At 43.5% G+C, this 72089-nt stretch overlaps 1 protein-coding gene and 1 pseudogene across 1 annotated transcript; both read right to left on the reverse strand.

Moving 5' to 3' along the window:
- Window positions 1-15572: 15572 nt before the first annotated feature.
- TRIM36 (tripartite motif containing 36) lies at window positions 15573-47926 on the reverse strand. Its single transcript, XM_049649049.1, has 10 exons — window positions 47591-47926; window positions 45272-45506; window positions 36124-36449; window positions 31864-32010; window positions 29688-29783; window positions 25655-25908; window positions 25321-25445; window positions 20923-21213; window positions 17775-18072; window positions 15573-16015 (listed from the first exon to the last, which is right to left on the reverse strand). The coding sequence occupies exons 1-10, from the start codon at window positions 47615-47617 to the stop codon at window positions 15664-15666; spliced, it is 2151 nt and encodes a 716-aa protein (XP_049505006.1). The 5' UTR covers window positions 47618-47926; the 3' UTR covers window positions 15573-15663.
- A 1100-nt stretch (window positions 47927-49026) lies between these two features.
- On the reverse strand, window positions 49027-58698 carry LOC125935396 (E3 ubiquitin-protein ligase TRIM36-like; annotated as a pseudogene).
- Between the last annotated feature and the right edge of the window lie 13391 nt (window positions 58699-72089).

Below are 72089 nucleotides of genomic sequence, written 5' to 3' on the forward strand. Positions count from 1 at the left end.
TTACTTCAAAACCCTACAAGGCCGGTGTGTTTCCATTTTGAGATGAGGAAAGTGGCTCTGAGGGTTCAGAAACATAGCCAAGGTCACCCCCTAGGAAGTAGCAGGTCTGCCGTTTGAACTCCAGCCTCCCTCACTCTAGACCAAGCTCTTTACATTGCCCTGGGATCCCTGGGCAGTGGCTCCAAAAAGCATGCCAAACAAAAATGCTGTTGGCAAACCTCCAGACAGCAACTGAGCCAGAATTTAAGTGGCACTGATCCGAGCTAGGGAGAGTTTACCAGAAAAGCCGTCGGCCTTCATCTATGACTTAGTAGGCTTTCAGAAGGGGCACAGTGATTTACCGACATTTTCTGGTGCACTTTGGTGAGTGAGTGAAGACACCAGAAGGACCTTCTACATGGGCTCTCTGATGCACTGTTCTACCTTTTTAAAGATTTTTAATAGCTCGACTTTTAGTAAGAACTGCCTAGCTGGGAGGGCAAGGGGTCAGGAGCCCTGGGAAATGGCACTTTATTTTCGAGGTACCATGGAGCCATCCAAATGTCCACATAAGGGTCTACACCCAATTCCAAGGGTCAGGGGGAGGGGTTCCTCATACATCCACCTGGGTGTACCACAATTCAACTCCATTCTGGCACTACCTACCCAGAGATAGCATCTTCAGTTGAAGAAATTAAAATAAAATGAAACAAACGCCCACAGGCCCAAATGGTGTCACTTAGACCCCAGTTCCCAAACCAGTGCTTCATACACCATCGAATTGCAGGGAGCCTGGGTGGCTCAATCGGTTAAGCATCCAACTCTTGGTATCAGCTCAGGTCATGATCTCACGGTTCATGAGATCGAGCCCCATGTTGGGCTCCAGGCTGATAGTGCAGAGTCTGCTTGGGATTCCCTCTCTTCTCTCTCTGCCTCTCTCCTTCTCTCTCTTTCTAAAATAGAGATGAACTTTAAAAAAGAAAAAGGAAACACATAATTTAATTGCACTCTTGACCTCCCCAGGAGAGGGGGTGAGGGAGAAGTCAGGAAACTTTTCAGTCAGCGCCAATGAGTCTGCCAGTTGGGCCCCCTGCATCTCCCAAAGAAAGAGGAGGTCATCTGGAGGCTAAGAGCCCCTGCTATTCCCCCTAGAAAGCAGCCTTGCCTAGAATAATCCTTTTATTCCACTGTTTTCCTTGCCCCACCCTCCTCCCATAAAAGTCTTCCATTTTGTACAACTCCTCAGATCTGCCCTCTACTTACTGGATGTGGTGCTGCCTGATTCATGAATCATTCAATAAAGCTGATTAGACCTTCAAAGTTACTTGCATGAATTTTGCTACTTAACAAAAGACCTCGGTCCTACAGGACTGCCTCCTCCCCGTGTCTGATGCCAATAGCAAGTCCAGATCGTTTCCTGTGCTTCTGACCAACTGGCCGTGAATCAGAGGTTCCCGCAACCCCTCCTTCCTTGGGTTAGAGGAGTCTGCTCCAGTGGCTCCCAGAACTCAGAAACATTGTATTTACTGGACCACCAGTTCATTATGAAAAGATGCAACTGAGGAATAGCCCGATGGACGAGATACATAAAACAAGGGGCGAAGAGGTTCCATGCTCCCTGAGCATGCCACTCTCCCCAAAATTCCAAGTGGGCACCAACACAAGGTCTCCAGACCCCCTCCTTTTGGGTTTTTATAAAATCTTCATTACGTAGGCATGTTTGATTAAACCACTGGCCACTGGTGATTTAACTCAATTTCCAGCTCCTCCTCTCTCCCTAGAGGTGGGATGGGGAGGAGCTAAAAGTTCCAACCCTTGCTGACTCCACCAGCAACCACCCCCTATCCTTAGGTGCTATTCCAAAATCATCTCATTAACCGAACACAGGACATCTTTGTTGGGCTCTTCACTTAAGAAGGTCCAAGAGTTTTAGGAGCTCTGTGCCAAGAGAGACGAAGACCAAATACGTACCTATTATAAACCAGTGTGACACCATGGCACACTGGCAGCTGTATAAATGGAGTTGGGTCTCAGGGGCCCAGGGTGGAGATAAAGTGTGGAACCATTGGCAAAGAGGCAGTTGCTGAAATCATGGGCAAAGATGAGAACATCTGACTGAGAGGATCATGTGAGTTAGATCTCCATTATGTCGGAAATGTCAATTAACAGACTGGAATTGCAAAATCCTGAAACCCCAAAGGCAAATACAGATGGTCTAAAATTACTCAAACTTCTCTCCCAGAATGTCAGTATGAGGGAAAAAAAAAAAAAAAAAAAAAAAGCAATGATCTAGATTCTCTAACCTTTCTCTACAGACTTAGCTAATCTGTGTAGAAGAGATCAGATCTGTGGGATGCCTGGGTGGCTCTGACAGTTAAGCATCCGACTTCTGATTTTGGCTCAGGTCATGATCTCACGGTTGGTCTTCATGCTGGGCATGGAGCCTGCTTGGGATTCTCTCTCTCCCTCTGCCCTTCCCCCACTCATGTGTGCACTCTGTCTCAAAAAAAAAAAAAAAAAAAAAGAGAGAGAGAGATCCCATCTGTAACACATTTCCTTACATTGGCAATCCAATCCTAGATAGCCAGCCTAATTTCAGTTATGATTTTCATAGCACATGTAAGGACCTAATGCTTCTGAGTTTGTCATTCTGGACCCACCTCTTCTATTAATAACATAAGGACAGATGCCCCAGAGGTCTAGGTCCAAATCAATAGTCACTTGAGGGGTGTCTGGGTGGCTCGGTCAGTCAAGCCTTCAACTCGTGGTTTCAGCTCAGGTCATGATCTGTTTTTAAGTTCGAGCCCCGAGTGGGGCTCTGCACTGATGGCATGGAGCCTGCTTGGGATACATTCTCACTCTCTAGTGAGATAATAGCCACCTGAATACCAAAGGTATCCTAACGTCCTTTTATCACAGGGAACCTATAGAGGAAAGACTTGCAAATATCCTTAGGAAAATGGCCAGTTGAGAAAAAAAGGGTCAACCTCCTGGATCATCAAAATCTAAGTATATTACAGCCCATAAATTAAGTCTACATCAGTCAGTTACATTCCTACATTAAATGGGAACTGACATAATTGACTCAAATAATTGGACTTTATTTATCTCCATCGTCAAGATATTTTGGACTGGGGTGCCTGACTGGCTAAGTCAGGAGAGCGTGCAACTCAATCTCAGGGTTGTGAGTTCAAGCCCCATGTGGGATGTAGAGGTCAGGTTAAAATAAAATCTTAAAAAAAAAAAATTTGGAGGATCGGGGTACCTGGGTGGCTCAGATCATGATCTCATGGTTCGTGCCATCAAGCCCTGCCTTGGACTCTGTGCTGACATCGTAGAGCCTGCTTCAGATTCTGTCTCCCTCTCTGTCTGCCCCATCCTCTCAAAAATAAACAGTAAAATGAGGCGCCTGGGTGGCTCAGTCAGTTGAGCATCCGACTTCAGCTCAGGTCATGATCTCATAGCTTGTGAGCCCCACGTCAGGCTCTGTGCCAACAGCTCAGAGCCTGGAGCCTGCTTCAGGTCTCCCTCTCTCTCTACCCCTCCTCCACTCATGCTCTGTCTCAAAAATAAACATTTAAAAAAAAAATGGGGGGACCATGTTCAATGTGATTGTTTTTTCTACTGGCCCTGAATCAGATATGGAGAGGAGGTTAATATAGACTCTAAACCTTTCTAGTTTCCACAAATAACCTTTTCAAGTATCAAGTAACCTTAGTTGTCAAACTACATGCATGTGAACTCTGGATAGATTAAAACCTGGAGAGAGGTTATTGTGTCTCTTGGCTAAATTAAAATGAACGAAGCAAAAAAACTTTGGAGGGCAGGAGGAGTTCTCTGAAACAGAGCTCAAATGAGACTATTTGGGGTAGGCAAGCTGAAGGGACTCCATTTTAAGATGGTTCCATCTCCACTGTTTTCTGCTAGGCCCATTTACTCATGATCCCTATTTTGCCTCTGAGTAAGCCAAAGAAGCTATGTGCCCAATTCAAGGGGGAAGCGAGGAGGTTAATCATTTTGAGTTTTGTCCTAGGCCCTAAACACCTGATAACACCTCAGAAGAACCAGATCTCAAACATGTTCCAGGGCATGAGCTTCAAACACACCTTGGCTGACAATGGCATCAAGACCCCTGAAGACTCAGTTGGTTGAGCATCGAACTCTCGATTTCAGTTCAGGTCATGATCCAGAAGTTTGTGAGTTCGAGACCCACATCAGGCTCTGCACTGATGGTGAAGAGCCTGCTTGGGATTTTGTCTCTCCCTCTCTCTCTGCCCCTCCTGTGCTCATGCTCTCTCTCAAAATTAATAAATTAAAAAAAAAAAAAGATCCTACCTTTGGTAATTTATGGAATAATACCTATTGTTCACCTGACACTCGCCTCTGATCAGACCTTCCCCTGGATTCCTGAAGGAACATGTACCCTTGACCCTTCTCTATCATAAACCCCTAACCCCAAGCAATGATGAGACCTTTCTCTCGTTTTCCTAGTCTCCCAGACACTCCATCTATTCTCTGTCACTCGCGTTATTCAATAAACTGTCTTCACTTTCTCTGGCTCATGTTTGATGTCTATCCTGCCTGATGCCAAGGACCCTCATGTTTGGTCCGGTGGGACCCTCCCCTGGGCTCGCAGACCTGGCTTGCCTGCATCATATTCACACAGTGACATCTTTTTGAAAGGGGACTTGGACAACCTCCATTGTGACCTCAAAGTCAAAGTTGACCTCAAGTTCTTCTTCCCAGCTCATCTCTTAACTCAGACAGAAGACCCTAAGTGCAAAGCATCCCCTGATGGGAAGGAAACCACCTGCTCAAGCAATGAGGGCTACCCTGAGCCACCAACTCCCCCTCGGGACTGACCCCAAGACAATCATCGGGGTGACCTTCACTGCCCACCTGCATGTACTTGACCTTTGTCCCACATTTTCCTTATATAAACCTGGAAGTATTTTCAGTGCTATGGGGACAGTCTTTGAGAAGCCAGTCCACTATCTTCCTGGTGTTGGCATCACTGAAATAAATTCTTTTCCTGTTTCACATCCCTTCATCCCTCTGCTTTTAGGTTTTGTCAGCAGCAAGTGACTGAACCTAGTCTGTTTGGGACCCTGGAGCCAGGTGCCCTTGCACCCCTGTGCTCTGGCTACATTTTCTTTTCTTTTTAGGGTAAGCTCTACACCCAACGTTGGGGCTCGAACTCACAACCCTGAGATCAAGAGTCACACACGCTATCCACTAAGCCAGCCAGGCACCCCCGGCTCTAGTTTCTGAAGCAACTTATATTTTAGGGTAAAGGAAAAACATGAAGGGTACTAGAGAGTATGGACGAAGACAGATCTGGGGGCACAGTCACCAAAGTACACACGTCTCTGCTAATGACTGGACAAGACAGGAATGTAGATTATGGAATTTCCCCTAGGTAAAATCGAATAACCCCATCCATTTTAGAAGCGATCATCTCTATCCGAAAATGGCCTGTGAATATTTCTTACTGTTGCGGGATTTTACCACCTCAATACCCAGGATTCGTTGTCTCGCTGCTTCGAAGAATGAAGAGGTGGACACAGAATGAGCAGTAGGCAAAAGTTTATTAGAATATAAGATCAGGAAGGAAGAGTAGTAGGAAAGCACTCTTTACAGAGACAGGACATTCCAAGGTGAATGCCCGAGGACTATAGGCAAGGGTCCTTGTTTTATAAGGTTCTGATCAGCCCCCCCCTTCTTCCCTTCCCCCTCATTCCTTCTCAGGTTCTACCGTTAATGGCTTAATAGTTCTAGGTGCTGGGTTGTCCATTCCTGATTGGCTCATTTCCATTGTATGGGGAGTGGTCTGTGGCCATATCCTTTCTGGTGGGTCATACGCTTTATGGTCTACTACTTACTTTGACTGAAGACCTAATTCCTGAGGGGACCCTCAGGGGGAGTAGGTGGGGTCTGTTACATTCTTAAGAGGAACCTTACGCCTGAGGGGGTTTGCCGTGGTCAGACGCTCCCAGCACTGTTCCAAAATAGGTGTTTTTCCCCACCAGGGACCTCAGGTCCTAACCTTTCCCCTCTCTGCCTAGTGAATCCTATCTTTTCCTATCATATTACCACCAAAATCCTTGACACATCATAGGCATTACTAACTTCACCAAGTTTCCTTGGAAGATACTTAGAGTGGAGTCTACTAAAGATAATGAAAAGATTGACAATTTCACGTCTTCCCAATTCATGATACATCCCTTTCAAAACCACGAGCCTGGGTGGCTCAGTGGGTTGTGCTTGTGCGACCAACTTCGGCTCAGGTCATCATCTCACAGTCCATGAGTTCGAGCCCCGCTCGCCGCTGTCAGCACAGAGCCTACTTCAGATCCTCTGTCCCCCTCTCTCTGCCCCTCCCCCACTTGTGTTCTCCCAAAAATAAATATTAAAAACAAACAAACAAACGACGAGCCTTGGGGTGCCTGGCTGGCTCAGTTGGTAGAATATGTGACTCTTGACCTCAGGGTTGTGAGTTCAAACCCCACATTAGGTATAGAGATTAAACAACAACAAAAAACAAAAAAACAAAAAAACCCACACTCGTGAGCCTTGAAAACCTCAAAGGCTTTCAGAGGGGGGGCAAGTCACAATGGTGTGCAGTGACCCTGAAACGGAAGCCCACATGCCCTGCCCACCAGCAGAAAAGCATTCAAGCTTTTGGGTTTGTTTTTTTTTTTTTTTTACAAGATTTATATGTTTCCCACCTACAGACAAGGACACAAAACATATAGACACATTCCTCCAAGAGTGGTCACTTTGAAACCACTGTACCAAGGACACTCTTTGAAACATTTCTTATAAGAGCCAAGACTAAAAAGTCCAACAAACACAAAACACAAAAATTTTTAAGACTTTATGAAAAAACAGTATTTTCAATTATTGTCATTCTCCGTGGCATACATGGCACGATAGTTAAATAGGTTTAAAACAAAGGGTGGATAATGGTTCGGCAGTTAGCCCTCGGAATCAGTTTGGAGTTAAAATCCCAACTCTGTCCCGAGCAGGTTATTTCATTTTTTTTTCCTAACGTTTATTTTTGAGAGACAGAGCATGAGTGGGGGAGGAGCAGAGAGAGAGAGGGAGACACAGAATCGGAGGCAGGGTCCAGGCTCTGAGTTGTCAGCACAGAGCCCGATGTAGGACCCAACCCACAAACCGTGAGATCATGACCTGAGCCGAAGTCAGACGCTTAATCGACTAAGCCACCCAGGTGCCCCTTAACATTTGATTCTATTTCCTCGCCTGTAAAATGGGTGAAATGTGCTTTAAAAAAAAAAAAAAAAGTCACAGGTCCAAATCGGTGTCACTTAGACCTAGTTCTCAAGGGGCTTAATACCTAGTATAACTACAGTATCAGCCTCCCCTAGAAAGGTCTTACACCATCAGTCAGGAATCTTTCTTTTTTCCTTTTAAAAGAATTTTTTTTTTAATTTCTTTTAATGTTTATTTATTTTGAGAGAGAAAGACACAGAGTTCAAGCAGGGGAGGGGAAGAGAGAGGGGAAGACACAGAATCAGAAGCAGTCTCCAGGCCCTGAGTTGTCAGCACAGAACCCGACACGGGGCTCGAAATCAGGGACCGCGAGATCATAACCTGAGCCAGGGTCAGACGCTTAACTGACTGAGCCACCCAAGCGCCCCAGGAATTTTTCAATCAGTGCCTGTGAGTCTGACATTCGGGGGACTCTCCATCTCCCCCCAAAAAGAAAGATGAGGTCATCTGCATGAGAAGACCCCTTGTTTTTCTTGATGGGAAAGCAGTCTTGCAGGGAAGAATCCTTTTCTTCTGCTAAAAACTTTCTTGTCCCGCCCTCCTCCTATAAAAGCCTTCTATTTTGTGTCTCTCCCTCTTCTTAATCCAAGAATTGTTTGATAAAGCCAATGATTCCTAAACGTCCTCGCTGGATTTTGTTATTTTAACAAATGATGCACTCTCCTTAGCAATATTCTGAGAATTTAACATAAGGTCTACACTAAGCAATTAGCATAGTTTCTGGAACACAGCAGTCAACGCATGGCCAACTTTTGAAATAATAAATCCTTATCTAAGCAACTCTTGTGCAGGCAAACCGCCTCTGGGTATCTTGCGCAACTCACACATTCTAGTATCACGAAGGACCAAGGGTCAGGATCAGGCAAATTCTACTCACGTTCTGAAAGATAACAGGCTGAGGTCGGTTGGTTTGCTTTAAACGGCCGAAAACCCCCGCATTGTTTTGGAAGCCTCAACTCCTATACCATATGACACAGTAGCTGGGGAGTTTCAATTAAATGACTGCCCACATGGCCAAGCTGATTCAAAACTGTATTGAAACAAAATTTGGGCCTTACCTGTAAATCTCAGGAGGTCTACCTCTCCGTCCAGTTGAGCCTGCTTCGTTTTCAGGGCAGACGAGTTCTGCTCTCATGCCTCCTCCCCCACATCCGTTTGGGTTTTCTAAAGCCCAGCTAACGCCTACTGTGAGCCAGGGTCAGCAGCGTGGGCTTTTCTGGGAGCTGGTTAGAAACGCGGACGCTTCAGTCCCCACTCAGACCTACTCAATTAAAATCACTTTAACAAGATCCCCAGGTGAACCACACGCATTTAACACCTGCTGCGGCTTGTTAATTAACAAGTCCATCCACAGACTCCTGGAGCAGGGAGAAATCTACCCCGAAGAACTAAGTCTCCCGGCGAAGCTGGTAACTTGACACGAAGTCCTTTTCCTCTGCGTCTTCCCAGTGAGCGCTTGCTCATTGCTATATAATAGCAAAGAAACACACCTGGACCATATTGTCTTGGTCTTTCAAAACCTAGATTTAATTCTTGTCTGTCTGAACTATACGTCAAGTTATTCATGTTCACTTTTCCGTTTGGCTCTGGGTATTATAAGCAAATAATAGCACTTGAATATACTAGTACAATTTTGTACTCAAAAGACATTCTCATCATTCGTAAAAGAGATCTATGGAGTTAAATACTATGTTCAGAAATGCTATCGAAGGGGCGCCTGGGTGGCTCAGTCAGTTAGGCATCTGACTCTTGACCTCAGCTCAGGTCATGATCTTACAGTTCGTGAGCCTGAGCCCTGCGTGGAGCCCTGCGCTGACAGGGCAGAGCCTGCTTGGGATTCTGTCTCTCCTTCTGTCTGCCCCTCCCCTGCTTGTGCTTGCTCTTTCTTTCTCTCAAACTAAATAAACTTACAAAAACAAAACAAAAACGCTATCAAAAAGCAGAATGTGTCTGTGAAGCCCCCATATAGTGGGTATTCGGTATACACCAGATGCTGTGTTAAACATTTTGTATACATGATCTGAATTACCTGGAGTATGTAGCCGTAGAGATATTTTACAGATGAGGCTCACCGTTAATCACTTGTCACAAATCCCACAGGTATAAATGACAAACCTCAGAAATCCAAAGCAAAAAACCCGCACCAACCACTACTACTCCATCCACGTGTTCCATAGAATCAAACAGGCAGTAAAAACTGAGAATCCCTGCAAATATAAGACAAGTATCTTTGCCCAACAGGGAAACACCCCAATTTAATATGCTCTCCTTTCCCCCAAACCTATAAACGACTACTAGATCACTGTTCAGACATGTACTACAACGTACAACATTTTTAAAGTGTTTTGGGGGGCGCCTGTGTGACTCAGTCAATAAAGCATCTCATGATCTCGTGGTTTATGAGTTCGAGCCCTGCGTCCGGCTCTGTGCTGACAGCTTGGAGCCTGGAGCCTGCTTCGGATTCTGTGTCTCCCTTTCTCTCCCTGCCCTTCCCCTGCTCACGCTCTGTCTCTGTCTCTGAAAAATAAATAAACGTTAAAAAAAATTTTTTTTAATGTTTTGACATTTCCCTATCAACAATTTTAGAGCATGTCAGGTACACTTAAGAAGAAATCTAATGTCACATGTTAGGGGTGCCTTGCTGGCTCAGTAGGAACAGAGTCTTGATCTCAGGGTTGTGAGCTCCAACCCCACGTTGGGTGCAGGGATTACTAAAAAAATAAAAACTTTAAAAAAATAAGTCACATGTTAAAGTTATGAGCAGAACCGACAACCCAAGAAGTTTTACCAGGAAAATCATTTCTGGGATTTTGCCCAGAATATTGCCATATAGTCAGATGAGCTTTGCTTAAAAATGGAGGGGCAAAAGAATCAAAAGGGGAGGGACCAGATTAAGGTATTACAAAGCCCCTTAAAACGCTCACATTTTACCAAATATTGAATCCACTCACCATATACAATAAAAGTTCAATTCATAAGCGATTTTGCAAGAAAGTATCTTCTGCAAAGAATAAGGTACATCTACACCTTGTAACTCCATCATTAAAAAAAACAAAACCTTGCTTTGCTTAAGAGTCAAGGTGCTATAAAATGAACATCTGGAAAAGATACTAATTTTTATGGACATATCATTCCAAAAATAATACTTTCTAGTTTCAAGTTGGCAAAGTCCTATCTGCCTCTTTCTCTTGAAAAATCATCTCCCCCCCCCAAAGAAAACACCCCAAAACAAAAATACATGGGAAGTGAGAAGCCAACTCCAATTTCAGTGCAACCAGGACACGTGTTAACTATTGTGGCATATGAGCAAATAAAGAAATGGCAAGTAAATGACCCCATGGAGGAAGCTCAAATCTGAAAGCTTGCACAGGGAGAAGCCCGTGACCTGCAAGCCAATTTGTCCACACAGATCCCAAGACAGGTTCTAGAACTGCAGAGACTGTGTGCATCAAGACGTAAGAGAATCATCAGGCTGGAAACCAGATTTTCAAGGTGCTGGGATCCAGCAGTGATAAAAACTGGATAGTTTCATGAGCTCGATCCAGGTTGGTGAGTTCAAGCCCCGCATAGGGCTCTGTGCTGACAGCTCAGAGCCTGGAGCCTGCTTTGGATTCTGTGTCTCCCTCTCTCTTTGCCCCTCCCCGGCTCGCACTGTCTCTCTCCCCCTCAAAATAAATATAAAAAAAATTTTTTTTAATTAAAAAAAACATAACTGGATACAGGGCCACCTGTGTAGCTCAGTTGGTTAAACTTGTGACTACAGCTCAGGTCATGATCTCAAGGTTCCTGAGTTGGAGCCCTGCCATCGGGCTCTGTGCTGACAGCTCGGAGCCTGGAGCCTGCTTCTGATTCTGTATCTCCCTCTCTCTCTGCCTCTCCCCTGCTCAAGCCCTGTCTTTCTCAAAATAAAATAAACATTAAAAGAATTAAAATTAAAATAAAGAGCAGTTAGGGTGACCTCTGAAGAAAAGACAAAGGTGAAGGACTGTGTGGATATCTGGAACAGTAGGAATTAGCAAAAAGCTCACGCTTATTTTGCAACTGAGAAAAGTCAGCAGAAAGGCTTGAGATGGGCATTATCAGTGCTTGCCCACATCTGTTGGTCTCCCCACCTGGGCACTTGGAAAAAACAATTTTCTCACCCCCATGACTGCCAGCACCATGCGATCCATTCTATCTAATGAAACATGAATGCAGCAAACGACGTGCTGGGGACATTAATGGCTTTAAGCTCTTTTTCTAGAAACTATGTAAACTAGCAATGTTAGAAATGATGTGCTAACAAGGTGGCATCATAAAGCATAGGGAGCCTGATCCCTGTTTCGCTGGTGGATGGAAGCCATTGGTGATCTAGAAGAGATTAGGGGAGAGCAAAAAATGAATTTTGGTTAGCTCAGGGTTTATTAGAACTTAGCTATTCAACTCCTACGCGGCTGAAAGGGAGGTCTGACAGGCAGTTATTATAGTGATCAGGTGAGGTTGTGGGTGGTGGGGGAAGGTGGGAGAAAGTGGACTTTGGGTAAATTCTCAAAGTTGAGCCAAAGGGACTGCTTAAAGGTTAGTGTAGGGAATAGTTCACCACCACCCCCACCCACTTCCAGACACAGGAGGTGGAGCTTCTAAAGAAAACTGGAGAAGTAACTCAGGGACAGGAAGTACGTGCAGGAGACCTCCCAGGTACATGGCTTTCTAAGCCTTCGTTTTTGTGTGTTGTATTATTTCAGAACATTATAAACACCCTTATTTAAGCACTCAGCACAACAGCCAATAGCCTTTTTCCCCTCAAATACATGCAGCTTCTTCCCATTTGTGCCAGCTGTTCTCCATTTAAGCCACCGCCAGAACTACCACCAGATGCCTGCTTTCCCTTCTCCGCCCCAGGAAGGTGATCCCCACTGCCTGCATCCCTAGAGAGCCCTTGCTGGGTGGCTTCCAGTAGGCTATTCCGGTGGTCGATAGGCAGTACCAACAGATCCAGTGAAGGAGATTTCTGACTCCCTCCCCGTCTTGGTGCCACGTCTCAGGGAACTGCTGCCTCCCATGGTGAGCCCAACTCCCACCAAGCAACCCTTCCTTAATGTCTCACTCTCCCTGACATCTAGGAACACGCTTTCCCCTTGCCCTCCTTGCTCTGGAAGCACTAATGGCTTCTGGCTGTTGCTCGTCTTTCCAGGGTCTCACCATTGCTTGTTTCTTCAAGGTCACTCACATCTCAAAGTACCCCTTTCATTCACTTTCCAGCTGAACCATCCAGGGTGAATGCTGTTTCCTGCCAAAACTCTGAGCAGGTCACGATCTCAAAGCCTTCTTGTGCTCCTTGTCCTCTCTACCCAGCATGCACCTCACTCGGCTCTTTGTACGGCCACCTCCTTAGCAGTCCATCTTGGACCTCAGGGGTCCATCTTGTGCTGCCTCCTCAGAGGGGCCTCCCTCAGCACCGGGTCTAGCAGAGCCTCCTTCTCAAACACTCTCTAGCACCTTCCATTTCTATCACCTCCCCCCTCCTGCAAACAGAGCTCCTAAGAGGAAGAACCTGGCTGGGTGGTCTGGTTCACCTGAAACCCAGTAAGCACACAGCACGATATCTCAGAAAGCACAACTTAAAAACTTGTCCATCAGTGAAGTGGGTTCCAAATCGAACTTAACTAACTTCCATCGGGTTTGTTAAAGCAGAAGAGTCCCAAGGAGAACTTCAATTCTCAGCGTGTTAATCCCCATAAACAAGCAGGTGAAAATCCTCTAAAATGAATGCACATCTGTGGCACCTGGGTGGCTCGGTGGGTCAAGCGTCTGACTCTTGATTTCGGCTCAGGTCATGATCTCACGGTTCGGGAGTTCAAGCCCTGCGTCGGGCTGTGCGCTGGCAGCGGGGAGCCTGCTTGGGTTACTCTCTCTCCCTCCCTCTCTCTGCCCCTATCCTGCCTGCTCTCTCACAAAATAAACAAAAACATTGAAAAAAATAAAACGGATGCACATCTGTCTGATAGAAAATAATTTCTTACGAGTATTCTTGGCTAGAACACTTCTCCATTTTGTGTAGCAATAGCACGATTGATCATATTCCCACATGGGACATGCTCCCGGGATCTAATCAGATGATGGACCATGGCAAAATTTCACAGACCCAGACGGTGTTCAGTGCCCAGGAGATCGCTCCGACTCCTACTCCTTTCCCCAGAATGCAACTGTGAATATGAGGCTAAGTTATCATACACTATCACGGGACAACACAGAATTGACTTTTTTTTTAAATTAAAACCCATGAAGCATAAATAACAATTCATTGTGATGCACGACTATCAGAGCCCCAAGGCCTGAGAGTATGAATGTGAACTGAAAGAACACACATATAATCAATATCTGATCTATTATGGACCAGAAAAGCAACATCAGAGAATCTGATCAGTTAGCCGAAGAAAACCAGCTTCACGTCAAACTTTTCTAATGATCCCTTCGGCAAGAATCAGGCTAGTAAGGACATGCCCAGAATAACTTTATGTAAAACCTTCTCTCTTAAGCTAATATACTCGGCAAAACATCTCTTCATGAAAGATTTGTTTCCATTTTCCACAGAAACATAACTGAGAATTTCCAGAATGCAGTTCAATACTTACACTTATTTTAATTTTTATTCAAAATGAAAGAAAACACGGAGAACAATTTCTATACAACTATACAATGTTTTAAGTGGCTTCCCTATCCTATTAAAGCTTTATATTTAAAATGCTTACATTACATGATATGTGCTTACACAAGCTTGAGGCTCAAACTTGACCACACACATGACTCTAGCAGTCTTACTGCACAATGATCCACATAATACTGCATATTTGTTTAGTTCAGCCTATGTCGTAAAGTGCTTATTCATCGGTAGGAAGGTACAAACCTACTAAACACTCAACTTCTCCATGATATTTCCTACTCCGGGTAGGGGGGGAAAAGGCCAATTTGATGCTACCAGCCTGAATAACAGATTTCCACTTAAAAATATATATTAAAAACAAGCAAACAACAAGGAAACCAAATCAGGCCTAAGATTTTGGTGGGTCTATTAAGAGAGATCAAAAGCATTTCAAAATCATTAGCGCTACAATGTGTAACAGCTTAGTTTCTGAACATTTTGACTTCTAAAAAATAAGCAGTTTAAGTAAAAACCCTTTAAAGGACATCTTTCAAAAATGAATGTAAAATGTCAAAGTATTAATTCTTCACATTAGAAGAACTTTTAAAAGGGTACACACAAAGTCAATATGATTTTCATTATTATTCCTAAACTAGACTTGTAGTTTTACTGACTTTTACAGATGCTTATTGCCAAACAACAGGCCATAGAAAATGTCATCCAACTGACCAGTAAGTTACTCTACATTTTAGAACATATTTAATGACATTAAAAATATTTCATGAACTTTCCAAACATGTAAACATAAACCAGGGCAATGTGATATGTAATATTGGTGCCAAAAAATGAAAATCACAGGACACAATAAGAGGGCAAAGAACAAATATGTTAAATATCAGTGCAGCTTCTCTAATATTTGTGAAAAATAAATTATTTGATACAGACGCAGGTATTTTCAGAGTAAGAAAAACTGAAGACAAATTTTCTAAAAAAAAAAAAAAAAAAATTACACCAAGTGAAAAGCTGCTTGTGCTAGCCAAGAACTTAGTGTTTCCTGCAAAAACAAGAAACAAAAAACAAAAATGTTTACACACGATCAGGTATGGGCATTACAGGTAAGCGAACTCTTAAAAATATCCTTAAAAATACAATTTGCCATCTCAAAAGAAAAAAAAGCAGTATTCATTTTCTGGGGAATATACTCTGAATATTAGTTACGCACTTCAAAATACATAATTTCCCATTTAAATATACTACCATTTCTCTGGCCTTTATACTAACTATACCTTTGTTTTCTTGTGAAAAACATACACAAGACACAATGCTAAGTACTAATTTCTATCCATAAGGCATCTAAAAAATAGCTTAAGACATAAACATGATACCAAATGAAAAACCAAACACAAAAGAAAAATAATAAATAGTTTTGTATCCCTTCCCCCTCAAAAAAGAAGCATCAGTATCAGCAACACTGACATAAATACATTAGATTTCCTGTTCATAAGAAAAGAAAGACAATCCAGTTACAGTTTAACCATTTCAGGGTTAACCAGGAGAGAGCGTCTTTACTCCCGCAGTTTGTGAAAGGCAGGATGAAGACAGGAAAGAGGCAAGACTGTTTAGGTTTTTCCGATTTAAGAAGAAACACACACAAAATACAAGTGTGGCCACAGACTACTCAGATGATGTGTAATTAGTTATGAGGGTTAACACAGAGCCGTCGTTTTGCTCCCCTTTTTCACCCTAAGTCACATCACGTGCTTCAACTACATGTCCTCTTGGTATTCTAGATATTTTGCTGTGATGGGTTCCTCAAGCTGAATTCCTCCACTGCCCATTAATGCAAATGCTGGGTACATCGTGTGCGAACAGTCCACCTGGCGCTCGTAAAGGCATTTCATGTGATCCATGTCATAGAAAGCCACTCTGCCTTTGTCATAGTCGAGGAAAATCCCTATACTTGTTGGCATCGGAAGAACTCTAGTCTCAGGTTCACTGGCGGAAGTGGCTGACTTGGGTATGAAAAACTTCTTCATGCCTATGGTGACTAACGTGAAGGGCTGTGAATCAAAGCAGGCATCTTCACTTCCGCTGTCATGGCCGCTGTCTTGCTCGTATCTAGAACACAATACACACACAAAGCAGTCTTAGCTGTGGCGCCATCCACAGGCCGTCAACTATCCTCAAAACGTTTTCACGTGATAATATATGTTGCTTTATTTATTTTTTTAAGCTTACATATTTTAAGAGAGAGAGAAAGCACAAGCAGCAGAGGGGCAGAGAGAGAGGGAGAGAGAGAATCCCAAGCAGGCTCTGTGCTCAGTGTAGCGTAGAGCCTGACACAGGGCTCGAACTCATGAACCAAGAGATCATGACCTGAGCCGAAACCAAGTGTCGGACGCTTAACCGACTGAGCCACCCAAATGCCCCGACATATGTTGCTTTAAAATGAAGTTGTGGCTCAGTGGGTTAAGCGTCCGACTCTTGATTTCAGCTCAGGTCATGATGTCATGGTTCGTGGGACTGAGCCCCGTGTCAGGCTCTGTGCTGACAGTGAGGAGCTAGCATAAAACAGCAGCTTATAGAGATTTTTGACACAAACGTCCTTCCTTCATTTTCCGATGCATACTTCACTTTTTATGTATTTGTGATCATACTATATTGACGCTTTTAATCAGGTCTCACTGATATTTCTGATGTCACAAGCCTTTTAAACATTATTAATATCAATATTCTATCGAGTGGTCATGGCACCATGTTTAATTAACCATTTCCCGATTACCACAGTCACTGTTTTGTTAATTTCTCACCCTTGTGCAAAAAACTTTTCCTGTCACTCAGATTACCAATTTGGGGTTCTGTTCACACAAGAGGTCATAAATTATTTGTGTGGGCTAGTATACATAATACCACGTAAAACGACAAAACCACACAATCCCCATTAAATAATCAATCTCTTTACAAACCGGAATTCTTTGATGTGGAAACCTGTTTACCGTGACCCAATTTTGTAAAGTACCTCCAGGGGAGTTTAAAGAAATTATGTCCCATTACAAAAGAACAATTTCATACCAATTATGAGGTATGGCAGTTGGAAGCATTTCACTATACGTGTGAGTAATTTTTATCACAGAATTAAGGAAATGGATATGAAAGATGTTCAAAATTTAAAACTGTGGGGAGCTTGGGTGGCTCAGTCAGTTGAACTTTCGACTCTTGATTTCGGATCCGTCATGATCTCACAGTCGTGAGATTGAGCCCCACATCAGGCCCTGTGCTGACACTGTGCAGCCTGCTTGGGATTCTCTCTCTTTCTCTCTCTCTCTGCCTCATCTCCCCTCTACCTCCCCCCACCCCCGCACTGCTCTCTCTCTAGGAGAAAAAAGGTTTAAGAAATTTTTAAATTAAAAAAAACTTTTTTTCATGTTTATTTTTGAGAGAGAAACAGAGTGTGAGCAGGGGAGGGGCAGAGAGAGAGGGAATCACAGAATCTGAAGCAGGCTCCAGGCTGAGCTGTCAGCACAGAGCTTGAGTTGGGGCTTGAACCCACAAGCCATGAGATTATAACCTGAGCCAAAGTTGGATGCTTAACCAACTGAGCCACCCAGGTGCCCCTAAAATTTTTTTTTTTACTTGCAAAGCTACAGGATAGTCGAGAAGTACCCAAAACAGGCTTAGATACTTGAGATTTGTATCCCAAGACCCCCTGACTCCTTTCTGGAGCCAGCCACATCCGCACGGCCAGAACACCTGAATCTAAGGAATGTATTCCAGATGTAATAAGCAAACCCACATCAATTTCCAGTCTTACCTGGCCAAACAACGATGTGTACCTTTAACAGAATCACTAAGTTCTAGATCAATAAAAAGAGCCTACCTTGGACTAACTGCATCCCGGGGAGAATGGAGCCATTCTTGTAGTTTATCACTGGAAGCGACTCCCACTTTTACCAGGTATGAATACGGTTCCACGCGGAAGGCCCAGAAGTGCTTCCCCTTGGTAATTCCAACGTCTCCAATGATGTAGTCTAAACTGGTGTAATAACCCACTTGGATACGCTCCGCAGCAAGCAGAAGATTAAACCCAGCTCTACTCTCAACACGGTCTCTCTTCAAGTTCAGCAAGAGGCGTTCGTTATTATAGCCACATTTTTCATCAAAGAGGAAACTAAAAACTGTAAAGAGAGCTTAAGATTAGTCTCATCATTATCGGTGAGCACTTCTATAACTGACAGTTAAATAGGATCTGTTTTTGAACTAGAAATTAGTGAAAACAGACTTGAAGAGGAATGTGTCACATGACCCTAGACAAAGTATTACAAACCGAATCCCCAATTGGGAAATCACTTCCAGTAGATTCTCTATGCCTGAAAATCTCTAGAAATATCAAACGGCAGAAAAAGTATTTCAAGTGTACAAGAAAACTTAACAAACGTGGTTCCTGGGAAGAGACACAGCAGATCTCTTCTATTTTACACTACTGGATCTGTCCCTTTTCCCTTTAATATAAGGGATGTACTTTTTCATAATTACCTGTACAGTTTTCTAAATATTTATTCTAAATATTAGCAACTTCAGTAGGGGCTTTTCCTTATCAATCCACAGGGCAGACATGAAAAACTGTACAGTAGTTTAAAAAAAAAAAAAAAGGCACACGTTTTGGGTTTAGAGAGACCAGAGTTTTAATCCCTGGTGAGGCATTTTTGTTTGGTTTTGAGTAGGGTGGAGGGGCAGAGAAAGGAGGACAGAGGATCTGAAGCGGACTCTGTGTTGACAGTAGAGAGCCCAATGTGGGGCTTGGCTTGAACTCCCGAACTCACAAACTCAGGAACCAGACCCGACCCTTAACCAACTAAGCCACCCAGGCACCCTCCAGCTGAGGCATTTAAATGGAGTTTAACTTAACCTTTGATTTCCTGACTACAGAATGGACAGAATACCACTCTCTTAAGTCTCTATCAACTCAGATCCATTAAGCAGAACATTGGCTCAAAAGTGGAAATGACCCAAATGGTCATCAACAGATGCACAGATAAAGAAAACGTGGTCTATCCATACAGTGGAATATTATTCACCCTAAATAAGCAAGGAGATTCTGGTACATGCTACATCAAGGATGAAACCCCAAATAAGCCAGGCATAGGATTATATCCATCCACTTATATGAGGTATAGGCAATTCATAGAGGCAGAACATAGAATCAAGGCTCCCAGGCTCTGTGGGGAGGGGGGATTTGTGTTTAATGGGCACAGAGTTTCAGTCTGGAAAAAATGAAAATGTTGTAGAAATACGAGTGGTAGTGGTGGCACAAAAATAGGAATGTACTTAATGCCACTGTCCACTGATGTGCACACTTAAACGTGGTTAAGACAGTAATTTTTGACTATACTATATACCATGATAAAGAAGAAATTGTGTACTAGTAAGCTAAAGCCATTCTCCATATGTAGGCGGACCATCCTCTCTGGGAATGCCTATCGCCCTGGCCTGGTATCTTCCCGTCAATCTCAAAAGTCTCCCTGTTTGCAAAATAAAAATTGTAACAGTCACCCTGGTCACCTTATTCCCAGAGGAGAGAAACCCAACTCTGGGGATGCGTGGCTGACTCAGTTGGTGGAGCACACAACTCTTTATCTCGGGGTTGTGAGTTCGAGCCCCCACTGGGTATAGAGATTACTTAAAAATAAAATCTTAAAAAAAAAAAGAAAAGAAAGCAAGAACTTTGAATGTGTCCTTTCTTCCTTCCCCCTCCACCAAGTCACTGAAAACCCAGCAGCTACTTCCAGGTTTCTTTTTAATTCCACTTTCAGTCAGACAAGAAAAGAAAGGGGAAACTGCCTAAAATGTACAAATATTTATTTCATACTTGCAAATCCACCCTAAAACTATCAGATTTTATTCAAATTGAAGATAACCAATTTTCGCCAACCCTACTTTATTTGTATTCTTTTTTTTTTTTTTTTTAATTAGCCACAATGTGCATGAAAAACAAGTAGTGGCTAGTACACTTTTTGTAAAAAGTGAAGGAAGGACAGACTGTACAAAATATGGACACACAAGCCACTAAAAACAGGCAGGGGCTGTGGGGTCTAAAAACCAACTGCAGGAACCTCAAAGGCAGTGAGCAACAGGGCACAATGTGTGCCCGCTATAACCAGAATGAACCCAGCACTGGTTCTCAGCGTCCCTGGTCTGTGGAGACACTGCAGGGAAACTGCTCACCTGCAGATGATTCTTTCTACAAAAATCTATGGGCACTCTGTAAGTAGCACCAGTGGCTTCAGACCTGGGAGTGGGGGGGGGTGGCTGGGCGAGATGAGCTTTTAATATTGAGGGGGGCAGGAATCACCAAGTTCTAGAGAACATCCAGACACGTCAGAATGAGGTTAATCAAAATATTTCGTATTATGCCAATAATTTTTTTAAAATCTCCCAAGATCTATGTTGTAGAGATTTCTATAAACCTATCAAAAATACAGAATTATACCATGTAAAAATTGTACGGCAGCATATTTATGCTATTTTTCATTTCAAATGAATAGCCCTCACTCAAATGTCTTCATGTTTTTCTCCATCTGATGTCAGTCCACATTCTAATCCTGTTCCCAGCCTACATGGTGAAATTCAAGTATTCGTCTATTTCCAAAACCTAGCTAGAGATGGAATGGGTTTTCTAAAAAACTTTTTTTCAAACCAATGAAAACTGGTTTCAATGTAAAGCTATATAAAAACAGTGCCTAATTTATTTATTATTTTTTAAAGTCTATTTTGAGAGAGAGAGTATGTAAAAGAGCAGAGGAGGGGCAGAGAGAGAGAGAGAGGGCGAGAAAGAATCCCAAGCAGGCTCCGCATGGTCAGCACAGAGCCCGACTTGGGGCTCGAACTCCTGAACCGTGAGGTTATGACCTGAGCCGAAATCAAGAGCTGGATGCTTAACCGACTGAGCCACCCAGGTGCCCCTAGTTTATTTTTTATCAAGGTCTCTTCCAACTCTGTGGTTTTTTTATTCCCAGTCTTCCCAATACCTGGAGCTGGAGGGGTGTGAAGAATCAGCTCCCTGCTGCAAGGACTACAGATCGAGCCCTTGTAGGCTCTTACTCTGAAAGCATAGTTACAATTGCTTTCCAGATCGGAAATGACTTTACTTGTGCCACACACTTCTATCTCGTTCCAAGACAGCATCTCTTCATCTCTGTTAACCTTCCGATATTCAAGGACATAGCTGTCAGCTTTGTCCTTTTCTGGATGGTGCCAGTTGATCAGAGCATTGTTATACACCTTGCTCTGCTCCTCATTGATCTCTGGCACATCTACACCTGTAAGAAAGAAGAAACCAAACAGAGTTAAAATACTGTTATTTCAGAACCTATATGTTCCTCGATAAAAATCATGTATTGAAAATACTTACATCATTTCTATTTTTTTTTAATGTTTATTCAGTTTTGAGAAAGAGACAGAGCATGTGTGGGGGAGGAGCAGAGAGAGAGACACACACACACAGAATCCGAAGCAGGCTCCAGGCTCTAAGCCATCAGCACAGAGCCTGACATGGGGCCCGAACCCAAGAACCATGAGATCATGACCTGAGCCGAAGTCAGAAGCTTAACCAAATGAGCCACCCAGGTGCCCCTTAAATCATTTCTGTACTAAGAGTTTTCTAAATTTGTAACACTATGTATAAGAGAAAGAATAACTCCTGTAGTGAACAACAACATGGGCGGACCCTGTGGACATGCAAACTGAAATAAACCAGACACAGAAAGGCAAATACTGACGCATGATTCCACTTATGTGAGGAATCTAGAAGAGTCGAATTCATAAAATCAAAGACTGAGATTCTGGCTCCAGGGGCGGGGGAGGGACAAATGGGCAGTTATTAATCAAGAGGCATAAAGCATCAGTTACCTCAAGTATCAGTTAAGCGAGACGTATAAGCTCTAAAGATCTCAGTACAACACTGTACCCAGAGTCAACAACACTGTATTTCCACACTTAGAATTTGTTAGAACAGATCTCAAGGTAAGTGCTCTCACCACAAAATTTAAAATGAGAAAGAGGTGCGCCTAGGTGGCTCAGTCAGTTGAGCGTCCGACTTTGGCTCAGGTCATGATCTCACGGTTCACGATTCGAGCCCCGCATCTGGCTCTGTGCTGACAGCTCAGAGCCTGGAGCCTGCTTCTGTGTCTCCCTCTCTCTCTGCCCCTAACCCACTCGCATTCTGTCTCTGTCTCTCTCAAAAATAAATAAACATTAAAAAAAATTTTTTTTAATGAGAAAGAGTAAGCAATGAAGACTTTCAAAGGTATATCTGGGTGTGTAACTAAAAGGGAGAAGAACAAAAAAATAAGACAGACCAAAAAAAGACTTTAGCTTTAAGCATTATATTAATTCTGAAACACCGTAAAGTTTTTTAACAATATGCCTTTCAATTTCCACCTACTAAATAGTAATGCTGGGGCTCAAAATATTTAATGTGCCCTCCTGTAATTATATTTTAAAATCAGGGGTGCCTGGGTAGCTCAGTTGGTTGAGTGTCCAACTCTTGATTTTGGCCCAGGGTCGTGGGATCAAGCCCCACGATCTTAAGCACGCAGCCTGATTAAAAGTGTGTGTGTGTGTGTGTGTGTGTGTGTGTGTGTGTGTCTCCCTCCCTCCACCCCCCACCTTTGCCTCTCCCCAACTCACGCTCTCTCTCTCTCTAAACTAAAACAAGATAAAAATAAATTTTATTAAAAAAAAATTTTTTTTAACGTTTATTTTTGAGAGACAGAGGGACAGAGTGCAAGCTGGGGAGGAGCAGAGAGAGAGGGAGACACAGAAGCAGGCTCCAGGCTCTGAGCTGTCAGCATGGAGCCTGATGCAAGACTCGAACCCACAAACTGTGAGATCATGACCTGAGCCAAAGTCAGATGCTTAACTGACTGAGTCACCTAGGCGCCCAAAATAAATAAATTTTAAAATCTAAGTTTGGTGACTATAACAAAATTCAATGAAACATCACACAATTTTCTTTCATATTTTCCTCCACAGAGTTGCAAGGCAATTTAAATGAATTTTTCTTGGTATAAACATGATACTAAGATTTCTTTTTTTTTAATTAAAAAGAATTTTTTTAATGTTTATCTATTTTTGAGAGAGAGAGACACAGAAGCGGAAGTGGGGCAGAGAGAGAGGGAGACACAGAATCCAAAGCAGGCTCCAGGCTCTGAGCCATCAGTACAGAGCCCGATGCGGGGCTGGAATTGACGAATGGTAAGATCAGACCTGAGCTGAAGTAAGACGCTTAACCGATTGAGCCACCCAGGTGTCCCAATACATAATATTTTCTGTAAGAACATCAGAAACTACACAAAACACACTTCAAGCAACTCCAAGATAAGCACTACAACAATTTTTTATAGATCCTGCCAGTATTTTTCTCCCACTGGCAATTCCACTGCATGGTCATGTCAACATTTAACTGTTTTCAGAAACTCAGAAACAGGTTTCTAGTTTTTCATGAAAAACACAACACAGAAGTATCTCAGCTAAATCTCTGTGCATATGCATAATCCTTTCCATACAAGGAACTCCCACAAGCTTAACTGCCCAGGGGTAAGCTATACAGTCACACACACATACCACACATTCGTCAGAGAAGTATATGAATTGAAAATAAAAGTCTCCCTCTTGTCCTTCTCCCCACGTATATATAAGCAATGTGTAAGCATGTCCGTATAGAGTACATTTATGCAACTGTATGTTCTACAGCCATGATGAGATCTGGAAAGTCATTCAAAATACATTTGGGGGAGAAAAAAAAAAGCTAGTTATAAAATAACATGACTAGTATACTCCACCCCCCCACACACACCTTTTTTTTTTTTTTTTAAAGCAAAACAGGTGCATGCAGAGGCGCCTGGGGGTTCAGTCAGTCGAGCATCCGAATTTGGCTCAGGCCACGATCTCACGGTTTGTAGGTTTGAGCCCCGCGTTGGGCTCTGTGCTGACAGCTCAGAGCCTGGAGCCTGCTTCAGATTCTGTGTCTCCCTCTCTTTCTGCCCCTGCCCTGTTCATGCTCTGTTAATGTCAAAAATTGACATTAAAAATTAAAAAAAAAAAAAAAAAGAAGAAGAAGAAGAAGAAACCAACTCTATCAACACGTTGATCTTAGACTTTTAGCCTCCAGAATTGTAAGAAAGTACATTTCTGTTGTTTAAGGCATGCAGTCTATGGTATTTTGTCTCAGCAGTCCTAACAAACTAACATAGCAAAGTAAAGACGAAAACATCTTAGAGTCAGTTGTAGCCTGGAGACAACATTTCTAGGTTTCTGCCCTAGAGAAACTCACACACATGTGCACAAAGAACACTGATGAAGATGTTCAATACGGCACTGTTTACAACAGAGAAAAAACAAAAACAAATTGTCTCTCAGTAGGGAAATAACTTATAAAATGAAATACTATAAGCAGTTAAAATAGCTTTTTTTAATGTTTATTTATTTTGAGAGACAGAATGAGCAGGGGAGTTCATTTGAGAGACAGAGAGTGAGCAGGGGAGAGACAGAGAGAGAGAGGGAGATAGAGAATGTCAAGCAGCTTCTATACTACAAGTACAGAGCCCAACATGGGGCTTGAACTCACGAACCATGAGATCATGACCTGAACCCATATCAAGAGTCAGATGCTTAACCGACTGAGCCATCGAGGCAGCCCTAAAACATAGCTTTGACCCAGAACTTTGTGTGATAATATCTTAAACTTCACGTGTTTAAAAAAGCAATTTACAAAAAGGATACATATACAATGTAATGCCATTTATACAATGTTTTTTTTTAATGTTTCTTCATTTTTGAGTGAGAGAGAGAGAGAGAGAAAGAGCACCTGAGCAGGGGAGAAGCAGAGAGAGAGGGAGACACAGAATTCCAAGCAGGCTCTAAGCTCTGAACTGTTAGCACAGAGCCCAATGTGGAGCTTGAACTCAGGAATGGTGAGATCATGACCTGAGTCAAAGTTGGATGCTTAACCGACTGAGCCACCCAGGCGCCCCTATTTCTACAATGTTTAAAAAACACATGAACCAGAGCACCTGGGTGGCTCAGTCGGTTGAGCATCCGACTTCAGCTCAGGTCATGATCTCACGGTTGGTGGGTTTGAGCCCCACACAAGGCTCGCTGCCGTCAGGGCGGAGCCTGTTTCAGATCCTCTGTCCCCCTCTCTCTCTGCCCCTCTCCCGCTCACGCTCTCTCTCTCAAAAATGGATAAACTTTAAAAAAAAATCTTTAAAAATAAATAAAATAAAAAATAAAACACACAAACTAACAGAATATACTTTTTGTGCATAAAAACCTAGTTTTCATAATGGCAAACCGAAGCATTTGTTGTTCCCATACCTTCTGAATTCCGACTACAAGAGTAAGGCTCTGTCATCAGTAAAACTTACCACTAGAGAAGAAGGACAATTCCCCAAGAAGTTCTGTTTGTTTAGATGTATTAACAACATAGTCTTCAAAAGAAGTCTGAGCCGCAGGTCTAAAGCTCTTCAAAGATTCCGTAGCCTTCTGTATTCTGCAGACAGAGATTACTTTATATAAAAACGATTTTTAAAAGGCCAATCAGACTACATATCTGCCATGTGATTAAAAAAAAAAAAAATACTTCCGTCAACTTTCAGGTGAGGAGTGTGGCCGTGCCTTGCACAGGACACAGCACCAGGAGCCACTCGGAGCTCAAGTTGAAAGATACTGCCAAGGAGATCTAAATTCAAAGCAACACACCTGAGGTGGAGTTGTTTCGCCGTCTGTACAAAACAAGACTGGTCCGTCTCCTTAAGCACTTCTTGGGCATATCCCACAAGCCCGTTGTTCTCTAGAAGCCCCTGATACTCCTCCACTTGGGTCTGAAATTTGTCTAATCGCAGTTTCTTAGAAGCGTCAATTGCTTTCAAAACAGATGATTTCCTCTCTTCCAGAATCTCATAGAGCTTTTCAAAATGTGTGATTGCTTCTTCTTTAGCTCTCTCTCCATTACACTATTATAAAACAAGCAACACGTTACCTCATCTGCTAAATCCAAATGTCTTTCCTCAAAATAACCAAAATTCAATTTTGAATGACTCTGACATTTTCAGAACAGTAATTTGGCACTGAATACACTTAGCAAGGAACGATGGCCAATTTTTATTTAGACGTACTTTGTAATTTTATAATACTGTGTTTTCCTTAAGCTTTAATCTCCAAAGCTCAGCAATAAATAATTAAATAGGGAAACAGCCTTCAACTTATATACAAAGGAACTTGAGAAAGAAATTAACTGATTTAACCAAAGACACAGGATAATATAATCCTGGAGCTTTTTTTTTTTTCTTTTAATTTTTTTAACGTTGATTTATTTTTGAGAGACAGAGAGAGAGAGAGAGACAGAGCATGAGTGGGGGAGGGGCAAAGAGAGAGGGAGACACAGAATCCAAAGCAGGCTCCAGGCTCTGAGCTGTCAGCACAGAGCCCAACGTGGGGCTTGAACCCACACAAACCACAAGATCATGAGCTGAACCAAAGTCGGATGCTTAACCAACTGAGCCACCCAGGCACCCCTTTTTTTTTTTTTTAATTTTTAATGTCTATTTATTTTTGAGAGAGAGAAAGACAGAGCATGGGGGGGAGGGGAATACAATCCCAGAGCTTTTAATTCATTTCTAATTCAGGCAACTTTTGACCCCTTCTATCCTATTCCAATTTTTTACGAGATGTTAAAACAGTTAAAACTCAGGAAGATGACATCCTTTACTAAGATATCAGAATGCAACTCTTCTCTTCAAATTAATGTACTTTAATTAAAATTAAATTTTACATGACTTTATGCAAATTATTTAACTTCTGAACCCCTGAGTTTTTCTCTTCTGAAAACTGGGGATAAGGGAAATAATTTGGGGTTTTTTTGAAGATGGGAAAAGATTATTTACATAAAATGCCCACCACAATGGTACATAGTCTGTACACACAGAGGTTATATTCCCTGTACATGCAGCTCTTCCTCTACTTGGCTATAAAATGATCCTATCTGCAGTACTGACTGAACATTTTGAATGTCTGTAACATCAGAGACCAACTTGATTCTGAAAACAAAACCAGCAGAGCACACGTATGCAGCCATCATTATAGACCCATAAGCAGCAGCCATCAGAAAAAATGCTTCAAACACATTCTTAAAAGCTGACATGTGGAAGAACTACACTGCATTTCCCAGTGTCTTCTGGCCAACATTTCTAATGAAAGGAAATTTTTTTCCAGATTCCTTTCTCTGTTTCCTAAACCCAACAGGCAAAAAAATATTTTTAAAGGATAGGGCGCCTGGGTGGCTCAGTCGGTTGAGCGTCTGACTTTGGTCATGATCAGTCAGGGCACGATCTCACGGTCCATGAGTTCAAGCCCCGTGTCAGACTCTGTGTCGATAGCTCACAGCGTGGAGCCTGCTTCAGATTCTGTGTCTCCCTCTCTCTGCCCCTCCCCAAATCATGCTCTGTCTCTCTCTCTGTCAAAAATAAACTGTAAAAAAAAAAAAATTAATAAAAATTTTTTTTTAATTTTTTTTTTTAACTTTTATTTATTTTTGAGACAGAGAGAGACAGAGCGTGAACAGGGGAGGGGCAGAGAGAGAGGGAGACACAGAATCTGAAACAGGCTCCAGGCTCTGAGCTGTCAGCACAGAGCCCGACGCAGGGCTCGAACTCACGGACCGCGAGATCATGACCTGAGCCGAAGTCGGCCGCTTAACTGACTGAGCCACCCAGGCGCCCCTTAATAAAAATTTTTAAATGATAGGCAGGAGGGAAGGAAGGAAGGGGGACAGAGGGTGGTGACATTTTGGTAGTAGTTCAATGAGAGATCACAACATTAAACTCAAAAGATCATTACGCACAGGTAAAAAGGGGGATTTTTTTTTTCCAGCTAAGTGTAATTATAGAAAAAAAGACCGTGTCACAGTCCTCACTGAGCAAAAGTCAAGAATGCAGACAAATTGTCCAATGGGAAAGATTCTTAACTGACGAGCTGACCAATGCAGCTTAGGTCAAAGGTATAAGAAGCTAGGTAATTTCTCCAGGATCCCAAGGAATGAGCGTCTGCATGAACAGGTGACGTGAGAGTTCCTCCATTTTCAGCCTACTGAATCACAAACTCAGCAACAGGTCCTGGGTCTCCCTTATTTCAGAAATAAGGCCAGGGGCGCCCAGGTGGCTCAGTCAGGTAAGCGTCTGACTCTTGGTTTCAGCTGAGGTCATAATCTCACAGATCATGAGATGAGGCCCCACGTCAGGCTCTGCACTGACAACACAGAGCCTGCTTGGGATTCTCTCTCTCTCCGTATCTCTCTGCTCTTCCTTCCTACATGTGCTCGCTCTTTCTCTCTCTCTCAAAATAAATAAACATGAAAAAGTAACAGGAAGTAAGGGCAGCATGACTGAGGACCAGTAATAAAACAAACCTAAAATGACCAAAGATACAATCCCTGAAGCAACCTACCAGGTAGGTGATAATTTACCAAGGATTGGGGGATTATATGAAACACAGAGAGTTTTTCAATCAGACAAAAATAGGAGACACAAAATCACACTTTTCAAGTACATGGAAAAACAACTTACTTAGGGTGGGGAATGCAATCAGTGAATATCAGGGGGAAAAAATTAGAAACAAAGGCAGTGATGGCGATAATGCTGCTCATTTGCATAATTTCTCAATTTTCGAGCCCATTTTGGGAAATAAAATCTCAAGAAGTAACAGTCTCACACTAGCTAGGATATTGTTATATTGAATCACAGCTTCTACAGTGATCAGGAGTAATGGCCCTTCAGTTTATTTTAAATAGAGGAAAAGAAACACACATCAAGATCGGTGAACATTTGGAATTTTAAAAGAACCCAGTCCTATCTTTATTTTTTAAATGCTACCAATTCTCTTCACTTGTTTTACTGAAGTGTAATATACAAGCAGAAAATGGTCTACGGAAGCGTGGAGATCAATGAACCTTTGTAAACACGTCCATGTAACCCGCATCCGGATTAAATGGAGGAATGCTACCGGATCCCAGACACCATCCCTATAACCTTTGCAGGCACCCATCCTTCCCCTCCCCACCCTTCAACAACGCCTATCCTGAATTTTAACCAGAGGATCCAGCTTCCCTTTTGTTGGTACTTTTTACAAAAGGAATGGGTTAGTTTGTACCCCTTTGTCTCTGGCATCTTCCTTTCAATACTATTGCAAGATTCAGCTACACTGTTGCATATAGTTGTAGATACTCACTCTACCTCTGCTTAACTTCCACTGTTGATGGATGTGTGGGTAGTTTCCACTTTGTGGCTGTTCCAAACAACACAGAGATGGAACATTCTGATACGTATGTTTTGGTGAAGGTATGTCAGGTATATATACTTAGGGATAGCCGGCATTTTAAATCAACCTGGTCCCAAGAACACACAGTATGTATTTCAGATGCATTCTGTTCATTTTGTAAAATGCCGATAATTGGCAAAGCGATCATTTACCTCACGTGACTACTTCTGACACCGTAACCACCACGTGAAGGGGGAGTCATCCTCTGCCCTGTGCTTCAATATAATTTAATCACTGCCCCTATCAGGAGCTGATCACACACTGTAACTTACTTCTCACACGTGTTTTCCTAGTCCCAGAAAAGCAGGGGTGAAATCCAACACGATCCTGTAAGCCCAGCACCCACTACCCTCAGGGTTTTGTGAAGGAACACATTCTCTAGATGGATAAATAAAAACATGCAAACCAGGTTAGCACTTACCTCGGTTTCTTTCATTAACAAGTTCAGTTCAGAAATTTGACTCTTCACCTGGCTCTCCTTGCCAATAAGGTAATCAATATCCTTTGAAAGCTTTTCCTGTTAAAGCATATCAGAAACACAAATAAACAGAAGCAGGAGTTTAACAAAGGCCTCGCAGATTTTTCCTGCTTTTATTTTATTTTTTTCACACAATACCCATCTTCTTCTTTAGCCTATGATGAGAACTGGAGACTGTCATTATATATATATATTTTAATGTTTATTCTCGAGAGAGAGAGAGAGAGAGAGAGGGTGAGTGAGGGGCAGGAAGAGAGGGAGACATAGAATCTGAGGCAGGCTCCAGGCTCTGAGCTATCAGCACAGAGCCTGACACGGGGTTTGAACTCATGAACTATGAGATCATGACCTGAGCCAAAGTCAGATGCCTGACAGACTGAGCCACCCAGGCGCCCCTAGAGACTGTCATTATTAACTCCGAGTAAACAGTTACTGGCCTTGAACACTGAGGTCCAAGGACACAGGAGACATTAGAAGCAGGCTGGATAAGAGAACAAGGCAGTGATGCTCAGACTGGTATTCAAAAGCCTGGAATATATATATAATACATTTTTGTTGTCTCCTCATCGCTCCCAAAGGTCTTCCTCCTCAGGCTTCTGAGTAAATGGAAGAATAGCAAACGGGAGTGTGTCCTCCATCAGATTTTATAATTCATTCCCTCGCTCTCTCGTTCTCTCTCTCTCACACACACACATACACACACACACACACACACACACACGACCCAAACAGCAACAAAGACCCTTCTAAAATAAACTTCACAGCCTAGCCCAGGTGAGCTATTCATTATATAATTACACATACACGAAAATGAAAATATAGATGTATAAGAATAGAGCTCATTAGGGGCACCTGGGTGGCTCAGTCAGTAAGTGTCCAACTTCGGCTCAGGTCATGATCTCACGGTTCATGGGTTCAAGCCCTGTGTCAGGCTCTGTGCTGACAGCTTGGAGCCCGGAGCCTGCTTCAGATTCTGTGTCTCCCTCTCTCTCTGCCCCTCCCCCTCTCACACTCTAGGTCTCTCTCTCTCTCTCTCTCAGAAATAAACAGTAAAAAAATTTTTTTTTTTTAAATAGAGCTCATTAAGCTACCAGAGCTCATTAAAGAATGTCTTTATAAAGGAGTGATTCTGAAATTAGCATGCTTATTGTAGAGATAATATAATAGGTGTTGGTGAGATCCCTTATTTAGCCCAGAAAAAATAACACGTAATATGACTGAAGTATATTAAAACACAAACAAAAAAGCCTTGAAGCACCATGGGGTTCAAAGTTATGAGAGACAAGTGTACTCAGAGTCTAAATATGCATAAGAATATCCTGAGCTGTCTCCCTAAGAAGAGGATCTGAGGATTTCTCAGTCACTGCTGCTGACCTGAGGGGCTCAACAAGGAACAATTCCAGGAGCTAACTCGAGGCTGGGAGAGCCCTGTGCCTCACCAGCCAAACTAAACAAGCAAAAAAACAAATTAAAAAACCCTCAACATTCATGGGGCGTCCAGAAGAGTAAACCACGTAAGGTTTTGCTTCAACGGTCTGGTAAAACTAGTCCCAGAGCTAACTGCCGCTCTGTCCTGGCAACAGAAGCTTAAAAGCAAGTCAAAGAAGGAGCAAACTGTGTCGAAGTAACTTACTCACACGCTAGAAGAAAACTCAAGAACATCTGTAGGATACAGATACAGTGCTCAACAAGGTAAAATTTACAATACCATACAAATCACACTGAAAAGAAAAATCAGCCACAACTGAGCTTGTGAGGTGCCTGGGTGACCCAGTGGCTTAAGCGTCTGACTCTCAGTTTTGGCTCGGGTCCTAATCTCAAGGTTTGTGAGTTCGAGTCCCACATCGGGCTCTGTGCTGACAAGCGCAGAGCCTGCTTGGGATTCTCTCTCTCTCTCTCTCTCTGTGCCCCTCCCCATCAGTACCACAAAGAACTACCTGGTTAAAAATACTAACAACCTAGTATCAGTAGAACACTGAGTGACTCTTTACATTGTTAACTCATCAGTCAAACAAGACCACACAGGAAGCTAGGATCTTATGAAGACAAAGTTAAAGGCACAAAGTAAAACAAAGTTATAAAGACCCAGAATCGAGTTCCAAAACCACACAAATCCTACCTTTAAGGTCTTGTAGGCACTGCTCATAGTGGTTACCCGGTGATTGGAATGATTGCCGCCCAGCTTACAGAGGTGACAAACCGGTCTCCGACACAACTCACAGTACATGTTTATTCTCTCAGTTTCATGTTCTGGGCACATTAAAATCTACGGAATAAAGAACCGAAGTGCAATTAAGGGTCAGCAGAGTTTGCCAGATACTCACAAAGTCCCTAAGGTACAAAGACGCGCTTTACAAAATCACCAAATAAAGCCAGTGAAATACATAAAAGTGTGAAAAGAAGAAGCGTAAAAGCATTTGGTATATCGTATGAAAATTTTCTGTATTACAATTACTATTTTTCGGTTTGAGAGTTCAAATGGTCAGTTAAATATATAGATGTTATCGCCCTTAAACTTGGTGGCAAGAAGATGAAAATTTCATTCCTATCAGACTTGCATGCTTAACCAGGCCAGAAAGGCCCTCTGGCCACACTGAGTAGGCAATTCTTAAGGACCATAACCCATATTTTTGTAAGGTCCAATAGCAAATGGCTGATGGGAACCCTGGCTTCACCATCCTCATAAGCAATTTGCACCTGGCTGACTCAGTCGGTGGAGCAGGTGACTCCTGATCTCAGGGTTGTGGGTTCAAGCCCCACATTGGGTGTAGAGATTACTTAAAAATAAAAATAAAAAAAAAAAAAAAAAAAGGGACGGAGCGCTTGGGTGGCTCAGTCAGTTGGGTGTCCAACTTCAGCTCAGGTCATGATCTCACAGTTTTTGAGTTTAAACCCCACGTCGGGCTCTGTGCTGACAGCTGGGAGCCTGGAGCCTGTTTCAGATTCTGTGTCTCCCTCTCTCTCTGCCCCTCCCCCATTCATACTCTCTCTCTCAAAAATAAACATTTAATTAATTAATTAAAAAAAGAAAGAAAGAAAAAGAAATCTGTTACTGAGGAGTCTTAGAACACTTTATGATACGAGCCTCCAGATATTTGCTTTTACATATTAATCATGCACACAATTACCAAACTTAGAATTGTTTTTTTGTTTTGTTTTTTTAAGATGTAAGCTTCTACCTTCTTTTTTACTCTGAAAACTATCATCACAGGTATGTCTGAAACTGTACATGAGATAAGTGGGTTCATTTGCAAGAAAGCGGAGATTCCTTTAGACTAGTGTGTCAATGAAATTAAACAGTTATCGGAGGCTCTGACAGTTCAGATTTTGTGCCACTACAACTGGTTTGGTAACACTGAGACAAAAAGTAACATCCGATATGAAAAGTCTTAATACTAATGTGCAGGTCCAGGAGAAAAATAGAGGAAAAAAATTCAAATTCTTCAGCAGGTCCAACTGCCTACATTCTCAAAGCCATTACATGTATTTATTTAACCATTATCTTAATTCCAGCATAGTTAGCATACAGCGTTATATTACTTTTCAGAGCCATTACATTTATTATTTGTATCTTTTAAATGTTTCTTTTTTTTTTTTTTAACGTTTATTTATTTTTCAGACAGAGAGAGACCAAGCATGAACGGGGGAGGGTCAGAGAGAGAGGGAGACACAGAATCCGAAGCAGGCTCCAGGCTCTGAGCTGTCAGCACAGTGCCCGACGTGGGGCTCGAACCCACGAACCGTGAGATCATGACCTGAGCTGAAGTCAGACGCTTAACTGACTGAGCTACCCAGGCGCCCCTAAATATGTTTCTTAAGTAATCCCAATGTAGGGCTCGAACCTACAACCCCAAGATCAAGAGTCGCACGCTCTACTGTCTAAGCCAGCCAGGCCCCCCAAAAGCCATCACCTTTAAGATAAGTTATAAAATTTGGCTTTCTGCAAGGAATGATGACAAGAACTCAAAGTTACTGGCAAATACTTTACCTTCGTAAAATTTTTGTAAAATTTGTAAAATTTCGCTATATTCAGGAACACTAATGACTTGAAGGGAAATAGTTTCTTCCTCAATATAACTTACCCCTATATCTTCAGTTTCTTTCTTACCAACCTTTCATTATATTTGTAAACAGAATTAAGTCTGCAATACTCTGAAAGTGTTACTCAAGATTTCATGAGTTTGTAAGTCATAAAAACCCAAACCTAATAGAATTCATTTAATAATCAGGTTCTTTCATAATGGAACAGTATTAATCAACTTAATTAATCTGTGTCTAATTAAAACACAAAGCTTATGACATGCCTATGTATATATGTGTATATATATAATTTTTTAAGTAGGTTCCATGCCCACTGTAGGGCTTGAACTCATGACCCCAAGATCCAGAGTCGTGTGCTCTACCAATTGAGCCGCCAGGCATCCCTGAAGGCATGATTTTTTCTAAAAGTATACAACCTGGAGCATTTAAAATGAGATAAGGAACATAATAGGGGGTTAAAAATCATTTGATAAATCTATTGCCACAATGACATAGTTTGAAAAACAAGCACAGAAGTTTAAAAAGCATACAAGCACAGACTGTTTTTGTTTTAATCTACTAGCCCTGCACTTAATAGGATGTAAGAGGGGGCGCCTGGCTAGCTCAGTCAGTGGAGCATGTGACTTAGGATCTTGGAGTTGTGAGTTCAAGCCCCACACGAGGTGTAGTACTTTAAAAAAAAAAAAAAATGATGGGCACACCTAGGTGGTTTGGTCAGTTAAGCATCGGACTTTGGCTAGGTCATGATCTCATGGTTCATGAGCTCAAGCCCTGTGTCAGGCATTGTGCTGACAGCTTGGAGCCTAGAGCCTGCTTTGGATTCTGTGCACCCCCACCTTCCTCTCTCTCTGCCCCTTCCCCACTTCCTCCCTCCCTCCCTCCCTCTCTCTCTCTGCGCCCCCACCTTTCTGTCTCTAAAACAAAACAAAACAAAACAATGATGGGGACACCTGGCTGGCTCGGTCAGTTAAGCTAGTCTGACTTCAGCTCAGGTCATGATCTCCTGGTTCGTGGGTTGGAGCCCTGCATCAGTCTTTCTGCTGTCAGCAGAGCCCGCTATGGATCCTCTGTTTCCTGCTCGAGCACACACACTCTCTCTCAAAAATAAATAAACATTAAAAAAAAAATGATACAACAAATACTCAGCTCATAGTTTCAAGATAACTTTGGGGATTTTTTTTTTCCATTTTTTTATTACAAATTAAAGAGAAAGTTTTGGGCTCAAGAATGCAAATAAATTTTCATACACAAGTTACTAAGTTGTAATGAATAAGAACTTTAACCAAAAGAATCAACTAGTTTTTCTAAATCTGTGTAAATGAGAAAGCAGTATTAGTGAAGCTATCCAAACATTCTTCTTGTCAGTCACAAAGCAAGGCAAACAACAATGCATAAAGTTCTTTTGAGCATGACCATAGAAATTACCCAGAAAGGTTAAGAAATATGACTTCCACTTCAGATATTACATTAACATTATACCACAACCTTCAAAATATTAGGCTGTACTTACTCTTACTTACTTAGAGCACAACTGTAGCTAACTAAAAATGTGAAAAAAAATGTTTCCCAATCAAAATCTTTTACACAACTGTGACCCTAACACATTAAAGCACAAAAGCTTTTTAACTTGATAATCATTTCAATCTTGGAGAGAACTCAACTTTTCCCCTATTTGCAGAGGTTTCGTTACAAACCTTCACCGTTGTGCATTGTGCTGCATTACACTGTTGTAACCCGGTGAACCAGAATATTGCCTTTAGGCTGCGGGGATGTTTAACAACAGACTAAATTAACTCCAAATACCAGGCCTTGGTTTCTGGTACAGGCTTTTTTTTTTTTTATGTTCTCATTTTAACATACACATTTCTACGTGCATGTACCATCCATTTTACCTACGGATTTATTTTTAAATAAGCTCTATGCCCAACGAGTAGCTTGAACTCTAGATCCCGAGATCAGGAGTCACATGCTCCACTGACTGAGCCAGCCAGGTGCCCTGCACCCCACCCCCCATACAGGCTTTTCAAGTTATTTCCATTCTTGCTGTCAAGTTCTTTTTTTTTTTTTAATGTTTATTTATTTTGACAGAGATAAAGAGAGTGCACAAGCAGGGTAGGGGTGGAGAGAGAGAGAAAATCCCAAGCAGGCTCTGCACTGTCATTGCAGAGCCTGACACGGGGCTCGAACTCAAGAACCATGAGATCATGACCTGAGCCGAAATCAAGAGTTGGACACTGAATTGACTGAGCCACCCAGGCGTCCCTTCCTGTCAAGTTCTGGTCTTGTAATAATTCCTTTTGTAATACTGATATTCTAACTAAATCAGAACTTATCTTACCTTGGGCCTGAAATTCGTGGTTGGGCCCACGTACTCATGCTGAGCTTTCACGGTACCCCACGGGTGGTAAATTTTGAAGCACTCATTGCAATAGCTCGCGCTACAGTCCATGCAACTTTTTGTGGACTCCTGGGGTGGGGGTTTGCAGAGGTCACACATGATGGCCGTGGCTGCCCTGGCTGCCTGCCGGTACCTCTCGACAATGGTCTCCAAAGTGAAATTGCGAAACAGACCATTGATTCCTCGTTCTCCAAGATCCACGTCATGCTCACAGCCAGGGCAAGGAAAAGTGGTGGTCCTAGGGGTCAGGGAGCTGCGCTTCCAGCCTGTGTAATTGGAAGTCCTTGTTTAGTTACGGCAGTAGGAAAACCAACAGAATGAAGACAAAAGAAGAGAGATTTTGGAAAGAGAAATCTACAAATATATACCCACTCCCAAACTAATACTCAAAGTGGCTCCGCTTGAATTGGTCTGAATTCTGAAAATGCTTCACGCTTGTTTTTCCTTGGTATGCAAAAGACAAGCCCAAATTGTTAAATAGGTATTAAATCAAAGCAGAAAGGAAAATCCTCTATAGTAAACCCCACACAAAACCACATCAAATCAAACAGATATAAGGAAAAAACATGTAATACAATACTACACGGGGTCAGGATTTTTTTGAAATCATATAATTATACATAATGACTTTTGTATGTCACCTCCAAAGTAATTTCGTTTTCATTTAAATGAAGACAGCCTTGGCTGATGACTAGGAAATGAGTTCAGACATAAGTGAACAAGAGTCCCTAACCAGTGCTCCATGGATAGGCTCCAGAAGGATCCAAATCGTTTGGCAAACTCTTCGAAATTGTACGCAAGATTTTGCATCAATATGCCTATGCTTATTTTCTGGTTCAACAATCCATAGCTATGATCAGATTCTCAGACATATGTAACCACAAAATGGTTAAGGACCACTGCAAAAGAGAGTTTCCCACGGTAGTATTGTTTTATCTGGGTAGGCAAAATCATTAGTTAATGGAGTGCAATCTATAAAAGAGTGAAAAGCCCATCCATAGACCTAGAATCTAGTGACTTTAAGAGAGACCAACCATTTAGAATCTTCTTATGACCTGAAAAAAAGAATCATTAAAATTACTTAACTCATTAAGCCAAAAGCTACCCAGAAAGTATTACAAATAACTTTCCAATCTATACATAATACACTGAATGACCTTAAATAGCATGCTTTGGTTCAATATTATCTGGATTTTAACAAATCAAGAAACCAAGACACGACCGTCCTTACCCACAGGTTCACGAGAATCCAGGGGTTGTCTCTTTAACACAGGTGTATGCATGCCATTAATTCCCCGCTCTCATTTATAAATCTACTCTTAGAGTATGTAGTCTTGATTGCCCACAAAATCACCTAAACATAAACACAAACTCCTTAACCTACAGCCTTCCTTCACTCTGCCGTGTATCCAGTATGGAAAATGAATGGTGCAACTCAGTAGATCCCATTTAGAAAAGGTCTTTCTACAGCTACATTAATAATGTCTTGGCATATTTATTCTCCACTGGAAGTGACTTTACAACATGCTAAGAGTGCACTGGGTCCCAAAAACTACTTACTTAACAAACATGCAGAATACTTATATTATCTTCTTTTAAGGATATTTTAACCTTTATATTTCTAAACATACAGAAAAACCACATACCAAAAAAAAAAAAAAAAGTTTCCCCATAACAGTTTGAAAAGTCTATTTAAAGTATATTCTAATAATTCTCAAAACATGCAACACAGTCCAAGCGAGATATTTCACAACACAGCAGGCACAGAACGAAATAAGCAGCAAAGCCACTTTTAAGACACATGCCAATGAAAAATCTCAGTCAGTGAAACAAAACAAGCCACATAATTTTGGAAGTGATCTAGTGCAGTGGTCAAGTTGAAAGTAATGGAAAGTCACATTTAACTGCATGCTTCCACATGTGAACCAGGTGACAGAAATTAAAATGGAGAATCCCAACAGACAATGTTTAACAAAAATGGGTTATTTATCACTGGTTTTATGAATTGAAGGTTGCTATCAGTTTAAGTGACAGGATCAAACCAAATTAAATCACGACAACAAAGTCATGCTTTAACCTGTATACTGGTGACACCCAGATTGTGGTCTTCAAGTTCAGAAATTTCAAAAAAGATGTTGTGTCCCTTTTCTGTAAACCTCTTTTAACTTTTAACAAAAATAAGGTATCAAGCATCACACTAATTTTCATAAATCAGGCAAAATATTAGATCAATAAATCTTAGCTGTTTTCCTAAACAGATCTTTAAAAAATTCTCATATTTTTTCGCAAATGTGAAGACATTTATCTTTTATTTCATCTGTCATGGACTTCTATCACTGTTTTCAAAAACAAACAATAGAACATATGTTCGGGGCAACAAAGAAACAGAACACATCTAAAGATATTCTGGGAAGTAAATCTAGTGGAAAAAAAAAATCAAGACAGGGGAACTAAGAATAAGATGTAATAGAGTCAACTTTTTCCTGTCTAGAACTGTGCTGTCTACCATAGTAACAATTTAGCCAAACATCACTATTTAAATTTAAATCAAAGATTCAGTTCCTAGGGCACCTGGGTGGCTCAGTCGGTTAAGTGTCTGCCTTCAGCTCAGGTCATGATCTTGCACTTCGAGCCCCTATCAGGCTCTGTGCTGACAGCTAAGAGCCTGGAGCCTGCTTCAGATTCTGTGTCTCCCTCTCTCTCTGCCCCTCCCCCACTCCCTCCCTCCCTCCCTCTCTCTCTCTCAAATAAACACTAAAAAAAAAAAATTCAGTTCCTCGGCTGCACTAGCCACATTTCAAATTCTCAAGAGCCACATGTGACTACTGGCTCCAATACTGTACAGAGCTGGGTCAAACAAACATTCCCTTGAACTTAGAATGTTCCATTGGATAATACTCCTCAACAGCATGACTTAATGAAAAAGAAAAAGTAATGATGGCTTTGAAAGGTAAGAAAGCAATGCAGGCCAAGCAATGCAATTATATATGTCAAACTGTATTTATGGGGCCAATCGTTCAGGATTATGTGAACACTGTCACTTTGCAGAATCCATTCTTTTCCCCGTATACCTTTATTTCAAAAACATATTAAATGAGTATGAATCATGACACAGTTTTAAAATGAAGACTCCAAAAAAACGTCTTCAAATTGATTTAGAGCAAATCTCCCCCCAAAATCAGCTTTGGTCACTATGATTTCTCATTTAAACATCAAAGAGAAAATGAAGTATTTCAAAACCGAGTCGATTTCATGACAGGTTCAAAACCTCTGCGAGCTGCATCCTGTCCCATATTCTGGCTACAGACAACTTCCCTACTGTTACCTGCTAGCCAGGTAGTGGACCACCTCCCACTATCCTGCTGGACTTCTATGCTTGAAAATGGGCTGACGGATGGTACTGCCACCTTAATGTTTCTTGTAGCACATTGTAACCAATCTGACGGCCAGGCGTTACCATTACCCTTTGAGTATTATGGGCACTTTCGACCTGCAGAATCTTTTTCTCAATGGCTGCCTGGGTAAAAAACAGGAAGTAAGCAGTGAACTTTTTTTAAACAAACTGCTCCTACCTTTCCTCCTATTTACTAAATCTCAAAATGCTTAAAATTCTCGGGGACTCACTAAAGCCTGTAAGAGAAAGGATTACATGTGGCTTTTAGAAGTAACGAGAAGGTCTGTAAATGGAGGCATGCAGACAGGAAGGTAAGGAAGACAGAAAAGGGATAACATTCCAGATGTTTATTTTCTCCAATAAGATATATGGTATCACCAGCATTCTACAAGAAAAGTAGCCAATTTTACTTTAAAGGTCAACTGGAATAAAAACACGTGTTTTTTAATAAGGTAGGTTGGTCCGTCTTTCATTCGGAGTCAGATACTTTGGAAAGCCTAAAAAAGCAGTTTATGTTATTTACCCACAAGTGGGTAAGACCTCAATGTTAAAACTCAAATACTTTGAAACATTAATAAAGGAAAGGCACCATAGGCATAAAACAAGCTAAGCCTATATAATTAAGTACAAAAAAAATTACTGATACCTTTAAGCAAATTTTTAAATACAAAAGGCACTGGCTGATTTAAGATCTTCACGGTAGCAACATGGCCGTGAATACAAGTTTGTTCCACTAATCAAACTACACGTAAAGGATTTTTAAGGTGATCCGCAAGAGTACGTCATTTCTTCAAAAGTATCTTGTCACGCGGATTGACAAAACGGAAGCGCTAATCATCAGTGCTCCCTTTAAAAACACCAGACCTCGCGTGGAAATTTAGTCCTGTTGACCTTTAAGTCACTCAGCCCAAATGTGTTCACGTTCTACAGAATTTTGAACACTTGACCACTGATGTTTAACAACTTTACGTATACACGGTTACTCAATTTAAATCTAACACTATACTGCCTGCGGCCACACAAGCAATAAAAGCATTTTCTACCTCTCCACCCCAAAGATCTCCGTTGTGATGCTGTGAACAATGAACAGAAAGCTGGATTTAGGATTTAATTTCAAAGAAAAGATTCACAACTTGTTAACAAAAGATAAAGCAGCAACTGTGTCCTGCACATAACACAATTCTTGAATTAACACTAAGAAAATGTGTTTCTCCTTGGCACACGTGGTATTTATGAAACCATCATTGTAAAAAACATTCATCAGGCTGATCCTGGAGCCCAGAATTAAATCATTGTTGGTGCAACACTTAAGAGGCCTAAACTTTATCTTATAGATTTGCGTTTTTAAGCAATCATATTTCTGGTAACTGTTGAAAATACACAGCGATATCAAGCATCTTTTGTTTGATTTTTTTTTTAACCAATGTATTATCAACACTGCATATAAACATTGCTAAAGCGGATTTTATCCTCCTGACAAAAGGAAATACAAAATGCAGGAAAAGCCTTGCATACGTGTGACCCAAAATGTAGAGTAAAATGGCTATTTTTACATCACTGAATGTGTTACTGTGTTATACACACAAACCTTACCCTCCTTTCAGGGCACCCTTTTAAAAATCTGTCCAATCTCCAATGCAACAATATCCAAAAGGGATATGTGAGCCCAAAAGCATCAGCCACATATGCCATTTTAAATGTTCTAGTGGCCAGATTAAAATGAAACAAGTGAAATTAATTTTAATCATACATGCTATTTATTTCACCCAATATATCCAAAATACTATCCCATCAAAATGCAAACAGAGATAAAAATCATTAGAGACATTTTATATCTTTTTTCATTCTAAGTGTGTGACATTCAGAGTATATTTTTTACTTCCAGCAATCTCAGTTCCAGCTGGCACACTTCAAGTGCTCAATAGCCACATGTGGCTTATGGCTACTATACAGGACAGTACTGGTCTAATTAATCCCTTTGGCAAACCAAGAGCAAAACCAATTTTTAGAAATCTGCTCCTCCCACACCAATTGCTCAGAATAGGATTTCCTCCCCGAGTATGTCCAAATGATGAAAACATTTTTAAAAATCTGCCAGAAGGGAAAGGGGGGGGGTGCATTACTTCCCTATAAATTTCTCTTTCAATCTCTCCGAAGAGAAATTAGAGCCAAAGGCCCCATAACTGGAGGGTAGCATTATATTTGTGATACAGTAACTTCTATTAATTTAGAACTGGTATCATGAAAAGGAGGACAATCCTAAAATCTGCATTCATTTGAGAAGTGACTACTATACTTGGAGCCTCCCCACCCTGAGTTCTTCATCTGTATTTGTTAATTTGCTCTGTACACTCTTCTTGATGGAGGACTGTGTTCTCCATGTGTACATGAAGACTCTGTACAATGCTGGACTATATGCTTCTTAAAAAGGAGCGGTGGATCTATCTTGTTCATGCCTCTTCAGCATTGGGCCATGTCTGGCAACCAGCAGGTAAATTAAGTATTTGTTGAGCGAAAAAATGAAATGCAGAAGTTCTCTGTACTGGCTGCTCATGTACAACGGGCTTGACCCACCACCCAAGGCAGAAATCCCCTCTACGGGGGGTCAAATGGTGGTCACACAACCAGTGTTTAAAATAAAGACTCCAGGGGCGCCTGGGTGGCGCAGTCGGTTAAGCGTCCGACTTCAGCCAGGTCACGATCTCACGGTCCGTGAGTTCGAGCCCCGCGTCGGGCTCTGGGCTGATGGCTCAGAGCCTGGAGCCTGTTTCCGATTCTGTGTGTCTCCCTCTCTCTCTGTCCCTCCCCCGTTCATGCTCTGTCTCTCTCTGTCCCAAAAATAAATAAACGTTGAAAAAAAAAAAAATTAAAAAAATAAAATAAAATAAAGACTCCAGGGGCACCTGGGTGGCTCAGTCGGTTAAGCATCTGGCTTCGGCTGAGGTCATGATCTCGTGGTTCATGAGTTTGAGCCCCACGTTGGGCTCTGTGCTGATGGCTCAGAGCCTGGAGCCTGCTTTGGATTCTGTTTCCCTCTCTCTCTGCCCCTCCCCCACTCATGCTCATGTCTCTCCCCCCCCCCCCAATAAATAAACATTAAAAATAAAAAAATAAAAAAATAAAAAAGACTCCAAATACTGATGGCCCGAACACTGGATGGGTCACAGTCAAAGATGTGTTTTGGCTGCCCTATCCTGTTGAGTTGGCGTGGTTTTTAAATGATTTAAATTAACTACCCACATGTAAAAGATCACATGTCAAACCCACCATCAGGCTCTTGTGCGGGGGGAGGGGGAATGTCTGGCATCCCCAAACCCACTAGTGCCAAGTGGCTACTGCCCCATTAGACAAGGCGTCCATTCTAGTCTACGGTCCGGAACCATGCGCCACTGTCTCTAACAGGGGAGGCCTGGAAGACAGCTGGCTGCTGATACCTAGGCTGCTGGTTTTCCTATGGCAGCTGAGTTAACGGGAAAATGAAATCTCGTCTATCTCCATATCAAGTAAGATGAAAGGCGTTCCTGTATTTATTATGCCGGGGCCTGCCTTGCTAATGTGTTCACTGGGCCCTGCAGCATCTAAATCTGATCTCTTCCAGTGACAGGGATTGACAATCTCATTTTGGGAAAGCCTGTGGGGTGTGTTTTCTTACGCACCGAGCTGAAATCTGCATTCCTCTTTTACCATTCACTGATCAGGAACCTCTGTGTGAAGATCCCCAGCTTACTGTTCTCTTCCGCAAGACCGCCATCATATCCTGCGCTCTCCCCTTCTCCAAGTTAAATACTCTGACTTCCTGTAATTGCTCCTCCCAGAAGAGTTTTCTCGCTTCCCCCCCTTGGGACATGATCCCAACTGTAAGTTCTTCCTAAAGAGGGAGGAACATGTCACTAAGTCTATTTCTCATCTGGACACTATCAAGTATGATGGAATGGATCTCTTGTTCTGGACAAAAACACCACTATTACAGAATAAAAGCCACTATGGCATGCTTTGTAGAAATCCCACAACATTCAACAACCACTCCACAAGTATTTATTAAACATCCACCAAGTACTGTCAGATGAGCTCTTAAAAACAGCCATATCTCATCTTGCTAGACACATACTTCATCTGTATTTCATTCATTCTCCATATGAATCACATATAAAAAACCCGCAGCAGATACAGGATTTCGTAAAATAGGTACATAAGCTCAATCTAATTACAGAAATATTAGTACGTGACTAAAATTCCTCTGAATGTTAAGTACTAATATTTAATAAATACCTGCTATATATTAATATACAAAAAGTGAATTTCTCTTGGTCAGTAAGGGATCCCTAATTAGCCAGGGAGGATCTACCAACAGAATATCTCCATTTTATCTGGTAGGTGATTTCAAGCTATTGAAATGTCTCTCCTCCCTCCTCCGTGTGACAGCTAGCTCCTAGCAGGGAGGGAAACATGCAAGTGATGACTTCACAATAGGCAGGACCCTCTCTGACCTCATACTCCCTACATCCCCCCACCGACTTCATGCTCCTCTTTTTATACAGGCTTCTAATTTTTTTATGTGTGCGAAATAATCTTCCGAGGAATTCGTGATTACCATTTAAAGTAAAATACATGTTTTTAAAACAGCCTAATACGACTCTTAGAACAAATCCCCTCTTATCCAGTGTCTGATGGAGCACAAGGACACCAACATTGCTCTAAGAGATTCCCCATCACAGTGTGGACCAAAAGGGACAGCATTTGCTAAATGCAAGTAAGGAGGAGGAGGCTCTCTTCTGCTATGTTTTTTTTAACACATAAGATTAAAAAGTTATTCCTACACTGTAAGAGGGAGAAATAAACACAGTGGCCTAAAGGATCAAAACTAAAACCTCGAAGTCCAACAGTCTGGTGCCCAGAGCCACTCAAGGACTCTCCTCCAAACAAAGGGTGAACCTAACGTGACACTGCGGTATTTCTACCCAAAGCTCTGCCTCCCCTTGGTCTTCCCTCACTGCTGATTTTGGCCCTGAAATTCTCAGTGGCCCTGTTCCCAATGATTTCAAATTAGTTTTGATCTACCTTAATCCTGCAATGGATGTCCAGAAGAAAGCAACACCATCCCAAAGGGAAACAATTTACACTCTGGCTGCATAATAAGGACTCTGGCTGTATAGACAGATGTGCCACACATCTAGATCTACTTCTGTCATTACGACAGAGTTCCGCCACTATTTAGTTGCTATTCAAAATTCTTCTTCTAAAACATGGATTAAAAATGGCTGAAGAAAACAGAATCCTCAGGTAGAATAAAACGATACCAAATAACCCATCTAAAAAGTCTTTTAGGAGTAGTCACTGTGGAGACTCATCCTTTAATCGGAATATTTATTTACATATTACCAGAGACAGATGTTTCCCTAGTAAGTACTTCTGTGGTCCATTACTCCATCCCTCGTATAAAGGACACCACAGGGTCAGAACATCCCCTAAATACAGTTAATAAGGGGTCTAACACAAAGCTGGTGTTCAATACCCGACTTTTAGTGTGTACCAGGACAGTGAGGAGTTCATTTTGACATTTTCAAAGAGGGAAGGGTTCCTTTACAACTAATTTTAATTAATTCACCTGGAAAGATCAACCCTCAAAGTGGCAACAGTAACTTCCCTTCCACAGACACAGCGGAAACTCCCAGACCCCAAGCTTCTGGCACGTACCTGGTCTGCTAATTCTGTCAATTTTGTCCATGCTAGGAGAGGGGAGCCGGAGTCGAGGACTGCTCTGATTGGAGTTGTCCGATCCCACATCGTTGAAGGAATCGTCGAGTGTCAGCAAGAGTTCTTTTACACACTTATGACAGATACTGTGTTGACAAGGGAGAATCAACGGATGGGTAAAAAGCTCCTTGCATGCGGGGCAAATGAGCTCTCTTTCGATATTCTTAATGGTAACCTGGAGTTGAGGAAAAGAAATCAGAATCAAAATAAGTGCCTGGACCCCATTAAACATGTGTGTTCACCCTTCCAAAAGAATTAAGAATTCAGGTGTTTAATCTGCAGTCCCTTTTTGGCAACGGAATTCCGTACCATCAACCCTCACCCCCCACCTCGTAGAACAGAAGGGACACTTGACATGGTTAAAACTGAAGTATGAGAATAATCAGCACAAAATATGAGGGGCCCATAATACTTCATCTGTTATGAAGTTACTCAAATCATCATGAATTCACTGATTTAGGACATCTGAGAAATCCTACAAGTAGATCACTACAGTAAAAGGGAAGAACATGGCATACTGAGAATGAAACCATGTTCCTCCTGGGCACACTAACTCTGTGGCAAATAACAGGAGCCGGCAAAAGCTGGGTTCGCCAGTATGTTCGTGGAAGCTTCCTTGAAATCTATTTACGAGCTGTACCATCAGCAATTTTCTACATTAAATGTGACCAATTGTCATAGGCTGCAACTATAATGTAGCTAAAATGCTTCATCTCCTGGCGATGGGTATGGAAGTGGTTCTCTTAAAAGCACTTTATGAATATTGAAAGGGTGGGGAGGACTACAAAGCACCATTATTTAAGTGCTCTCCATACTACAGGCGTGCATTATTTTCCACGAGAAACACGGAGTCTCAAAGGTTAGATGACCTCATACCAGTTTTCACAACCTTTCATATGTAGTTCCTGCGAGCGCGCGCGGAGGCGCGCGCACGCGCGCGCGCACACACACACACACACACACACACACACACACACACACCCCTCCCAAACTGCAGGTGCTATGAATCTATATTCAGCCTCCCTACCATTTTACAGTCAAATCTGAAAGTACTCCTAGACCTCGTGCAATCATTTCAACTACTGGAAACACACAGAACGTCAACATCGAGTTAATTAATTTAGTTTAACTAATTAAAAACGTATTCCCCCTGAAGTGACACTGAGTGCTTTAACAGTCCGTGACAACAGCACCACATTGAAATGCCTTTATCACCGTGGATGGGTCTTTGAAGTGTTTCTTGCTGCATCATTCAATAAATATTTAATAAAAGCCCACATCATGTCACGATTTTTTCAAATTTGGAAGACAGCCACACTTCATGGCAAAGAAAATAGAATATTCACGTCCTATGTCATTTCACCAAGAACGTGACACCCAACTGAGCCTCCAAAATAGATTCAAAGGGGATTATTCTGGGTGTCCAAAATAGGCTCTCATTTGATGGGAGGTTTACCTCCCGCTGGAAGATCTAAAATCATTTCCATCTTCCTGGTCCATAAAGCGATACGTAAGCTTTTTACCCACGACAGATACAAGACAATTCTTATCCAACAGAAAAAATGAGTTTTCCGTTTTTACATCCACCGAGGGAAACACCCTGATTAAGAGAAATGGGATGTGGCGGCTCCCACAATGAAGCTGTCTGAAAATCACTGGGGGGTTCGACCGGAAACTAACAAGTTGGAAAGAACTGCCGATCCGACCCTTTCAGACAAAAACACTTTGCACCCCGACAGCTGCCAGGACAAGCTCGCCCCCCGCGCGCAAGCTGGCGAAGCCGGGGAGGAGCCTCTCCGCGCGCCGCGACCGCGAGCCGGGTGGGCCGCGCCCGCGGGGGTCCGGGCGCCGGCTCCGCGACGCTCCGGGACAAAGGACGGCCCGACACGGGCGGGGCATGCGCCCCGCGCCGCGACGGGCACCCGACTCCCGGAGGCGAATGAAGTCTACAGCCTGGACCCCATGAAAGAGCCCCTCCCGGATTGCCCGAGGTGCTCAGGTGGGCGATCGCCGCACCCGAGCGGCGCCCCCTCGCGGGCCCAGGAGACCCGGGATCCGACCCTCCGAGGCGTAGAAAGGGGGCGCCCCGGATTGCGGAACCCGGGGCGCGGAAGGCGAAGAGGAAGCGGGGCCACCACACGCCCGCCCTCGCTCCTCGTGAGGCGAGGCTCCCTCTGGCTCAGGGCGGAGGAGAGAGACCCGGGCGTCCCGGCGAGCCGCCAGGGAAGCGTGAGGTGGAGGCCCCTGTCGCCCACTCACCAGCGTTTCGGAACCATCCCCTTCCATAGTAGCCTCCTGCCAGGTGTCATCAACGGCAGGGTCCAAACAGGCAGGCGGCCCCGGCAGGGTCTGGTGGGCGGGTCCCTGCGGCGGCCGGGAAGCCTGGGTTCGGAGCCAGAGGGCGAGCTGGTCGGCCGGACCCGGCCAGCGGACCGACGCGGCGAGGAGCGGGGCGGGCGAAAGCACACGCGCGGAGAGCCGAGCTGCGCTCCCTGCGACGGCCCCGGAATCCCGCCGCGCGGCCGGCTGCGGCGGCGGCTCCTGCAGACTGCGGCTGGGCTGGCGGCCGCGCGGAGACAGGGGCGCGGACGCCGCCGAGGGGCGGGACCGGGGCGGGGCGGCGCCGTCGCCCGGGCAACAGCGCCCACCGCACAAAGGGGGCGGGGCCGCGGGCGGCGGCGGGGTGGGAGTGCGGCGCGCGCCGAGGTCCGGGCTCCCTCCGCCGTCGCCACTGCCTGGGCCCCGCCCCCTCGGCCGCTCGCCCCTTCCCGGGTGGCCGCAGCCTACGCGGCCAGACGCTGTAGGAAGCCTCGGAGGGGCGGAAGTGAGGGGGCTAGGGAGGCGGAGGGCGGGGCCGGGGCGGGGCCGGGGTGGAGCGGTCGGCAGAGTATCCGCGGACTGCAGCTCTGGCTGCTGGCCGGGCACCGCCCCTCTGCCCTTCATTTTGCTTTCCCTGCGCTTTGGTGAAGCGCGATGTGAGGCATCACCTACAAGCCCCGTTTCCCGACTCTGGACGGCCGGCGGGGGCGAGGGCGGGTCCGGGCCGCCTTCCCGGTGCCATAGCACGGAGCGCCGCAGAACAGAGCGCCGGAGGAGACGACCGGAGCGAGACCCGCCCGTCCCACCCCTTCCCGGGCCGGGGGTTCCCCTAGCGGGTCCCCGTCCCCGCCCGGCTCTTCCTCCTTCTCTTCCGGCCCAATTCGTCGGGTGAACTTCACATCCCCTAACTGGTCACGAATCACTCATATTCTCCTTCTGCTTTGGCACCCCTGGGCGCGGCGCTGGCACGCACAACACGTTGTCGCCAAGTGGCGCGGGGTAGGGGTCCAGAGCCGGCGACGCGGGAGCGCCCCTCCCCCGCCCCGGCAGCCGCCCTGCGGCTCCCCCTTGGGGACGCGGGGTGCGGGGCGCCGCGGGTCCGGGGCGGCTCCGGCACCTGCGCACCCTCGCGGTGCCTCGCCTGCTCAGCGACCAGCAGCGCGGGTTTCACCTTCCGCGGCTCTCCAGCGCGTTTCTTCTGTCTCGTTTCACGGCGAACCGAAAACGGGTTAACCTGGGGTGGTTGGAAGCCGTGTTACTGGATCACGCCACTGCCTTCCCAGCCGGCTATTTCCATCCTTACGTAGAGACAGGGAAAACGGGCGCCCTAAACAGCTGGGTGAAGGGACCTTGGAGCTGCAGCAGAGGAATCCCGTTTAGGTTTTGAAATGCTTCCCAGGTATTTTCTATTTGGGAGAAGTCTCTCCGTGTGAAAAGTTCCGCCGTCTTCCCACAGCACGGTCAGCAGCGGTAGCCTCTTCTCCAACCCGGCGATTAAATACTGGGGTGGCAGTGTAGACAAGAACAGCAAAGGGCTAGAGCGGTTGTCTTTAGTGGAAAACCCTCAGTTTACAGATGAGGAGGTGTAGAGAGGATGAACGCCTTGCCAAGCAATGCCTGGACTAGTCTGATCCGGATTAATGCCCTGTCTGTGGCCCCGCGTGCTTGAGTGCTTCGTTCCCCCAGGTTGTGAAGCGTCCTAATCAGGAGGGAAATGAGGAAAATAACAAATACCCGCGTAATTTGGTTACCTACATCATGTACCACACCATGTCCCCATATACTTTTTAAAGACTCAGCCATTAAAAAGCATAAATCAGTGTTTGTTTTTAATACTGTTCTTTGCGTTAAATTATTCTCCTCTGGCTGTAACCTCACATCAGCCCACTTGAATAGCACTTTGGTCCAAAACGAACTAGTTAACTGAGTAAAAGAGATGAGAAGACTTCATTAACATGAGCTAAAGATTAAACTTGTATAGACAATATTTGGCCACAAATAAATTTGAAAGCTCTCCATTATGCAAATCAGACTTCAATGACATAGCATTTTCCACCTGATTCTCACTCAAAGTTCAAATATAATCTTTTAAAAAATTTTTTTAATGTTTATTTTTATTTATTTATTTATTTATTGACAGAGAGAGAGAGCACGAGCAGGGGAGGGGCAGAGAGAGAGACAGAGACACAGAATCCTAAGGAGACTCCAGGCTCTGAGCTGTCAGCACAGAGCCGGTGGTGGGGCTTGAACCCAGGGTTGGGAGATCATGACCTGAACTGAAGTTGGGCTTAACCGACTGAGCCAACCAAGGTGCCCCAAAGTTCAAATATAATCTTAATACATTTGGCAAGAATGTGGAGAAGTAGGTACATTCAAGCTTTTTGTGTGTGACGCTGTAGACTGGTACAGCTTATTGGAAGGGAAATTTTGCACATCCTATCAAAAATGTCAAATGCGTATACCTTTGACTAAGCAATTCCACCTTTAAGAATTGTCCTACTGGGGGCGCCTGGGTGTCTCAGTCGGTTGAGCATCCATCTCTTGGACTCTTGATTTCAGCTCAGGTTATGGTCTCAAGCTTGATGGCATCGAGCCAGAGTCAGATTCTGCTTGGGATTCTCTCCTCTCTTTCTGCCCCTCACCTGCTTGTGCACAGTCTCTTTCAAAATAAATAAACTTAAAAAAAAAAATTCCTACTGAAAGACTTGCATGTGTGCACAAAAACATGTACAAAGTCCTTGTTCAAACCTTATTTAAAGAAATATCTATATTATCTATCATCCATGATGTACAACCATACCGTAGAATACTGCACAGCAGCTGAAATGAACGTACTGATGAGGAAGGATTTCTAAAAATTGTATTACAAAAGTAAAAAGCAGGGGTGCCTGGGTGCCTCAGTTGCTGGCTCAGTCGAAGTCGTCTGACTTCTGCTCAGATCATGATCTCACAGTTCGTGGGTTCAAATCCAGCTTCAGGCTCTGTGCTGACAGCTCAGAGCCTGGAGCCTGCTTCGAATTCTGTGTTTCCCTTGCTCTCTCTGCCCCTCCCTGACTCATTCTCTCTCCCTCCCACCCCCTCTCTCTCTGAATCCAAAGCAGGCTCCAGGCTCTGAGCTGTCAGTACAGAGCCCGACCTGGGGCTCAAACCCATGAGCTATGAGATCATGACCTGAGCCGAAGTCAGACACCCAACCGACTGAGCCACCCAGGCGCCCCTAATTCTGGAAACTTTTTAATGCAATTTACATAATTAATCCATACAGATTTTGATCCATATTCATTTAAACCATTAACCCATAAATTTTGAAAAGCTTAAGGGGGGAGGGGGTGTATTAGTAGGAAGATAGCCAAATATGAAAACCACCATTCTAAACCATTCTACCCACTTTTCTAGTCATTTGTACCCCACCCTACCCACCCCCCCCTTGGCCCATACATTCTAGCTTCCCACTTACCGAGCATACCAAGATCTCTCCCAGTTCCTCAAGTTAAAATTCTGTGGGTTTGGTTGGTTTTTTGTTGTTGTTGTTGTTGTTTTTAAAGCCTCCTCTCTCCTTCCCCTCTACCTCTGGTCAGGCTTCAAATCCTCTGGTTTCTTCTCACATCCCTGTCCTTTCTCATCCTTACAGCCAATTCCCCTGCCCACCCTGAGTCTCTGCTACCAGTGCCTAGATTACAGAAACAGCCTATCCATTAAGTATTTACAGATGACTTTCCATTCAGGTCTCTCTGTCCTTATTGCTCCATTTGCCACAGGGACAGCGTAAAGCTGTGGTCCTAGACCCTGAGAAGCGTAGTGTAGGACCATAACAGGAGGGGTATATGTGCATGCGAGTGGATTTAAATGTTTGTGTGTTGGGGGACAAGGGTTACGGGAGGGGTGATAAACTTGCAATAATACAAAAGGAGTCTAGTATACCTGAATGCCGTGCATCTTTTCTGCAGACTTTGGGAAGCTTTTGAAGGCTTTTAAGTGGGAAGGACACGAGTGATCTGTATTTTGTTTTTTAAATCATTATTCTCCCGATTTGCATTGCACATACCATCCTGTGGGTACCTACCCCTTCCTAGTTTGGAGTATCCTAGCACCTCCTTTTCCAATACTTTATCTTTTAAATTAATTAATTTTTGAGAGAGAACACAAGTGGAGGAGAGGCAGAGAGAGAAGGATTGAGATAGAATCCCAAGCAGCTCCACTCAGCACAGAGCCCAATGCGGGGCTTGAACTCTTGAACCCTGAGATCATGACCTGAGCCAAAACCAAGAGTGAGGCTCTCAATGACTGAGCCACGCAGGCACCTCTCCAATACTTTCTTTCAAAATATAGGTCAGGGGCGCCTGGTGACTCAGTTGGTTAAGCAACCAACTCTTGGTTTTGGCTTAGGTCGTGATCTCACAGTTGGTGGGACTGAGCCCCACACTGAGCTCTGCACTGACAGCGCAGAGCCTGCTAGAGCCTGCTTGTGATTCTCTGTCTCCCTCTCTCTGCCCCTCCTCCCACTCTCTCTCTCTCAAAATAAATAAACACCAAAAAATTAAAATAAAATACAGGTCAAAGTTCAACACAAGGAAGCCTACTCCATACCTATCACCGCCTCCACCAAGTTCACAGACCTTCAGCACTCTTGCATACATTATCTCATCCGGTGTTGCTTAATGGCTCTTCTATCACAGAGGCATGAGCTGTCTTGCATCTATATATTTCATCAAGCCCAAAAGGTCAGGGAAGGATGTTGTCAATTTTCTCCTAGTTCAGCTACCAGCAGTTGCCACTCCCAAACACACACACACACACACACACACCACCACCACCACCACCACCATTCAGGTTTGGTAAAGGAGAGAGGCTCAGTAAGTGTTCATTACCTGACATTTAAAATGTAAACCTGTTACCTTTTAGGCTATCCACTACACTTGACCTGGTTGGTCTCTTTCCATACCGACTCTTAATACCCAACAGGAGATTAAGTTCCTGGCACAGTCAGGTCCTAATGACCATGGTGCATATTTCAGTCAGTACCGTGCAACACCACTGGCTCTTAATCTGTTTGGTCTGAGATCAAACAGCCAGGGTGCCATTCCATTAACATGTGCTGAACAAGAAGTCGCAACTAGGCGATACGGCCACCTCCTCCTCCACCTTGCCCCTTATTGGGGACTCCTAGTCAATGGACAACCTGGGTACAAAATGAAGAGTCCCTAGGAACAAGACAGCAATGACGTAAATCACAGGGCTTCCCAGGAGATTGGCACATGCACTATCTACGCCAGTGGGCATCAAGAGGTTACAGGCAAAGGACAATGAATGGCAGTTATCAATCATTGACCCAAGCCTGTGACAGGCCAAGCTTACCTGTCAGAAAGTGTTTCTATGGGAACAACCTCGGGGGAGAAGAGCCAGGGAGGCCGGAAGTTCAGATGTCCATTGCCCAGCCAACTCCTCCTCATCTTTCAAGCTGCAGATCTAGACCCTTCTCCCTCCTTGGTCTCGTTTTCATTGATCAGCTCCTGACTCTGAACTCCTTTGGCACTTACAGTCTTTCCGCTCAGTTTAACACGATTACATACTCTCATTTCGTACATGAATGTTTGATGTCTTATAAGCCTTATCTTCCCTCCCTTTTAAGCTTTTGTCTGTTTGAGAGAAAATCCAATAGACACTTCCCTACTAAACAGCACCAGCCCAGTAATTTGAAATTTGATGAGAAAAACACAGCATCTCTCTGGCAGACATTTTTCCATTAATGGCAGGAGTGAACTGGCTGGTCCCCCTTGGCCAACTTGAGGTGAACAACAATATTTAGATGTTGTTAGCAGGTCCCCTTGGACTACACGTTATTCTTACACTTGGGGTTGCTAGGTTTAGCAAAAACACAGGGCACCCAGATAAGTTTGAATTTCAGACACATAATTAATTTTTTTTAGTGTAAGTATGCTCCATAAACAGCAAGGGACCTACTTCTATTAAAACAATCATTTGTTGGAGCACCTGGGTGGCTCAGTGGGTTAAGCATCTGACTTTGGCTCAGATCATGATCTCACAGTTTGTGGGTTCAAGCCACATGTCGGGCTCTGTGCTGACAGCTGGGAGCCTGGAGCCTGATTCGGATTCTGTGTCTCCCTCTCTCTCTGCCCCTCCCCCACTTGTGTACTCTATCTCTCAAAAATAAATGTTTAAAAAAATTTTAAAAACCAATTGTTTGTTGTTTATTGGCAATTCAAATGTGATTCTATATCCTGTATTTTATCTGGCTGGCAACTCCCCATCTCCACTTGTTAGTAATCACAGTTTGGATAAAGTTGTCTCAAAACCAAACTCTGCTGTCATGGCAGCTAGAGGTAATAACTTTCACTTAACAGCCTACTGTGTGCCAAGAACAGTATTAGGAACTTTCTGTAAAATACTCATTTAATCCTGGCAATAACACTGTGAATAGGTATGATTCCCTTCAGACAGGACAGGGCTCTCCACCTTTAACCAGAGATTAAGTAATACCCTCAAGGTCACATGACCAGATACCAAAGAACCTTGAGATTCAAATTTGAGTCTCCCTCCAGCATCCCTATTGCACTGCCCACAGATAAATGTACAACATGTAATTCACAGTTGCACAAAAAAATACGATTTAAGCATTATATGACTAAGTAGTTTAAGATCCTTTTTTTTTCAAATTATCTATTGAACAAGTAAAAAAAAAACAGGAAAATTATATTTGTGAAATTGGCTACTTTGCAAATATATTGCTAAAGTCTGAATTTTCTGTTTGCCTTTCCTACCCCCCACAACGCACACATTTCACCCTATCCCAGGATATAAAAAAATATTTTAAAGAATACTTTGCAGTGGACCCAACCTTAGCATTATCACCCAGTTTAGATTTTGGTTGTGTGAGCAAGTACCTATTGAGCCTTCTGAAACAGATCATTTGGTGGTATTTTTGTTTTGGTCCCGGGAGAGGTTTTAAGACTTTCCATTAGTCTAGATTTGAGGATTTTCTAAACCTAATTCTTTCTGAATACAAGTATCTTCTTGTTTCACAGTAAATTTTGTGCTTATGAAAGTTCTTGTAGTTTTTATGCTTCAGAGATATTCAAAATTAAAAGTAATAATTCACCAGATAATGGAATCATCGCCTGTTTCTCTATCAAAGTTAAATAGTAAGCTTTCCAAAGCTGCTTTTATTCTGCTCAAACTATTATACTCCTTGGAGGTGTCTGAACAGGAACTATTGAACTATGGGAAAAACAAGTAGCATTTTCTAGGGGCGCCTGGATGGCTCCGTTGGTTAAGCGTCCAACTTTGGCTGAGGTCATGATCTCACCGTTCCTGAGTTCGAACCCCACGCCCACGTCGGGCTCTGTGCTGACAGCTCAGAGACTGGAGCCTGCTTCGGATTCTGTTCTCCCTCTCTCTCTCTGCCCTTCCCCTGCTCATGCTCTGCCTCTCTCAAATCTCAAAAATGAATAAACTTTAAAAAAACAAAAACCAAATAGTACTTTCTGACTATTTATACATAAATATAAATGTGTTAAATTGTCTAAATATAAAGAGGTACCCTAAATATAAATTCTTCCATTTGTATGGACAATTCTTCCACTGTCATCAAATCTTCATTATATGGTTCCAGAGTGTGTGATGGTGTGAAGGGAAAAGGTGAATGAGGATGATAAAAAAAAATTAATAAGCCAAACCCTTCTAGAGCCCAAAAGTTTTGAAAATATTGCTTTGAGTAATCCTGGACATGGACCACAGATTTGGAAAGGTCTATTTTAGTCCAAAGGGATGAGATACAAAAGAGACAAAAACAAACAAACAAAAGCCCAAAAAGTATCTCCCAGAAGTGGCACAAATGTCTCTGAGAGTGAAATATAAGGCGGTCCATGTACGTTGATTTTTAAGCCTCCTGAGAATTATCACAGGCATCAACTATACTTCCAGGTCATGGTTTGCTGAGCAGAAAGACCACAATGGTAGAGAATCCTGTGTCCATTAAATATTAAAGTCGTCATCACAAGAGAGTGAAATAAGCTGATCAAAATAGGTTGATCAAGTTTGTGATGCAGGTTTTAGGTTACCCTCAGATGAATGTGGCCTCACCGCCCACCCCCCCCCCCACACACACACACGCGCGCGTTCAGAGAACACACAATAAGCTAATTTAATTGGAAAGAGACACACAAGACACTGCAGCTCCCAGGAGGAGGGGGGCAGGGTTTTGGAGGTGGGAGTGAAGTGCCATTTTTTTTACTCTGTAAAACTTTGTGTAAAGTCTGTTACACTCAAACAAGCACGTATTAATGTCATAAAGCCATCAGAGAAAAGCAAAAGCAATTAGAATGACGGTCAAGCTGTTGGTCTCAACTTTGAAGGAAAGGAAGGGAAGGGAAGGGAAGTGTGGTGGGGAGGGCAGTGGAGGAGAGTGATGGGGAGGGGAGGGAAGGGGGCAGGAAGATAATGGGCCTCTGCTCTCCTTTAACTCGGGAGACTTGGTGTCATTAGCGCCATTTCATAGTATCCTTTACACTATAAGTCTGAACTCCAAAGTGGGGTCTAACTTCCCAAAGGAAAAGAAAGCAAGTGAATCTCAACGGTCTGCTATTCATTGGCTCATGCTCGCAGAGGTATTCAGTGTCCCAATCCTGTGTAATCACACACATAAGTGGGGGCGGGAAGTATGAGGACAGTGGGCAGAGAATAAGCTTGAGGGGAAATGGGTAGGAGGCTACTCCTAATCCCCCACCCCCACCCCCCCAAAAAAAAAAAAAAAAAAAAAAAGGGCCGGGGGGGAACTGGCCTGAGTTTTAACAGCAAAGGCCTGGGTCCCAACCTCAGAGATTTTCAGAAAGACACCCACGCCTCTAACCTTGGAAGTCGGTGGAGAACGCTGCTCATGTGCTTGCTGCAGGTGCTTGGCGGGAAGCCTGGTGTACAGGGTCGGCCTAGCGAGCGGGTGAGTGGCTACTGAGCGATGCAGACACCGTGGATGAAGCCAGGTTCTTCTGCTCTCCCCGTTTCATTTCAGAAAGAACAGTGTGAACACGTGGCTCACTCTGAGCGTTTGGTTTTGGTTTTATTGTAAGTGTTAAGGATTCACTAATGGTGCTGCCTTAGTTGCCTATTTGGTGTTTATGGGAAGTTCATCCGTCTGCTTCATAATCACCTGGGGTGTCTACACGCAGATCCCTGGGGCCCGCCCCAGAGCTATTCTCTCAGAACTGCAAGTTTGGGCCTGTACTGAAGGAAAGTATTAGCCAATGAATACAATTCTGATTCCCTCTGAAGAACTCACCTCTCAATCACCCCACTCCTCCCCATCAAGAGCGGTCCATTTATTTTGCAATCAGCAAAAGGCATCCTGCTTCCTCCGCACCCCCAGCCCCCAGAGATCATGGACAGCCTGGATCCTGCGGTGCACTTAAGAAAGCCGGGTTCTGACCCCTTGGCTGCAAGTCTCCTCCTTCCAAGCGGCGCTTCCTTCTTTCTGGCCCTCTCCTTTCCTCCCAGGGTGGGCCCTCCAAGGGGTGGAGCGGGCTGTGGTACGCACCCTAGGCCCAGCGGGTGGCCAAGGTTGAAGCTTCTTGGGCGACAGAAGCTTGGATGTGGTGGCCCGGGTGTTCCCACGCACGCGCCGGAGGCCCCTTCCAGGTGCAGGCTAGAGCCCAGGGTAGAAAGAAAAGTGGAAAGCGGGTCCTCCACGTGTACTTCTGGGCCCCGGGTGTCAACGGTGGGGGGCGGGGGGCGGCCCGAAGCACAGCTTCTATCTTGGAGATGTTAACCAGCATTCTATTTCAGATGAGTGTATTCCGTGTTTGCAGAACGGGAGAGAGAATCCCGGGAGGCGCGCGGTTCCCCCGGGACGCTTTCATCTGGGAGTGCGGGGACCCGCGCCGGCGCGGAGCGTTGGGACTGCCTGCCCTGAAAGCTAAAACCTGGCGCAGTTGGGGCTGGTGAGGTGTGAGCCCGAAGTTTCAGATGCTCACAGCAGGGCTGCGGGATCATCCTCCTTTCTGAAGACTGCGAGCAGGAAGTCCTTCTCTCCCTTATGCCAGCACCTATCGAAATTCCAGGTGCAGAGGGCAAAGGCAGGCGCCGTTTCTCGCTCTCTCTCTCCGGCTGCGACTCCCGGCTGAGCGCGCCTGGCTCAGCTTTGCATTTCCCGACACCGCCAGCCGGCAAAGCACTCAGGTGCCTCCCTGGGCAGTTTCTCGGCTGCAGCGCGGAGGCCAGCCTGCCGCCAAGCTTTCTGCCTAGGCTCGGCGCCACCGGGGCCGGCCGAGGGCGTGGTCGCGAGGCAACACCGACGGCGCCAGCCCGGGTTTCGAACGGGCTCCCGGACAGGTGCCTGCCTGAAATCCGGCTCCTTGGCATTCCCCCCCCCCCCCCCCCCCCCGCCAGCCTCCCCTGCAAAAGCAGACTGCTTGAAATGCTCTCGGCCTCGGGCAGCGCCTACGGACCTGGAAAGAGGGCTGACAACGCCAAGGGCCTGCGAACTGGGGTTCTGCCTTTTACCCGCCTCACGGTCGCACTGCGCGCTGAACCCGGTCCCGCCTCCCGACTGTCCACCCGCTGGTCCGACCCTCCGCTCCGCTCCGCGCTGCGCGCCTGGACGCTCGAGGTCACCTACTCGAAGTCACCACGACTGGGCAGTCCTGGGGGCGTCGAGGAGCGCCCCCGAAGGCCAACGCCCCGCCCTCCTTTCCATCTCCCGGAGCTGAGCTCGCGCCCCTCGCCGTCCCAGGAGCCCCCGCCGTCGCCCAGCTGGCCAAGTCCCCTTGGCTCATTTCAGAGATGCGGCGCGATAAAGAAAAGGCGGCTACTTTGCATTCTGCAGCTGCTGGGACGCCCTGGCTGGGAGCGCGGACCCGGGGTTCCGGCCCCCGCCCTCCGCGGGCGCTGGAAGGGACCGGGACGCCCACAGTGACAGGCCAGGTAGTGGCCGGGGTGGGGGCCCAGGCCGCGACACCGCGCGCCCCAGCACTTACCTTGCCTCTGGCTAGCAATTCCATGATGTAGCCAAACTCACTTATCTCCCCCGACTCGGTCATGGTTACGACCCTTCACAAACTCTGGAGGACCCGGACGGGTGCATCGAATTTGTTCTCCCCCCACCCTCTCTTTTTAGTCTGAGTTTTGCCAAGCGCCGCTCCAGGATGCGGTTAACGAGGCAAAACCAGCAAGCTCGGGGAAAAGCCCAAAGCGGGGTTGGGCGGGCTCGAGGCCCGAGAGGGATCCGGGCGGCCGCGTCCTGGGATCTGGGTGCAGCGGCAGGGGCAGGGCGGAGTATCTGAACAAACCAGGGCGGCGGCAGCGGCAGTGAAATGCACACCAGGCGGAGCCCCGCGCCGAGGCCCCGCCTCCTCGGGGGTCGCGGCCCGCGCGCCTCCAGCCCGGGGTCGAGCTGCTGCGGAGACAAACAGCGACACAAAAGCGGGTCCGCTCCCGGCGTGGCGCGGTCCCAGCCCAACGACACCCCCCCCTCCGCCCTCGGGATGGTGAGAGCGGTGCCTCCTCGGATGCCGGGGAAGGTGGCCTTCCGGAGCTCCTGGCGCGAGGACTGGGGGGGAAAAAAAAACCATCACACTGTCTGGAGGTGCGAGGGCAGAGAGGATGAATGCAGAGGAGGCAACAACAAAGGATCAGGCTGCCAGCGCCGGAAAAAAAAAAAAAAAAATTAGTGAGAGCCCAGAAAATGGCAACGCCGCGTCTCAAGTCAGCCTTCCTGAAACCCAATAGGTAACAAAGACCAAGCCCAGCGCTTCCGAGATGAGAACAAATACAAGGATTGTATTTTAAACACTCTAAGTGTGCAAGGGCGATTGTATCTCTATATCCTCCTGATACTCGACTTTCCCATAATTAAAAAAAAAAAAAAAGCATCATTTTTGCCAGCACTGCATGAACACCCTTAGTTACGACTCACTCACTTTTCCAACAATTCGTTTCATTACCCGAGTTAAGCCTTCAGCGCATGTTTCTCACATTTTATACTTCTTTTTAAAATAGCAGCTCCCCCAGGAAGCGGGGGCTGAAGTGGCCTCCCGGTCTCCTCCCTGCTTCATTCATACCTGACAATCTTTGCTTCCCTTGAAAATAATACTTGGCTTAACAAGTCTGCCCTGGTCTATTACTCCCCTGTGGGCTGTCTCTTTTCTTCCTCGGAAAGGAGAAAAGCGATAAGGGCTTGAGTTTTCCCCCAAAAACAAAATCAGCCAGCGATAATTGGATTAGACACAAACACAAGATTTACTACAGGAGTGAAGCCACTTTCCTTAAGCAGGTTGGCATCGTGCTGAGCTTGGGCTCAGCACCAGTGGGCAGGGTGGTGTATGGAAAGGACCCATTTTGCAGGCACAGGGCAGCTTTCGAGGCTCCATAATACACGGAGGGGGGGGTCCTCTTGGGCTCTTCTGTTGTTGGTCATGTTCTGACTTCTCTCCTCTGGCCCAGAGAGCTGTGTTTCTTCCCCCACCCACCCCCCACCCTGGTCCCTACACACCTCTCCTTAAAGCTTCAATAATGTTGCTCCTTAACTGTTCTAATCATAACTTTCCTACTTCTTCAATGTGTTACATTCCTCTATGAGCTGATGCTGACTCTTGATTAGAGCAAAGCAGCAAAAGATAAGGCACTAGGTGTTTGGGGCTGAGTAGGAGGTCAGACACAATCATAATACTTCTTGCTTGGAAGCTTCTTGTCCTCAAGTTCTGGAGAACCTCCTGTGTTCTCTTTGCTTCTATAATAAAACTAGCAGGATTCTTTAAAAAATTTTTTAATGTTTATTTTTATTTTTGAGAGAGAGAGAGCACAAATGGGGAAGGGCAGAGACAGAGGGAGACACAGGATCCAAAGCAGGCTCCAGGCTCTGAGCTGTCAGCACAGAACCTAATGCAGGTCTCGAACCCATGAACCGTGAGATCATGACCTGAGCCGAAGTTGGATGCTTAATGGACTGAGCCACCCAGGTGCCCCAAAATACTAGCAGGATTCTAACACATCCATAGCATTTATGAACAGATTCTTCCCTAACATTAGCAATAGCCAACAGATTACCAGAAAGAGGCACTGCTCTAAAAGTGAAAGTTTTTCATGCCCCAGAATGGAATCTGGCACATAATAAAAACCACAGTGTTAGAACTGAACTAGTCTTCCGTCTGCATGAAAAGCAAGAGGGAGGAAAGTTGAGACAAAGGGGCATACAAGCCAAATGTTTCCTCTTAAAAAGCTTTCCCCCAAACCCCATCCAATGACTTCCACTTACATATCCCTTGTGAGAACTGGGTCATATGTCCACCCCTAGCTTCAAGGAAGGTTGGGAAGGTGATTATTTTACTCTGGGAGCATTGCCACTGTAAACAAAATCAAGGACTTGCTAGTAAGGAAGAAGAAGAAACAGATATTGGATAGGAAATTGTTAGTTTCTGCTATCCCTTGGGTAAGTCCATTCAATTTTCTGAGTTTCAGCTTTCCCTTCTGTAAAATGACCAGTTTGGAACTAAACAGTCTCTAACCCTCCCTGATCTTAACGCTAAGATCTCTGATCTAAGGATCCCTTTGCCATCTGGCAGCACCAGCACTTTTCCCTGAAAAAAAAGTTGCTATTGTCAAAGGTCTGTCCACCTGACCGCAGAAACACCCCAGGCAAAATATCGTTCTCAGTTGCCTGGATTCCTACCCAAGACCAAGATAGTGGTGGAGACAAGGGTCTTAGAATCAGTTGCTCAGCGACAAGGAGAAGTGCCCGTGAGAGTCCAGGTCAGTGTTCAGAAATTACAACCTGGGTTAGATCCTGGAGTTTACGCCGACGCCTGGTGGTATTTACCACTCTTTATGGTTGGCAGTGTGTGAGGCACTATGGAGCATTCAAAACCTTTCAAAGTGGGGCGCCTGGCTAGCTCAGTTGGTAGAGCATGTGACTCTTAATCTCAGTGTCGTGAGTTTGAGCCCCACGTTGGGTGTGGAGCAAAGACCTTTCAAAGATGACAGGCATACAAAATAAAGACCACAAAAATCTCTCCTGAAATTCTAAGCATGAACCTCAAAGACACAGGGACAGACAGTCAACAGGTACCAAACAAAAGTGTGGTTTATCATTGCTTTTCTAAGAACAAATGAAGATTAATATGATAAACACTGATATCAATTAAACTTCATTCCCCAAAGGAACCAAAATTAAGAAGAAGATTAACTGGGGCGCTTGGGTGGCTCAGCCTATTAAAGTGAACGACTCTTGATCTCAGGTCATGACCTCAGGGTTCACGAGTTCAAGCCCCACATCCAGTTCTACGCTGGCTGTTGGCTCAGAGCCCGCTTGGGATTCTGTCTCTCCTTCTCTCTGCCGCTCCCTCACTTGTGCACCCACACACTGCACTTTCTCTTGCAAAATAAATAAATAAATTTTTAAAAAAAGTTAATTCACATTTCTTAAATATCACGAAATTAACATGACAGATGCTGCTTCACAGGGAGCTTTCCTACCTAAGAGAAAGGTATTTAACAGTGGGATTATGTAATGTGTGAATTTTTCACACAGAGAGGACTAGCGATGCTAAATGGGTCACTTGCTGTGGGAAACCCTCTAATTGCCAACCTCCATCTAACAGAGAAGGACTTCAATGCAACTGCTCCAATACCGTGCCAATTACTGAAGTAAACATAACGCATATGCAGTCTTGACTTCATTTTCACCCCTAACACCCTACTTTCTCCATCTGAGGGTAAACAACATGATACATTAAGAGTTTTAACAAATACTGACAGAAAACATATTTCAAGTTTTTCTTAAACCATGGACACAAGTAGGTGTGGAGGTTTAGAAGGTTGAAATCTATGATGATGAATACGTAGCAGTTTAAGAGTTAGAGGCTGGAATAAGAAATCTAAAAAGATCTCGGTTTTGGTAAACCCTTGGTTTTTATTTCAAAAGTACAAGCAGAAAAATGTGGCTTTCTGACAAAAATGCATCCTAGCACCTGTACCCAGAAAGGTCATTTTAAAAACCCAAATCTTTTTTTTTTTTTTAATTTTTTAATGTCTTGTTTCTTTTTGAGAGAGCAAGAGAGACAGAGAGTGAGCAAGGGAGAGGCAGAGAGCAAGGGAGACACAGAATCTGAAGCAGGTTCCAGGCTCTGAGCTGTCAGCACAGAGCCTGATGTGGGGCTTGAACTCACAAGACGTGAGATCATGACCCAAGCTGAAGTTGGATGCTTAACTGACTGAGCCACCCAGGTGCCCTGAAATTGTTTTTTTTAAACAGCTTTGTTGAAGTATGATTTACATTCTGTAAAATCCACCAATGTAAGTGTCCACTGTAAGTGGACAGTTTTTTAAATTAAATTATAGAATTATGCAAGCATCCCATAATCCAGGTTGGTTTTTTTTTTTTGACATTTATTTATTCATTTATTTTGAGAGAGAGAGAGAGATGAAGCGCTTGATCCCATGAACCATGAGACAAAATCAAAAGTCAGATGCTTAACTGACTGAGCCATCCAGGCACCCCCCACAATCCAGTTTTAAAACACTGGAATATCTCTCCATTTATTGAGATTGTCTTTAACGTCTCTTAGCTATGCTTAATAGCTTTGGGTGTTGGAAGCACTGTACTCCTTTTGGTACATGATTTCTTAATTTCATTTTTGGGTTGCTCATTGCTTGCATATAGAAATACAACTAATAATTGCATAATGAACTTGTATCTTGCAATGTTACCAAACTCATTTATTAATTCTAATAGGTTTTATTTGTAGATTCCTTATCATACTATGTATAATTAAACAAGTTTTACTTTTCCCTTTCCAAACTTTATACCTTTAATTTATTTTTCTCACCTTATTGCTCTGAATAGCACCTTCAGCACAATATTAAGTCAACATGACAACAGTGGACACCCTTGCCTTATTCCCAATCACAGAAGAGAAGCATTCTGTCTTTAACCAATAAGTACTGATTTACCTATATTTCACAAATTTTCATATGTTGTGTTTTTGTTTTCCTTCAGTGAGAAATATTTTCTAAATTACTCATGTGGTTTCTTCACAAATTCCAAACTCCTAAATATTTTAGATTTCTCATGTTTCTATACTGACTTCCAATCTAATGCTGTTTTGAACAAAAACCATCCTTTAACTGATTTCTGTTTTTAAAATATATTGAGGCTTGGGGTGCCTGGGTGGGTCAGTCGGTTAAGCATCCAACTCTTGGTTTCAGCTCAGGTCGTGATCTCATGGTTTTGTGAATTCAAGCCCCACATCAGGGTCTGCGCTGGCAGCTGGGAGCCTGCTTAGGATTCTCTCTCTCCCTCTCTCTCTCTGCTCTTCCCCCACTCACACTGTCTCTGTCTCTCTCAAAATAAATAAATAAACTTAAAAAGACTTTTTGAATATATTGAAGCCTTTTGGTGGTCTAACATGGGAGTTAGCAATTTTTTTCTCAATGGGTGAGATATAATTAAACATTTTATACTTGTAGCCATACAGTCTTTGTGAATACTGCAGTTACAGGATACGAGCCACCATCAACAATATTAAACAAGTGGGTAACGTTATGTTCCAATAAATATTTATTAAAAAAAAATAGGGAGTGGAATAACCACATGAAAAGATGTTCATCAGTGGGGCACCTGGGTGGCTCAGTTGGTTAAGTGGGTCTTCTCTTGATTTTGGTTCAGGTCATGATCTTGGGGTTTGTGGGATCAAGCCTCACGTTGGGCTCCAAGTTGACAGCATGAAGCCTGCTTGGGATTCTCTCTCTCCCCCTCCCCCACTCATATTCTCTCCCCCCCCCCAAAATAAATAAACTTAAAAACAAGATGTTGAACATCATCAGTCATTAGAGAAATACAAATCAAAACCACAATTGATTCCACTTCATATACCTCTTAGGAGAACTATAATTAAAACAAACAAACAAACAAAACTGGAAAATAAGTGCCGGTGACAATATGGAGAAATTGGAACCCGTGGCTGCTGCAAATGTAAAATGGTGGAGTCATTTGAGAAACAGTTTGATGATCCTGCCAAAAGTTAAACAAAAAATTACCAAAGAACCCAGCAATTCCAATTCTAGTGATAGACCCCAAAGGACTGAACACAGAGACATAAACAGATACTTATTCACAAATGTTCACTGCCATACTCTGTACAATAATCAAAAGATAGAGGGTCGCCTGGTGGCTCAGTGAGTTGAGTATCAGACTCTTGGTTTCTGCTCAGGTCATGACCTCACTGTTGATGAGTTCGAGCCCCATGTCAGGCTCTGTGCTGACAGCATGGAGCCTGCTTTCTATTCTCTCTCTCTCCCTCTCTCTCTGCCCCTCCGCTGCTGACACTTTCTCTCTCTCTCTCAAAATAAATAAATAAACTTAAAAAAAAAAGATAGAAACAAACCAAGTGTTGATCCATAGATGAAAGGTAAGCAAAGTGTGGTATATACATATAGTGGATTATTACTTGGCGATAAAGTGGAATGAACTTCTGATATATGCTACAATATGTCCAATGCTACAATGGACCTTGAAAACATGCTAAGTGAAATAAGCCAGATATAGAAGGTCAAATATTATATGATTTCACATATATGAGATATCTAGAATAAGCCAATTCATAGGGATAGAACGTAGATGAGAGGGGCTGGGAGCGGGGTAGGGAATGGGGAGTTAACCCTTTAATGGATACAGAGTTTATGTCGGGGAGGATGAAAAGGTTTTGGATGTAGTTAATGGTGATGGGTGCACATCATGAATGTAATTAATGCTGCTGAATTGCACACTTAAAAATGGTTTAAGGGGCGCCTGGGTGGCTCAGTCAGTTAAGCGTCTGACTTCGGCTCAGGTCATGATCTCATGGTTCATGGGTTTGAGTCCCACATCAGGCTCTGTGCTAATAGCTTGGAGCCTGGATCTTGCTTCGGATTCTGTGTTTCCCTCTCTCTCTGCCCTTCTCCCACTCCCACTCTGTCTCTGTCTCTCTCTCTCTCTCAAAAATGAATTAAAAATTTTTTTCTTTAATGGTTTAAAAAATTTAGGTGGCTGGCCCTTGGGCTGTAGCTTATTGACCCCACTCTAGACTATCACCTTTGTGAGGCAATATTCCACATGTGCTTCAAAAGAGCATGTGTTCTGCTGCTGGTAGAGTGTTCCACAAATAAGTTAGGTAAGGCTGGTTTCTTATGTCTTTGTTCTACTGCTGCTCCTCTTCCTCCTTCTTCTTCTTTTTATTTATTTTATTCTTCTATTTATTTTATTTTTGAGAGAGAGACAGAGACAGAGACAGAGACAGGCAATTTCAAGCAGGTTGTACACTGGTCAGTGCAGAGCCTGATGCAGGGCTTGAACTCATGAACTGTGAGATCATGACCTGAGCCAAAAGCAAGAGTTGGATGCTCAACCGACTGAGCCACCCAGGCACCCCTCTCTTTTTCTGTCTTCTTTTGTGTTAAATATTTTTTAGTATACCTGCTCCCTTCTTCCATTGATTTTTAACAAAACTGTTATTTCGTAGGAGTTATTGCAGGAATTATAATGTAAATATTAACTGATCACAATCTATAATAGGTTAATACTGACTTAAATTCTGGTAAAACATGGCAACTTTACAATACAGTTCCAATCCTCCTTCCTTTATTGTCTATTACATATCCCATCTATACATGTTATAAACCCAGCAATACAGTGTTATGATTATCACTTTACACAATCTAACAAAAGACTATGTGTTCTTTAAATAAATTAAGGGAAAAGGAAAAACTGATTTACTCACATGTTTATAATATCTGGTGTTCAACATTTCTTGTTATTTGTAAGCATCTCCCTTCATCCTGAAGACTCCCTGTAGGGTACCTTGTAAGACAACCTATTAGCCATGAACTCCTTCAATCTTTTAATTAATCTGTAAATCCAAACCAATCACAATAAAAATCTCAGTCATTGTCCAGGAACTGGTCACATTAATTCTAAAGTTAATTCAAAAGAGAAATGCATGGGGTGCCTGGGTGGCTCAGTCGGTTAAGCATTTGAGAACCTGGGCTCAGGTCATGATCTCATGGCTCCTGAGTTCGAGCCACACATGCAGATCTGCACTGTCTAGATTAAAAACCCACGATCAGATTGTACGTGATTTATACTTATTTACTAAATCATACAGGTGACATTTAGAATCAGGAGTGAAAGGACAGACCGATCAAATACTGATGAGAAAAGTCTGTACAACAAAAGATACCAAAGATAAAAGACATGAGACAGACTGGAAGAAAATATTTGCAATATACACAACAGATAAAAGGGCACATTTAAGAATACTTAAATAATGTCCCATAAATCAATAAGCAAACAACGAGTAGCTCAGAAGAAAAATGGGTAAGGGATATGGACAGATTATCTGTAAATGAGGGAAAACAAATGACTGGTAAACACAAAAAGATGCAGAGTCACAAAAGCCATCAGGGAAACAGAAATAAAAACAATGACATGTCACCATTCATTCATTAGATTATCAGAAATTAAAAGGAATTGAAAATACAAATTTTTGTACTAGTGTAAGGAAAGATGTACCTTCAAGAACTTTCAGCATTGGGTATTGAAACAGCCATTTTGGAGGGCAATTTGGCAACAGAGATCACAGTGTTAAATGAACCAGAAATTCCACTTTTCAGTGGAAGCATCTCTTCAGAGAAGCATCTAGCAAGGAGGCATGTATAAATATGTTCGTTGCAACATTGTCTATAATGGTAAATCACTGGAAGAAATTTACTTTTCACTCATGAAGGAGTGTTTGGATAATTTATGCTATACCCAATCTCCAGATTCTGTATAGCATACAAATTTTATATATATAAAATATAAAATAATGGAAGCAGCCCAAGTGCCCATCAATTGATGAATGGATAAAGAAGATGTGGCATGTATTTATACAATGGAATATAATTCAGCCATATAAAAGAACAAAATCTTGTCACTTGCAACGACATGGATGGAGCTAAATGAACTAAGTCACAGAAAGACAGATTCCATATGATTTCACTCATATGTGGAATTTAATAAACAAAATACAGGAGCAAAGCGGGGGATGGGGAAAGAGAATGAAAGAGAGACAAACCGAGAAACAAACTTTTTTTTTTAAGAAGTTTTTTTCTAATGTTTATTTATTTTTGAGAGAGAAAGAATGCATGCAAGTGGGGGAGGAGCAGAGAGAGAGAGTGAGACATAGAATCCGAAGCTGGTTCCAGGCTCTGAGCTGTCAGCACAGAGCCTGATGTGGGGCCCGAACCCACGAACGACAAGATCATGACTTGAGCCAAAGTCAGATGCCTAACCAACTGAGCCATCCAGAGGCCCCAAGAAACAAATTCTTAGTCATAAAGAACAAACTGATGGTTACCAGAGGGCAGGCGGGTGGGGAGATGGGTACAATAGGTGATGATGTCGTGATGAGGGTAACACAAGTGATAACAGCCATTCTTGTCTTATTTCTGACTTTAATGGAGACAGTCTTCTGTAGCTGAAGATTTGTTGGCTTAAGGACTTTGGTTTAATATGCTATATTTGGTTAGGAGGGTTTTTTTTCTTTTCCTACTATGCCAAAAAAGTCTTCTGTATGTTGAATTTTATCAAACGTTTTCTGGGACATCTTCTTACATGACTAAAGGGTTTCCATTTTTAATCTAGCAGTAGAGTTCATTGCATTAGTATAGTTTTTCAATATTGAACCTCTCCTGGTGTAGATTCTGCTTGGTTATCATATATAATCCTATTAACACATTACTGAATCTGATATGTTAACGTGTTCTTCAGCATTTTGCTCTAATGTTCACATCCGTCCCATCTGATCACTCTCTGGTGGCCTAAGGCTCTGCCTGTTCCCTGTCTCTGACCTTTCTGAGCCAGTAGAGCATTTGAAGTCATCTCGTTTTCAGGAAGCGGATTTTTTCTGTTAATAAGATTGCATCTGTTTTGCATATTTTAGGGATTCCTTCTAATAATTTCTGGCCTACCCAGTGTATCTGATTCTGTTTTCTAGTACTATAATGAATTAAAAAAAAAAAATCTGCCATTTCCAGGAATTTGGGATGGGAGGGACAGCAGCCTTTGAATAGGCTGTACTTTCCATCTTCTCCCAAATCTAAGATTGATGCTGTTTGTAGGTTCTTGTCGGAACCTGATTATCTCTAGTACTCTCTGGTTGATTTAAATATCACCAGAAAACTAGGCACACCTACTTAATATTTTCTTCTCTTTTAATAATGTGCTTTTTGATTTAATCCCATAAAATCTTGACTGTCAGGAAGAAAGGTAGTAAGCACCTTGACCAAAGTTACCTGTAATGGAGATATGTCACAATCTGCCTTTCTTACATGGCTTTTAATACCCACTTGGGACAAATTCTTAGATTGTCTTCTAATATTTTCTTTCTTTCTTTCTTTCTTTCTTTCTTTCTTTCTTTCTTTTTTTTCCGGAAGTTTACCACACCTCATCTTTGGCCCAAAGAGGGGAGGCAAATTGCCTTGGGATCGTTTAAGGACAAAGCATTGAGCCTTGCCTTAGAGTTGCCCAAATGACAAAGCTTGGAACTGTGTGCACATATCCTCAATTCAGCCTCAATGTGAGATGACAGTAAATAAGACCTTGCCCAAGAGGAAGCCTAGAATGTTCAACCCAGGCTACCTGGGGAGCCAGCGACTCCTTAAGACATGCTGCTGCACACACAGCCTTCATTGCCCAAATCCCAATATACCAACAACATCCACTCACTAACTACAACTGACCACCTACTGTGTGCCTGGAGGTGTTGTGGCCATGCAGATTCAGCATCAAACAAGATAAACACGGTTCTTAAAATATAAATGTCCTCTTAATACCATAATGTCTTCCAACAGCTTCAATTTTGTATTAGGCTTTTGGATACTGAGGTAATGCGATCCCGACAGAGAGGGCAGAACCTTTTTTTCCTGCAGGGTACACTGTGAAACAATATACCATTTCTTTCCTAGGAAATGAGATATGCAAACAGATCATGGGTTTGTTTGTCATTAGATATGGCGGAACCATATTGGATGACCAGCCTTCTCTTAACCAAGGTCCTGACCAGTAACCCACCCCTCACCACCACACTAGGCACATAATGGAATAATTCCTTTGGTAGTGGGGAAGAGGGGGGCAGGTGGGGAGGGGGGAGCGGGTAAGGGGTGCAGGTGGCAGCTTCTGTAGGTAGAGGGAAGTTAAGGTTAAGAAAGAAAACTGCCTCTGATCAATACAGCTGCGGCATCATCATAAATAATTTAAACACATCCTCCATTTTTAGTTCTTTGATCTGCTTCTCTCATCATGTGGTGTTACTGCCACAAAAGTTTACTCTTTGTGAGGCTGAAGAAATGCTCCCGGCACCTCAGTCCTCTTCCGGGGGCAAAGGTCCCCTTTGTTTCCATCCATCTGCCTCATCACTAAGCATCCTGAAGGATCTCAAACGCATTGCTGCCTTTGAGATGTCACAAGCCAGAGATAAAGGAAGTCATTTACTAGTACTGGTAATAAGCTAAATGGAGTGGCTCCAAGAGCCGTCTTCTATTCCTTATTTATTTTATTTTATTTTTTTTAATGTTTATTTTTGAGACAGAGAGAGACAGAGCATGAACAGGGGAGGGTCAGAAAGAGACGGAGACACAGAATCGGAAGCAGGCTCCAGGCTCTGAGCTGTCAGCACACAGCCCGACGCGGGGCTTGAGCTCACGGACCGTGAGATCATGACCTGAGCCGAAGTCAGATGCTCAACCGACTGAGCCACCCAGGCGCCCCACCTTATTTATTTTAGAAGTTTGTTTTGTGAGTGTTGGAAGAAGGGAGATAGGGGGAGGAAGATGGGGGGACAATTTACAGGATCTCAGATTCAGATCTAGTATTGTTTTTTGGTGGCGGTGAATGAGGAGATAGGGTATATTAAGAGGAATCCATTAGTATAGGATTGGCTGCTAATTATCTAAACAAGGAGCTGGTTGGCTCTGGCAAAAATGATAAACTGTGTCTCGTGTTCTATTTTGCCACCAAGGCATATCTTAAAAATCTCCTTGTTGTGCTGGGGTTCCTCAACAAAGTTCATATCTCCATTAATTTGAAGTTAAGAATATTAATAACACCAATATAGGATACTGATTTATTTATTGATGAAAGTACTTGCTAAGGCTTGAGCTCATTGTTCTCTTATAGGGGAGGGAAACACCCAGGAAGAAATTTGCAGAGTAGAAACAAATGCCAAGAAAGGGATTCTATAAGCATTCTACTATAAAAATAACATTGACTTTGAAAAGCAGGAAGGACAATCTCTTGGCCAGGAGGTAGGCATTTTCACCTGTCCCAGACTACAAGCCAAGGCAAGGAGAGGAGCTATGCTATATATTTAAAATAATAGATCACCTTTTTATGAATAAGACCGAGGGCACAATACGGAAAGCATGTTGAGAATTGTATTTATTAAATTATTCTCTGCCTTTTTGTATCTGCCATATTTGTTCGCTTTCTACAGAACATTCTCCTCCAGAGTCTTGCTATTCTAGCTGCCTCCTTTCTCATTGACTCTAATTTACTTCATCTGCTTCTTATCTGGATCCACAGTTGAGTGGAGGGGGTCTGTGTTTATTGTAATTTGAACTAATTATACTCCATTTCAAGGCCTCAAACCTCTTTTGTGGTGCCTTCCCCCAGGGCTCACACATGTATTAGACGGTCTCTCGCTGGTGTACCAAAGCTTCTAGGTGCTCTGAGGTTCCTCCCCGCAGCCGACTGCTGGCCGTGGGCTGCGTGTTGGCCAACAGAAGGTGAAGAATTTAATGGTTTGAATGGCTTGTCTAGTGTTGGGAGATAGAATTAGTAAGGAACTGAAGACAAACCACACACCCCAGCCATAGCCATAGGCTCTGCCTCTGAACTCATGTCTCTTAATTCACTGTGACATGCACAATTTTGAATTCTATCAGGGGGAACATTTTTATAAATCTTCTATTGTAGAGGAGTCTTCTCCTCTGATTTGCTTCCTAACGTTTCTGGAACACAGTAGTAATATTTATAAATATTTCCTTAGAAAAGCAATATGGATGGCCACATTAACACAAATAAGAAGAATTATTTTCTGCAAATACATGCATTTTAGAGTTACATCAGCTTGCTAGGGGGAAAGCATTGTATTTCCCAGAGGCACTTCACTGCGTGTTGTTTACGCTTAAAAGGGAAAATTATTAATATTTATCTTTCAGCATCCTTACATACAAAAATGCCTAACGTGTTTTGTTATGTGTAATGTGTACTTCATCGAAATATTTGCACTTCATAATTCCAAAGAAGAGTTTTAAGTTTCTTTTTGCAATGTAGAAATTTGGTTTATCTGTATGAAAAGGCATACTTTTTATTTAACCGTAAAAGTATTCATTGAGTAACAAACTTTAAATAATCAGCTAC

This window comes from Panthera uncia (assembly GCF_023721935.1).
Source record: "Panthera uncia isolate 11264 chromosome A1 unlocalized genomic scaffold, Puncia_PCG_1.0 HiC_scaffold_17, whole genome shotgun sequence".
Taxonomy (NCBI): domain Eukaryota; kingdom Metazoa; phylum Chordata; class Mammalia; order Carnivora; family Felidae; genus Panthera; species Panthera uncia.

What these genes read in the sequence shown, in the direction of transcription:
- TRIM36 (XM_049649049.1), bottom strand. Translation starts at nt 47,617, where the DNA reads ATGGAAGGGGATGGTTCCGAAACGCTG. An exon ending in CCACGAATTTCAGGCCCAAG is followed by an intron (nt 32,011 to 36,123) that starts GTAAGATAAGTT and finishes TTTATTCCGTAG; the next exon opens with ATTTTAATGTGCCCAGAACA. An exon ending in GTGCCTACAAGACCTTAAAG is followed by an intron (nt 29,784 to 31,863) that starts GTAGGATTTGTG and finishes ATGCTTTAACAG; the next exon opens with GAAAAGCTTTCAAAGGATAT.